Genomic DNA, 72,089 nt, shown 5'->3' with positions numbered 1-72,089 from the left:
AACTTTAGTGGTTGGTGGTATCTAGGAGCTTTGTTTCTCTCTTGTACATCAAATGGATCGCTCTTGGATGACAAAGGATAGGAGATCAAAGGATTATGCGGATGGGGTAGAAAGCTTTATCGCATTCGCATTAAAACATTCTGCATATAAAAACTCCATTAAATGCCCATGCCTTCAATGTGGTAATATGATATTCCATACTTCTCAAAAAATTAGAGAGCATTTATTTTTCTATGGAATTGATCAGAGTTATCATACATGGTATTGGCATGGAGATGCGCTCCAAGTGGACCACCAACTAGTCGGGCAGAATGTCATCATACGGTTCAATTTACTGATGTGGATAGTACAGTAGAAATGGTTCAAGCTGCACATGATGATTGTAAGAATGACCCAGAATTTTATGAAACATTGCTTGAAGATGCCCAAAAACCTTTATATCCTGGTTGTAGAAACTTTACAAAGTTGTCTGCATTGGTGAAATTATACAACCTAAAGCACGGTATGGATGGTCTGATAAAAGTTTTTCAGAGCTTTTAGGAATTGTTGGAGATATGTTACCTCTAAACAATGAGTTACCCTTGTCTATGTATGAAGCAAAAAAGACATTGAATGCATTGGGAATGGAATATGAGAAAATACATGCTTGTCCGAATGATTGCATATTGTATAGGAATGATTTGAAGGATGCATCTTCATGTCCAACTTGTGGAACTTCACGATGGAAGTTAGATAGAACAAAAACTAAAAAGAGGAAGGAGTCCCTGCAAAAGTAATGTGGTATTTTCCTCCTATTCCAAGATTTAGAAGATTGTTTCGGTCCCCAACAGTTGCAAAAGACTCATATGGCATGCCAAGAAAGAGAATTTGATGGAAAATTACGTCATCCATCCGACTCCCCATCATGGAAACTAGTCGATCACAGATGGCCTGATTTTGCTTCAGAACCTAGAAACCTTAGACTTGCTATTTCAGCAGATGGTATAAATCCTCATAGTTCAATGAGTAGTAGACACAGTTGTTGGCCTATTATAATGGTATTTATAACCTTCCTCCCTGGTTATGCATGAAAAGGAAGTTTATGATGTTGTCTTTGTTAATATCGGGTCCACGACAACCTGGAAATGACATTGATGTTTATTTAGCACCATTATTGGATGACCTAAAATTGTTGTGGGAGGTGGGGGTTGAATCTTATGATGCACATCAACAAAAGCTCTTTACATTAAGAGTTGTTCTATTGTGGACAATCAATGATTTTCCTGCGTATGGAAACTTATCTAGTTGCACAATTAAAGGATATTTTGCATGCCCCATATGTGGGGAAGATACCTACTCTCATAGATTGAAGCATGGGAAAAAGAACTCATATACAGGTCATAGACGATTTCTTCCTTGCAATCATCCTTTTAGGAAACAAAAAAAAGCATTTAATGGGGAACAAGAGTTTCGGTCACCTCTGCAACCATTGAGTGGAGAGGAAATTCTAAGGAAAATTGATGTCATTTGTAATTCATGGGGAAAAAATAAGATGACTCGAGGTAAGTTGAATGTCAAAACTAGAAATTGTTGGAAGAAAAAGTCCATATTCTTTGATCTTGAGTATTGGAAATACCTACATGTTTTGTCATAACTTCGATGTAATGCACATAGAGAAAAATGTTTGTGAAAGCATCATCGGTACCTTACTTAACATTCCAGGTAAGACAAAGGATGGACTTAATTCTCGTTTAGACCTTTTGGAGATGGGCTTAAGGTGTGAATTAGGGCCAAGGTTTGAATTAAATCGAACTTATCTCCCACCTACATGTTACACACTATCTAAAGTGGAGAAAAAGATTTTTTGCCAAACTCTATCACAATTAAAGGTTCCTGAATGTTATTGCTCTAACATGAGAAACCTTGTGTCAATGGAAGACTTGAAGCTTTATGGTCTTAAATCCCATGACTATCATGCATTAATGCAACAATTATTGCCAGTGTCATTACGATCAGTTCTGCCAAAGCATGTAAGACATGCTATTTGCAGATTGAGTTTTTTTTTTTCAATGCTCTTTATGGCAAAGTGGTTGATGTGCCTGCATTGGATAAGTTACAAAATGATGTAGTGGTGACATTATGCTTACTTGAGAAGTATTTCCCATATTTCTTCTTTGATATCATGCTTTATCTTACTGTGCATCTTGTAAGAGAGGTCAGACTTTGTGGACCAGTTTACCTAAGGTGGATGTACCCTTTTGAAAGATTCATGAAAGTTTTGAAAGGGTATGTACGAAATTGTAACAAACCCGAAGGTTGCATCGTCGAATGTTATATTGCGGAGAAAGCTATTGAATTTTGTACAGAGTACTTATCAAATGTAGATGCAATTGGGATTCCTATTAGTGTAAACATTAACTAAAAAGTTGGGGCACCGATACCTAGAGGTCAAGATGTGATCGTTGATTCTAATTTGTGGTCGCATGCACATCATTATGTTTTAGAGAATACAACTATTGTCCAACCTTATATCGAGTAAGAACTACTAACACTTAATATTTATTTGTTATACTTAAATTAACTATAGGACAATAACTTTGAGCTTTTTATAAATAATTGCATAGAGAGCACATGGAATGGGTGAAATTGAAAATTCCTCGTTAATCTAAAAGACAAAAGTGGCTCCAGGATGAACACATGCGAACATTTACTTATTGGTTTTGAAAAAAGGTATCGAATTGGTGCTCAAATTTCAACTATTCTTTTTACTAATGTTGAACATACATAGTAACTATTATTCATAATTGCATACTGAAGCTGCAATTGGTAACAATGAACCTATATTTGAAACTCTTAAGTGGATAGCTCATGGTCCTAGCCACTATGTCTCGAAATATCATGGATATGTCATTAATGGATGTTGATGCCATAGTAAGGAGCGTGATGACTTATGAGCTACCTAAAATAGCAGAGTTAGTATTGTAGCTTCAACAATGCAAATTGCAAGTGCCAATGATCAAAAGCTAGTGTTTGGTGAGCTTTGTTTCTACGGGATTATTAACGAGATCTGTGACCTTGATTATACCATGTTTAGGATACCAGTTTTCAAGTGTGATTGGGTTGATAATAAGAATGGCATAAAAGTTTATGATCTTGGCTTTACATTAGTTGACTTTAACAAAATTGCTCATAAATCAGATCCTTTCATTTTGGCATCTCAAGCCAAGTAAGTATTTTATGTGCAAGACCAACTTGATCCAAGATGGTAAGTTGTTTTGTCAACTCCTCAAAAAGATTTCTTGGATAAGGAGGGAGGTGAGGACCTTGTGGACAATTATATTGAACACCATCCCTTTATAGGGACATTGCCAGAAGTTGAAGCGTTTGATGCAATGGATGACTCAGATGCAATATGTATAAGAGGTGATTGTGAAGGGATTTGGATTGAGAACAAATCCTCTGTATAGCTGAATTGTAAACTTATAATAATGATGTACAAATAAAGGATGTCGAGTGGGTTGCAGATCCCACAAAACATGTCATTTTAATTCTTTTTGTTTCCAGAGAACATTAAGTTGATTGTCTAAGTTGATGCCATTTTGATATTATTATTATTATTATTATTATTATTATTATTATTATTATTATTATTATTATTATTTTGCTTCTACATTTGACATTTCTTGTCATTAAAATTTGATATCCTAAAGCAAATATCAAGTATGATTCTTGTAAAATTCTTGTTTGTACAAAATAAAATGTAATCATTCAGTTATATGTAATTTTTAGTTTTGATATGAACTAGTTAACAATTTAGTAAGTTAAATATGCAATTCTAAAAGGCTCTCATAGGAAAATGCAAAATAAAATGACAATGGATTAGCAAAAATAATAAGAGAAACACATACTAGAATATAAAAGTTCATAAAATAAAACAAATTTAAATTAAAATAAATCAAATGAGCAAGAAAGAGGGAGAAAAAATAGCGAAACTGAAATGTCAACTTCGTCATGTGATGAAACATTCCAAAAAAAGGTCCATGAAATTTATGATCTGAATACATACAATTCACTAAAAAAAAGTATTTGAAACAACAAAAGGTCTAAATAACTGAAGCACACAACTAAATGAACCTAATTAAAGACTGTCTTTGTCTCACTTTTATGGCACAAGTGAATAAGAAACTAAGAATAGATTAGGCCATTTCATTGGTGGCATTCCATTATGCAATGATGAGGGATTGTTTTGTCTAAAATTTTATTTTTACAACTCTTCTCTAACAAGGTTATATCTAATATAATGTTAACTAATCTTTATTAGTTTTGTTTTTTTTTTTTTTTTTGTTACCAGAATGGATCCAAAGAAAGGAGAAAAAACCACAAAAAGGAAGTACAAAGGAATGACACGAAAGTCCATGATTACCAAGAACAGGAGCAATGGGATCAAGTTGCATGTTAAGTACAATCTTGATGGCATTTTCATAGAAGAATCAATAGTTCATCTAACAAGCTATTTAGGTGTATTAGCACGTACTACGGTGCCAATAAGATGTCAAACTTGGTACATTGTACCTAAATAGTTGAAGGATAAGTTATGGGATAGCATTGAGATAACACATTCTTACCTACATCACTTTTATATGCAAAACATCAACCATTCCTAACCACATTAAGTTACTAACATGTATACTATTAATGTGTAGGGTGCTTTTCATTAAATTCCAAAAGTATGAGGAATTGTATGCTAACAATTGGAAAATGTTTTCGATCGTTTAAGAACATGCTAACAGTGAAGTACATCCTTCTTTTCAAAGACCAATCAGAGCTTCTCAAAAAACCGCCAATTCAATATATTTTTATTAAGAATGAAGATTGGATAATGTTTTGTTAAAGATCGATTGTCTGATAGATTTAAGGTATAATTACAACTTTTTACATATCTTGTATTCACATTCATTAATTATACATTTTCAATTTATAGGAATATCGAGAAGTTCAAAAAGAAAGAAGAAAGCAACACATTTATAATCACCATCTAAGTAGGAAAGGATATGTTGGTCTTGAGGAAGGGATGGTAAGTTTATACTAATTTATAGTTTTTTTATTTATTTTATACATAATACATAATAGTGTTATATGCTAATTACATTATACATTGTCTCCTTTTAAAATATGGTTGCAAGTGGGTCAACTGAAAGTATTGATTGAAGCATATTATGGAAGAAAGCAAGAGAAAAAAAAGATGGCACCTTTGATGAAGTGGCCATACCAGTGATTGAAAAAAATAGTAAATGGATATTTTCAACCTTAATTTCATTTATTGATAATAGCTAATTTATGATAACAAATTTATAATTGAACTTCATAATTAACATTTTTTTTTAAGGATAAGCTATTGAAAGAGTCTCAAGAGAATGGTAGGAGTGTCAATGGGAGTAATGATATACTTGTAGAAGCATTGGGTACTCCTAAGTACAGTGGTCGAGTTAGAGACAAAGGAAAGCACCACACACCTCGTCAATATTTTAATAGTGTTGTAGATCATGTTGTTAGGGATTTTATAGCAACATCCAACGAAGAGCAAAGAAACTTTCAGGCAGAAGTCCTAGCAAAGCTATCTTAAGTGGGAGCAATCACTCCCCAATCTAATGTTAGCAGTTCTAACATGAAACAAAAACAGTTTCTCTTACCAGAAGTAGTGGAGAAGCCAATCCGTAGAGGTGAAGATGCAGGTCCACTAGTGCCAATAGAACCAAAGAACAAGGTATTTATCTAGTTAAGTTAATTTGATGATAATGTTTGTTGTAATAGGAGATATAATTTATGTAAATTTTGTTGTTTGAATTTAATTTAATTGTTGGTGGCACATATATGGTCTTCTTTTATGTGGTGCAATATAAGAAAATAAAAAAGTCGTCAAAAAAATATCTTAGCATTTTGGGCATTCACAAAATAGATAATATAATTTTATTGTCTATATAATTAGATCATATGGGATTTTTATTTCATATATTACGAAACTTTTTAATATTCAATAATTATTTTGATTGATTATGCATTACTAACCTCTTTTATTTTAAGAATAGCTATTCTTTATATAACCACATAATAATTCGCATACCTCCATTCGATCTTTCCAATGTTATCTAAAATTACTTCATATCTCACGTTTTTGCTTGTACCTTATAGATGGCTTTCAATATTCACCAATGTTAATTTCAATATGTAGACTTGAAAGAATGAAATAGAGAATATTGGCTCATAGCTAATAATATAACTTCATTTTGTAGGTTAGAAAATGTGAGTTGGTTGTGGAGAGCAAGGAAAATATAGTGGCCGGTGACACAATTATACTTGAATGTGGTCCCAACTATCTAGTAGTTGTTGATGTTTCTTATGATTCAAGTGTACCCCTTCCCATTCCTATTCCTGGACAAACTACTACTGTTGGGGCTGCAATTGGTTACCAAGTTTTGTGGCCAGCTCATTTAGTCATCATTCATACTCTTATCTCAGTGAGTAAATTTAATTACCAAGTTTTATGATAACCTTAATTTTTTTTTTCATTTTTTTTGTATATTCAACTAGTTGATTTGTTTGTATCATGGTTCTTAATTGTATATACATCCAAGAAAGGAAAGAAACAAAAAGAAAATGAAGTTGAAGTCAAATCTAAGGGTGAGAAAGCACAAGATATCAAGAATTTTCAGGCATTGGTTGGCCTCATGTTGAGTACCTCAAGAGTACATCCTGTTGACTTCCTAGATGATGTTTTTGGTGAGAGTTTCAAGGCCTTCCTAATGAAAGAAGATATGGACATGATTACATCATTAAAAGAAGTGTCATCCAATTGTATCTTATACTACATCTGGTAAGGGATTTTATAATTTTTTTTTAATTACTCTTCACACTTTTTTTAGGTAAAAGGTTATTTGCTAATGACCTATAATGATTGTTGATAACTTATTATGAGGGATTTAATTAGACACTTGCATAGAAATTTGATTGATGGAAAGCAGGTTGAACGATATGTTTTTGTCAATCCAGCATTGGTTTCAAAAGCTAGAATGGGAGAGGGAAGTAAAGAAAACAGGTCAAGGGTCATTGTGGATCGACTAAGGAATGCAAAACATGCTGAATATATGCTTATTCCATACAATCCAGAGTAACCTTTTATCCCAAATCTTGATATGGTGTATATAAGTTAGTTTGTGATGTATTAATTTGTGGATATTATATTTTAAAAAAAATTCTTTTTTCTTTAGTTTCCACTGGGTCTTAGTGGCACTAGAGATGAAGAGAATGATCGCATATTACCTTGATCCAATGGCTTGTCAACCATGTGATAATCTTAGGGAGATAGTTAATATGTAAGTGTGTACTTCTCATATTTTAGTACAATGCATATTGTCTATTGAACATCATTTCTTTTTTATAGGGCAATTAGAATCAACCACCAAAAAAACAGAAACATCAAAAAGAGAGCCAACTTGGGTGAAAGTGGTTGTAAGTACTTATTCCTTTAGATTAAAATATATTGTTTGACCACTTAATTCACTACACAAAATTAGGAAATGGACGGTGATTAATATGATGATCAATTAGATACTAAAGAAGTAAGAACATCATGCTATGTTTGTTCGTAATTGTTGATACTTTTGCCATGGTGTCTAAGACAACCAGGTAGTGTGGAATGTGAGTATTATGTGATGAGATACATGAAAGAAATCATTGCTAATCCAAACCAACTAACATCAAAGGTTTGTACGCAATGCAATTCATATGGTTGGTCATTTTACTGTAACATTTGATTTTCCAATTCAACTTAGTGAAGGTGTGTGTTATTCCATTTTAGTTTAATGGGAGAAAAACATATAGTGAAATGGATATTAATGAAGTTCGCTCAAATTGGGTTATGTTAATGACTCAATTAATCATTACTCATGCTTGAAGGTACCTTGTATGACCTATAGTCTAATATAACTTCATATTATTCTAAAGATCTAGTGAATATTTTGTTAATGTTAATTTTATAATTTGTTCTTAGTCATGATTTGTTAATATATATCTTGGTACTCCTAGTTGGTAGTGTTTTCAATATGGATCATGCAATGGTTGCTCTATTTTGATGGATGTGTAATTGGCAAATTGAGAGGTGAAGCCTAGTAGACATGGTAGGTGTCACAACCTTTGTGTATTTCCTGTATACATCCTTATTAGTTGGATTTGTAGAAATCCTAGTGTTGTAATGGTACGAAAATTAATTCATTTTCAAACTCTTTTTAGTAAAGTCTTTAGTCTCATTACATGTGCATGCATTAGGAATATGTCTATCCTAAAAAAAAACCATTTTAGATCCTTAAGATCACTTGCTGTATAACTTTTTTCAATCTAAATTTGTAAAGGCCTCCTCCTAAACTAATGGGCTTAAAGTTTAAAATATCTTATACTTATATTTTCTTTGACATTAAAAAAAAAAAGAAATTAGATTAAGACTTCTTACAAATAAGCCTAAGGAAAAAAAAAAAAAAAAAGCACCCCCTTCTCCCTAAATAGGCCTCCAAAGCCTCGTTGTCTAAAATAGGGTATCAACTTGAATAATAGCTCCTCAATCTAAATACAATTCTAAGGAAAGAAACTAGTTATTTTGACATAAAAGTTTTTTCCCCCACCAAGGCCCTTTTACTTTTAGTCTGCTGATTACTGTTACAAAAATAAACCATTTGTCCATATCATGTAGTTTTTTGCTATCTTTGGTGTGTTATTTTACTCTTTTAATCAATTAAGTATTGCCAATGCATTATTTTTCATGGATTCATAACATGTCAAGTTAAAATATCAATTTAATTATAATGTTTTAGCTAAAATTAATTTCTCTTCATTCCTAGTTTCTTTATCTCAATTATTCTACAACCTTTGGATACCAACCTTCTTTGAAATTAATAAGCTTATTGAATTTAATGTGTTAAAACTTTTAAGAATCTAATTTTGTTGCTAAATTGTTTATTGTATATTCTTTAAGTTGTACTGAAAGACATAGGTCATTCTCTTAAGTATGTCACTACTACTCTTGCTTATTCAGACCTGAACATGTTCAATGACATGAAGGACACCCTGCAATAGTTGAAAATTTTCATAAAAGAATATTGAGGTAAGATGCTTAGGTTATTGTTAGTTTTATGAATAAATTCCATGTTTAGAAAATCATTTCATGTAAGTTTCATATTTAGGATATATACTTAGGATAATAGATATCCTCACATGATTAGATGTTAATGTACCCATGCAAGCTAGCTCTTCTCTTGACATTATAGTACTTCATACAAACTACATTAATTGGTTAAATAGATAGAACCAATAAATTGTAAATTTCATGTATAATAGATATTAACAATAGGAAGAACATAGATATTTTAACTTATAATTTCATAATTTTTCAGACTTATAGTTTTTTCCTTTTAATTCTTTACTTGCTTCCTTTGCAAAACATCCAGTGTCTTGTAGGACCTATAAGAAGGATGAAAAGATGTTAATGGTTGAAGTTTCATATATAAGATATAAATCATACCAAAATAGTCACTAAGATCAAGACTTTTCTTTTTCTTTTTTTTCTTTTTTTTTGAGTTTTTTAAGAGTTAGAGACATTTGTTTATACATATAATATGACTTGTAAAGGCCAATTGGGTGGAAGGGCTAAAAGACCATTATATAATGGAGATAGTTGATGAACAATGGGTCATTTAGCTAATTGTAATTCAAAGTAATGCTTAATTAGGGAAGAAGGCAACCACATGGATATACCATCTTCGTTGATGAAGGGAAACCACCTAACCTAGTTATTTAATTAGTTTAATTCTATCCATAATAAGTTAGTCCAAGAAAATGATTAAGTTTATACATGCTTTAAATTTAAGACCTACTTGGACTTATGGCAAGACCCAATATGTTGATAGCGTATTTTGACAACCATAGGTGGAAGTCATCATCCATTCATGGTTACAACATGAATGATAACATGAGTTGGAAAAAATTAATTATTACATTCAAACTAAGTTAGATATACTTATAACAATTTTGATAACCATGGGTGCAAGTCATCATTCACTCATGATTACAATATGAATGATAATATGAGTTGGACAAAATTAATTATTGCATTCAACCCAAGTTAGACAAAATCAAATATTGCATTTGGGAAAACACTAGAAAGTGGTTTATTGATTGTTTTCTTAAACACATAACAAGAGTTCAAGGAATATTTAGAAATTTGGTGTAACAAAATTATTGGGGTTTGTTTAGTTCTTCCAACATGTTAAAATTTATTGCAGTGGAAGAAATATATCTTGGAAATTTAAAAAATTGGTATATACACATTTCATTTATAGAGTTGTTTTTTTCTTTACTATTTGTCAATATTAGTTATGTGTAACCTCTCAATTATTTTTGCAGGTTGAGCATCTAGAATGTGACTTGTAACCATCCTTATGCGTTTTGAAGAAAGATGATGTTATATGTAACCTCTCAATTATTTTTGCAGGTTGAGCATCTAGAATGTGATTTGTAACCATCCTTACACGTTTTGAAGAAAGATGATGTAGAACTAGATGCAGCAAAAGACTATGAACAACTCAAAGTTGAAAAAGAAGTTGTAATTTTTTTGGTTTTTTGAACAATTTCAACTAAATTTAATGCTAAGCAAATTCAGATTTAATTATGTCTGTTTATTAGTAAATTTTAATAGTGAAAGAGAAACACCACAATTAGTACTTTTTCTCCTAGGACTTTCTTAAATTAACTTTTTAGTACTCATTCATTGTTTGTGAAAAATTATAAAATAGGGCATAATTAGGACTTTTATGGGTTATTAAAATTTCGAATGAGATAAGTGACACTTCTTTAAAGCGTCATGCTTTGTTCTCATAGGATATTAAAGGCAGAAGATGACACTTATTATGAGTGTCAACACCACTTTAAAATATACAATGATGCTTTTCATAAGCATCAAGGTTGAGGATTTAAGAACATGATGTTTTTTTTTTAGCGTCAAGGTTGAAAATTGCTATAAGATGACACTTATCATGAGTGTCGATGTTGCTCCTACCTATACAATGACGCTTTATCAAGTGTCAATATTGAGATGAATGAAATTGCAGACCTACAATGACACTTATAGAGCGCCAAGGTTCAGAATAATGATGCTTTCTATGAGCATCATGGTTAACCGCCAAAGAAGATGGCGCTTTTGAAAAGCATCAACAATTGGAAATTCATAAGATGACAGTCTAAGATATGACGCTTTTGGAAAGCGTCATCTTATATCTATCTTGATGGTTAAAAAAAGTCATCTTTTTACATTTTCCTTGTAGTGATTTCATTATCTGTTTCATAGCTCTTATTGTTTATATTGACAAAGTGGCTACTTTGTCTTGTGCCAAGGATCCCAAGTACCATGCAGAACAGAACACATACATCTAATTCCATTACATTCAAGATATTGCTCCACAATGGAGGGTGGTCCTGTAACACATCTCAACTAGCAATATGATGGGTGATACTCTCACTAAATCTACTACGAGAAATGTCTTTTTCACTCATGTTAGGAGTGTGGGACTTTTTACAATTTGATATATTTTTTGAACACCTTTTATATTAATTGACATTTTCAATTATGAGTATCTTATGCATTTATTCATTATGGATGCAAATTCTCTCTGATTATCTGATATTGTTTATGGCATAATTTGGTTCTTTTTGTGTCACCAAACTTAAATTGGCCTACTCATATAGGCAATCACTGGCGCGTTTTTTTGGAGGCAATCATCTTGTACCTTTGATCTAGACTGTCATAGGCCTCTGTGTATCTCTATTTCCTATATGCTCATGATTGCTACCAAAATTGAAATCACCCAGCTTTGGCAATGAGCTATACCTGTGATGTTTACTACACCAAGCAAAAACTCTAAAATTTTCAACTTCTTAGTTTTCATTTTTACATACTAAAGCTCTGGTAAAACAAGCTTATCCTCTAGGTGTTTGCAAAGTCATCTGAAGGAATCAGCTGATGGATGAAATCTATTCCATTGAAGAACTCTTTGAAATTTTTCACACTAAAATGTTCATAAAAAACATAAACAGATAGGTACAATCAATCCCAATGATCAATTAGTCATGGGTGCATATACCTCCATGAATTTCCCACAAAGAACATGATTGTTTTAATATAAAAAACTCTGGTGCTCAGTGCGGATTATGGGATTTGTTTTCAAGCACACGTGCACATACATGCATGTGGCCTGGTGCACGCACGAGGACATGGCACAAGTGGACCATATATGCAGCTTTAATGGCGCAAATTCATGCATGAATTATATGGCCAGTAAGGGGCCCATGTGGTGGGATTCAGCTTCAAGACAAAAGAGATGCATGTTCACCATCCTTTTGTCAAGTAACCATCCAAGTGAGGCAGCAGGTCCAAGCCCCATCACTGTGGGTCACCTCCAATTATTCCCAGTCCACCCCAATTAATTTTAATATCATTTTTCTTCTAGTGATTCTATCAGCATTCTATCACAACTGCATGTGACCCTTCTAAACAAATGAAAAAATAATGATCATTTCGTATTCAAGTGAAGGAGAAGTTAATTATAGAAGATTAAACAATGAAGGACAACACAAAAATTGGAAGTCATTAAATATAGTAGTTGATTTGATAATCAAAATTAACATCGATCGGGATGTGACTTAACATTGATGTGATGGTCGATCCAAAACACTTCAAGTACTCCTTGTTTAATTAAATTTATTATAATAATTCCATTTTAGGTGGAATATTCTACATCGCAATCCGATCCTGTAATTAAACTCAACTTTAATTACATTATCTAGCTACAATTGAGTGATTAGATTAGCTTACTAAACAACTACCAAGATACAGTGCACGAGTGGGAGCCACTAAAACGGCTAAGTACCAAAAGCTGGTGGAACTTTGTTTTCTCAACTTAATTGCTTATGTTATCATCATGGTGGTGCCTCCCACTTCACAAAACTTCTTTTGCTTTTTTACTTTTTGCCTTTCTTCTTTTCTTCCCTTTTTTATTTATTGGTTTTTGGGTGCATCTGTCCAGTTGAGAGCCCTTCCAAGTCCTCAAAGCGCATTCCTCCATGTTTAATTTTGTACACATGCATGAGCAGTGCCTGACTGTGTAACTATGTTACATGCACCATGAAGCTACATGAGATGAATGAATGCTTGAGATGTAACCAAGGGTCCCACCCACAGCCTAATCAGTTACCATTTCTTCTGTGGCTGAGTATATATCATATGTTTTATGTTTTATGGATTTTGTGATAGCTTTCTCCTCCTCTCAGTCTCTCTGGTTTTGAGGATGAAGAAGCTTAACGTCATACTGAACAAGTGCAAGAGCTTCTCAAGGCAGATGAGAAGGTCCTCCTCTTACAATAGTGCTAGTCCAAGATCAAACTCGGCAAGGGAAGAAACATTTGCAGATATGAAAGAGGAAGAAGAACATCAAGAAACGGTGTATGTGGGAAGTAAAAGGAGGCAATATGCAGTTAGTTCGAAGCATCTAAAGCATCCTTTATTGAATGCTTTAATTGAAGAGAAGTCCAAGCAGGGTCCGGGTGGAGTCATCTCTGTGAACTGTGAGGTTGTTCTCTTTGACCACCTATTATGGATGCTGGATAATGCAGATCCCAAGCTCACCAGTGAATCATTGGAGGAGTTAGCTGAGCTTTATTCCCTCTAATACTCAGAGACCTGTTAGCATCATTCATAGGCTTCATCTATATATGTTCCAGTACCAGCAGCAAGTATTGATAATCTCCATGGTTAGGTAGATTCATTGCTTCTTGGATGTTTGATTCATTTTGTTATGACCGTGCTTCTGTACGGCTGTAATCCGTAATTACTTAATGAATAAACTGTAGAATAAATATTCTCATATATTTTGTTCATCTCCATTGTACTTCCAAGTGTTGCTACATTGATTTTTTCAGATGAACCATGAATATGTTGCCTATAGTGGCTGATCTTCTTAGCTTGAGAACGCATATGGGAAAAAGGTTTAGAATTACTTTGCTCTTAGGAACATATGGATTCATGAGAGTTCATAGCAAAATGATATAGAAAAATAATCATTTAAATGAAATAAGAATGATGATATATATCATTGTGACCGAAAATAAGGGTTTTCGTTACCTTTTGAAGTGGGCAAAAATTTCCATTAATTGTTTTTCAAAAATTTCGTAACACCCAAGTGCCTTGACCTTTATTTTTACATAAAACATAGAATAAAAGAACTTCAAAAGGGAAACCTTTTGTTTTTCAAAAAGAAGAATTATGTTCTCTCTTATCAGATTTTAAGGGAGAGAGAGTAAAAACAATATTCCTTCTCTTATTTTTTTCAGAGAGAGAGATATGCTTCTCACCGAGGGAGGAAAAAATTTTATTATTTTTTTATTTTAATAATAACCATTTTAGGTAGATTTAAAACTGTTAAAAACGTTTCCCATTTTTTATTTTGCTTGGGTCGGATCGGATAGCTGGAGTGAGCCATTTGGGCACCGAAACCCAACTCCAACACATTGCGTTGTTGGTTGGTGGCATTATAAAGAGAAAGACCATCATCAACCCTGATTCCCCATGATTCCTTATCATCAACTCACATGACAACTTTCTCTTTTTAATTTCAGATCATAATGCCAGCATCGATCACTCCCACTTCACAAAGTGAATTATTTTTCCTTTCTTACAGGCACTATTGGAACTTGAAATAGGCCTGCCAATTGATCAAATTTTGATCCGACGGCTCAAATTTTCATGGTAAAGGCGTATAGCCACGAACCCCTTAATAGTACATTTTATTAAATTCTTATGCCCCAATAAATTAAATAAAGATACAGAGACCCAAAGCTGATCCAATAATGGTCTGACACGAGGGATAAAATCAGGTTGCATGCTAGTTCTATGCAATATAGATATGGCTTCATTAACAAGTTAAATATCTGAAATATAAGATATGTACAGCCAACAGAAAGAAATAAGCACTTTAATGTGGCCGATCGTGGGATTTGTATATTTTAAAATTATTTATTCTTTTAAGATATCTACTATTTTTATTTTCATATACAAGCTTAGAGATCCAAAGTCATATTAGGGTATTTTCCATATCTGGGTGTAACTTGGAGATATTTTGGGTACAAGGAAATTAAGTAATTGATTTAGATAACCATTTAAGATAATGATGTTAAAATTGTATTTGTATGATTGAAGCAAATACGCTAAGCAACCAGCTAATAGTAGAGACACTTGGCAGCTCTGTATGCTGCTGAAGCTTAGTACAAACAGCTAGCAAAGCTGCTGCCCAATTTAAACCAAGCAACAAAAGACTTCGAAAGTCGGCGATCTTTGCATTTTTGGCAGCCCTTTTCTTCTCCTCCACGACTTCGCTAAGCTGCAGCTTCAAAATTATCGGCACACACATGGAAACAACTTAATTAATTAGGATTGGTTGCTCAATTTGCTTTACTTCACCCTAGGTATGGCAGACTTTGTTTTGGGGGTTGTGTGTCAAATTATTTTCTCTATCAATTAACCAAATTTAAAGGACTGATTTTTTATTGTTGAGCTAAATTGTTTGTGCCCATAGATTCAAGGATCTTGCAATAATCTAATTAACAAACTTGCCTTGCTTGTTTTTCTGTTGTTAGTGATAGTTGAGGATGATATGTTTAATCTAGCAATTTTCAAGCTATTTGTTGAAGTTGATTGATGATTTGAGAAGTTCTATTTGGTTATGATTTATGTTTTTTTTTTTTTTTCTCTATCAAGGATGTGATAAACAAGGTTGAATTTATGCTTCTTGTTGTCATGAATTGATGGAAGTTAGAGGGATTCATATGTTCATGAGTTGTATGACTTGAATGGGAAAACTATACTTGGAATTGTGCTTTATGACATGGATGTTAGCTTGGTGACAATGATTGAATTTTAAAAGAAAATTGATGGAGAAGTTACCTTGGTGGAAATGGAAACAATGGATGGTTAGCACTGATGATGGATACCTTTACATACTAAGGGGGGGAAAGGGTCCCTAAGTGAGAGCCTTAAAAGGAAGAGGGTATTGTGCACCGGTTGGGAGAAAAAGAAAAAAAAGGGTCTCTATGTGAGTGTCAAAAGGAAATAGGCCATTATGTTCAAGAACCCAAAACTACGACAAAAAGATCCCGTAGGGATGTAATAGGAGGCATATCCACATATCCCTAGGTGCAAGTCCCTGAATATATAATTGTTTTTCTATTTTTTGAATAAGATAGGAATTTCCTACTCCATAAAGTTAAAGGTTACTTCCTATTGATATTTGGTATGTTGAGATGTTACTTTTTGTACATAATCTTAGAATTTATATTATTTATTACTTCTAACATAGTGCTTAAAAATAGTCATTAGCTATTAAGCTTTGTTAGCTCACACTATTAATATTTAGATTCAGATGTTGAGGCTCCTCATGGGCAAATGCCAGATGATTGATTATGCGCTTTGAAGATCTTTTTGGACAGCTTCTATGATAGAGCTTGAGGCTTATTTTGATGTATTTTGGGTGTGAGAAACCAAACATGATGATGTATGTAACCTTAAGAAGATTTAGACACCTAGTGCTGATTTGGTTGCATGAAGGCCTATTTTTGCATGTATAAAGGAATTTTGATGGTGTGAATGGGAGATGAAATCTCCAAGGAACATCTAGTTGAATTTTTGTGTTAAAATGGCCATATTTACTGTTCCATTGTTTGATCCCTCTTGTTCTAATAATTAATTTTATTTGAGACTAGAATGGATCTACTTTCTTTAGGACCAGGTCCCAAATCAATTCACCCTTGGAAAGTTAAAATATTAATTTCTTCCCGGAAACGAACCAATGGTTCTGAGTGGCAACATGAGTAACCAAGTAGGTGTTGGGTAGTCTACGTGAAGTTATGGCATAATTAGAGACTAATTTACAATGAATATTATTAGCCCTCTTCTTATTCTGGACTCATGAGCTAGACCTTGAGTTAGGCCGAGCCATGGTTCCATGGGAAATACTCAAACCTATTCCAGCACCTGCGCAAACCTCCCTAAACAGGTTGACACCACGAACTTGCGGAGGCCATCTGAGCAGGGTACCTGAGCAGACATAAGGACTTCTATGCAACCTCTAAGAGCTGCATTTTCAAAGCTCTCTGGGCAGTCCCTGAGCCGACAAGTGATGGCAGCACCTTGAAGCTCACCAACCCTAGGTTACACCATGAGAATCTAAATGCTACAAGGCGTTTTTTTTTTCCAAGCCTTTCTAACGGCGGTATGCCATCTGGAAGTTGTTAGAGGGGAAAATGACGAGGTTGAATCTGGAGCAGCAAGGACATAAATAATTCGGACAATGATTGGAGAGAGAATGAGAAGAGAACCACTGACAGCACAGCCACAACAAATTCTGATAATGATTGAGAGAAGAGGTAAAGGAGCTAACCCAGGGCTCCAGTGTAGCCCATGGTCCGTGCATCAGTAACAGAGCAGGCTCTCAATCCAGCATTTGGAGCAAATCCATTTCACCCTAGAGGCTAACATTAGACTACAAAAAAGGCCCATGAATTGGAGGGCATTCCTTCTGCCAAGAAAAAAAAAAAAAACCCTAGATAAGGGCTCTTTGGCTCTCTGGATGGGAGTCTCTCTCTATTTTCTCTTGGATCTTCTCTTTTCTGAGGATATATATACTGACTTGACCATTGGAGAGAGGGACCCTGAGGCCCCCCTCGGGCATCCTTTATTTTGCAGGCATTTCTCAACCAAGCAAAGGATGTTCACCGCTCAACTGAAGTCAGGCAGCATCCAACTAGCAGTATCGCCCCTTTTCTCCACGCTCCAACAATGTCACCATCTATGGGAGCCGAGCGAAAACACAAATTCCAGCTCAAAAATAGATTTGCCCCTCCAAACTCAAATGGAAGCTCTGTCGTTGACCATTGGGGATCACCTACATTAATTAGAGCAGTAATAGAGTTAGAAAAAGGATGGAAAATCTAGAGGAGGTTTTCAAATGTAGCCAACCTAAGCTCAAACAAACATGGCAACCCCTTTATTTTCTCTGCACTGCCAAAATCTTCTATTGAAAGAGCCTTTTTCCCCAAAGCTGTCAAACCAAGGCGCTGGGCTCTCTCCAAAAACTCTCTCAAAGAAACCATGAAAGCCCTTAGAAGGACCTTGAGTGAGAGAGCCAAAGAGAATCCCCCCTCTTCTCTGTGAAAGCTCCGAAAAACAAAATACCCAAGGAAGCCCTTCACAACTCTCCTTTGGCATTGAAAAGAAAAATCTGATTTTGTTGTTACTTCATGCTTTAAACTCTATCTTCAGGCATTGAAAATGCTAGGACATACTGAGTGGAGGTAAAAAAATGCTACACAAACCTTAAGAGAGATTGTAGATACATTTTATAGACCTTCCTTAAATTTCTAAACTTTAAACACCTCAACTTTCTGCTTCTCTTTGGTTATGATTGTTTAGAGTTATATTTGATTACCAATTGGATTTGTAATGCAGCCTGAGAACTATCCCTCTGTTGCACATAATGCCGAACATTTCCAAACATGTGTAAGTTGTCCATCTATATCAAACCTTAGAGAAAGAGAAACCCCATGACTTGTGAACATTTTTCTAATAATTTTCTTTAAAGTCTGAATATGGAACATATCTATAAGACTATTAATATGAGGTCATTTACTTCCCCCCTAAAGTTATATAGGCCATTACAGGGCCACAATGATGACACAAGGCTATAGTGCCTATACAAGCAAGGATGAAAATATTGGTAAACAAGTATACATCGGTCCTTGGATTTTATAGATATATATAGAAATATCTTTTCGACAAAAAAAAAAAAAATCAATGGAACGGAAGTTGATCCAAACTCATGGGAACATTTGGAAAAACATTAAAAATGATATAAAAAAAATAAGAACAAGCATAATGAAGTTATTTTGTAAGTGTAATTGACATATTTTGGTGTAATTTGTGATATTTGACAATAATATCATGTGCATTGATAAGAATATATAAATTTTGTAGGTGCACACTGAATATTAATAAACATTAAATATTTGATTTCATTGAATGTCAATAATTTATACATATTACATTGCAATAGTCCTTTGGTGTCAAAATGAAGATCGATATGGTTCCATCACATTGTTAGATGAAGGGGATCCCATTTCATTAGAGACAATATTGGTACCTAGACTTGAAGTTTCGATAATAGTGATTGTAAGTATGAACATGTCGTGTATAAATTTCTTGAGTCCTACTCACAACCTCTCCATGGATGAGAAAGTTGGGGGGTCTCCCATGTGCTCATTTGAAATTCTCCTTGCATATGATATGAAATTTGGTATGGCATTTATGTAGAAGGAGGATAGTTAAACATATCATACTCTTCATCAGTTGAACTTGAATGTAGAGGAGGTTTACCATAGCCCGTCAACGTCATCATATAAGGGGGATAAATATTGACTTCATTTGATGAGTCACTAAATTGAGTCTCTATACTCATTGACTCAAAACTGGCCGAAAATGAGTCCTCATTGTAAGGTGTCATCCTTCAATGTTTTCCCCTATACAACTTTCCAATGGCTCTAACACCTGAACCAACTCTTCTGGAGTCATGGTATTCATCTTGTGTACAATGCATGAAATTATCTTCACAAATGAATGAGCTTGATGGATTGTTACTTTGGTGTTGTTGTCCAATATCCTTCCCATCACTTCCATAATCATCTCCATCATTGGTTCTCTCACCTCTTGAAGCATCATACCCAAAAGCAGAAGTACCAACACCACTAGGTCTACTACTTTGTTCAATACTTTGGAGTCAAGGGAAAGTCAAGAAGTTATTGTTGCCTAAGAATCGATGGCCTGCTGAAATGAATCTCCCGTGTTTTGCTAAAACTATCACTATGAACTTCTTCGGACAACACCCTTTCAATATCAACACCTACTTCTCAGGCATGCGCGGCAATTTGTAAGTTAGGATTTCCGTTTTCATCATTTAAGTGTAGAAATCTAACCTATTGGAACAATTTATTTTCCTTTTCTTCACCAACTTTGGCTAAAATGTCAAGTAAATCAAGGTAATTTATCTCCACAACTTTATCATTCTCTACCTTCATATCATGTATCTTGAGTTTCATGTTATAATAACAAAAAACTAATTGTTGAAGTCTAGGGTAAGCAAGTTGATTTCTTTGTTTTGTATGGATTAAAACGAATGAGCTCCAATGTCTCTCATAAATTGAAGATTATGCAGTTTGCGATAGAATCTTGATGGTTAGTTTCCTCAATGTTGGAGTGTGATTGCCATACATGAACCACTATTCAACTACAACCAAATAAATGGTATGAGTAACACTTATGTTGGAAATCTACAATAATATGATAATGAAATTTATTTTCTATACTAGGAACGATTTCTGACTTGGATGTAATTGTTGCTCGATCACCAAATCCTCTCTTTACATCTCAAAAGAACATAAGCTATATTTTGAATAATTAAAAATAAAAAATTGACTAAATGAAATTGAATGAATGAATTTTTATTATAACCATATTAATTTACTTCATTTTCAAATTGATTAAGGTCTTCGACTATAGGGTGTAATTCAGCATAAACCTCATGGATAGCTTGAAGTAGGTCAAGATCGTTACCAACTCTAGGTCTATATTGAAACCTTGGATTGAGAAAGTATGCTACAATGTTAAGTATAACTAGTATGTTATGAAAGAAAATTAATATTATTAAATACCAACAACTTTTAAAGATGGATAGTACTTAGTTACCTACCATTTGAAGTGAATGTTTGAGTGTTTTATTCCAATGATCTTTAATGATTTGTAACACCCATTCTCTAGTATTAAGTTGAACGAGGTTCTCTTTCATCAATTAACTCATAGACAAATGGCATTCTGGGAACAACTTTTGAATCCATGATTTGAAGAACCATGTATGGTGTCGCATAGATTGACACTAGCTTTGCTACTTTCTCCCAATATGGATGGTCAAACATGAGTTTTTTTACCTCTTATCTGATTTTTGTGCAACTTAACTTATGTTGTGTTCATTCATCACCGATAAACACTTTCTTCAAATGAACTTTCCTTTTTAGAAGACTATCAAGGGCAATGTAATTTGTTGCAAATCTTATTACTCTAGGGTGAATTGTGTCTCTAGTACACATCTTTCACATCTACGCAAACAAGCAACCATGGTTGTAAATGAAGGTTTTTTATCTTTCAGGCCTTTGTAATTACATCTACAACACTAGTCTTTTACTAATGTCTTCAAACATTAATTTGATGTAGTGTGCCGCACATGGAGTCCAATATAAATCGTACTTCTTCATCAATAACTTTTGAACCTTCACAAATGTCAACCCATTATCTGTGACTACTTACACCACATTTGGTCAATTGACTTCATTAATCACCAACTTTAACAAACCATATATGTATTTGTTGTTCTTGATACTATTTAATGCATCCATAGATTTGAGAAAGATTGTGATGCCTTTTGAATACCCTATGAAATTAATTATACTTAATTTCGTCAACCCTATCCATTCATTAGACATTATTGTGCATCTATAAGTCTTCTAGTTTTCTTTTTAAATATTGACATAAGCTTCTATGTACTTGTACTCCATATCCAAGTAATAGGTGATATTTAAATTAGGTGATACAAGCAGTACTCTTAATTGTTAGACCACAATAATTACATGTCATATCATATTTGTTCCCCTCCATATATGTACAATACTTCCAAGCAAGATGTCGTCCCACCATGCCACTTTCACTTGCTCTTGCACTTATACTTCCACTTCCACTAGTCATTTTCTATACATTGTATTTTAAATTGAATATGAAACTAAAATTAAATTTAAGGTAACAAATTAAACTATGCAAATATCTAACATTGAATAGACAAATTACTATAATTTAATTTCAATATGAAACTAATTAAAAATTATTAAAATTAAACATCTAAGTTATTCATAAACTATTTAACATTACTAATTTAAATTGAAATTAAACTATGCAAATATATGATATTTAATAGACAAATCACTATGACATAATTTCAATATGAAACTAATTTAAAATTATTAAAATTAAACATCTAATTTATCCATACACTTTATAACATTACTAATTGAAATTGAAATTAAACTACGCAAATATATGATATTGAATAGAAAAATCACTATAATTTAATTTTAATATGAAGCTATTTTAAAATTATTAAAATTAAACATCCAAGTTAATTTAATATTAATTGAAATTGAAATTAAAATTGAATTATGCGTGTGTATATATATATACGAAATTACAGTCCAATTCACTATAATTTAACTTCAATATGAAACTAATATTTATTTAAATTTAATATGACATTAATATTAAAATTAATAAAACCATACCAATAACTTTATTTCTTTAAAGCTATTGAAAATATAGTAATTAAGTAATACCAATTAAACTACATATAAATTCAACTATGCATAATATAACATTAGTAATTAAAAATAAGATTGAACTATGCATATATAAAAATACAATTTACTAAACGAACCTTAAAGTATTGATTTGCCTTGATTTGAAGTTAATACACAACTTCAATACCAAATTCCCAAAATTAAAGAATTTTGATAGAAATCACAAATAAAAATTGACGCAATAGAAGATCAAGAAGTTTTCAATTGAATTGTATATGAAATTGAATGAAAATTGGGTATTTATAGAAAAAAAGTTTGGTCAAACTAGTCGTTAGATGGTCATATAACTGTTGTAATTAAATTCTAGTTGTTAAATCAAAGTTTGGTTAAAATATGGTCATTAGATCTTGATCTAGCCATTGGAAACCCTTTTGAACCATTAGATCAAGTCAAGATTCATTTTCCACCCTTGGATCACAAATATGACCATTCGATTCCTTTTAAAAATACAAGTGAGATCCTAGTCATTGGATCCTTATCTTTCATTTCTAGTCATTGATCTAATGAAATTAAGTTGGTGGATATGTCATTGATTTTTTGGCAAAAAATCGTAGATTTTTCGAAAACATTTCACATATTTTTTGAGACAATAAACACACCTTGATTGCTCTACTTTGCCAATTATTTCGGGGCTCATCGATAAATTAGCAATTTTTCAGTGATATTTATCGATTTTTTCCAAAACTTTCTACATTCAAAGTTTCCATATCTTAGTTCATGTTAAGCCTTGTCGATATCTAATATTTTGACGAAAAATCCCAAATTTTCAAACCTTGCATATAACGCCAAATTGCCCACACAAGCTATAAAGCTCATTACAAGGCCACGATACCCACATAAGGCTATAATGCTCATACAAGGCCATAGGACCCACACAAAGCTATAATGCTCATACAAGGCCATAATACCCACACAAGGCTATAATGCCCATATAAGTCCACACTACCCATACAAGGTTATAAAACCCATTACAAAGCCACAATGCCCACACTAGGCTATAGTGCCTATAAAGGTCGTAATACCCACATAAGGCTATAACGCCCATATAAGGCTATAGCACCCACACAAGCTTATATGGTACACTCAAGGTCTTAAAACTTAAGGCAATAGAGCCCAAATAAAATAATAAAATAAGGCTCAATAAAAGGGAAACCCACTTTTAGCTAAAGTGAATCCAAGGTTGAGCAAAAGTTGGATTCCATTTAAAGGGTTTGATGGGTAGAAGAAATGCTTCCAAGTCATGGAAATATTTGCTCTTACATATGTTAAAGAGAACTCCAATAGATTTAATCCATTATTGATGCCTTGACCTAAATATATTATGTTGGGTGATTTGATATCAGTTAGGGCTTTAGGGTGCATGTATCTAAGATCCTAGGTATAATAAAAGTGATTAAAAAATCAAAATTTTAGCTTCATAAGGTGTGTTAGAAACCATACCTAGCGTTTAGAAAACCCAAAACCTTTTCTACAAAAGATGTCTTCAAACCTCGTGATCTTCCACCCAATGAATCCTTCTTTGATCCATGGCACTTGTGCATAGCGGCTACAGACTTTTTAAGAAAGAAAAATGAAGGTTAGGTCTTTGAAAGACCAACTCTCTCAAAGATTAGGAAAATTATAGTCTAATCCTAAAATCCATGGGGTTTATATTGACTCTCCTATAGGCTTAAGTGACTTTAACCCAACTTGGGCATGGTTCACTTAATATAGCCCATTAGGTCCTAAGTAATTAATTAGCCCAAATGGAATCCAATTAATTAATTAGCTCATACAAAAATAATTAATCATAAATCATATGCAATCTTATCCTTTTAACAAAATTCCTTTATGCACATAAATGATTAATTTTTCATAAAACCTCAAAATAAATAATCATAAGTTCATATAAACCTTGCACTTTTACCAAAATACTTTTACCCACATATATAATTAAATTTATAATTTCCCTCAAACCTTTGTGCAAACAAAGACAATAAGCTGGAGGGGGGACATCTAAAACCCATAGAAAAATATTGGTTCCCTTATAATCCAATTTTAAAGTTGACTTAATGCTCCCCTGAAGAGAGTCAACTGCACTCTAATATCCTATGTCATTACATCAAGATGAGAATTGATTAAATCCAATTTAATCAATTCCTTCAATCCATAACATATTATTCCTTGCATGTAAATTCCCCATGAGATGATGTTTATTATCTAATGAAGTGAATACTATCAACCTCTCAAGATTACCTTTACAATCTTCAAGTTTTATCAATTTTGGATTAAATATTTTGTCTTGTTGTTATTCTAATATCACTACGAAAAAATTAAGTATTATCGATCCACTTGTATTTACTTTTACAATGGATTTAAGTTATCACAAATTTCTAACACATCTATTCTATCACAAATTGAATTGTTTGTCGCTTATATGTAACTATTTACCGACAATAATTACAACAACAAATATCTGTCGATAAAAATATTATTGTGATGGATTTAAACTTTTTCAAATGTTCAACTAATATACTTTGTCTTAAAAGCAATTTACCTGTAAAAAAATGAACTTTCATAAAAAAAAAATTCTATAAAAAATGCTACTCACTAAAACAATGTTATTATAATGGATAATAATACCACACAATTTGTTTCAAAAATAATTGTTTTTTTATAAATTTGAAATCTTTCACCATGTTTGTATGATAAATATGATATAGCCTGTGACAAAATAATTTTATGATTATTTTTTTAGTTTCATAAAATATTTATAAAGAACATATTTTTTAATTATAATAGTTCTAACCATTTATCTTGCAAATAACAAAGTTAGCTTGGTGACATGGTTGCTTTCCTTTCAAACTTGAGGTCATGAGTTCAATCCCCAAAAACAATATTCAAACCAACATCCAAATCTAGCAGTGTTGTGGTGATACATTCCCAATTGGTGTCTCAACTAATTCATGTCCTCTCAATGGTCCCTGACAGTGGTGCCATTTGATTCGTGTCCAGCTGGTGTCCCTTGATTGTGGTCCTCAGGGAGTAATCAACAAAATTTATAACCTATTACACCATGTACTAGGATAGCCTTAGCTAGCATAGCATAGTGGCTCTAGGGTCGTTCATTGAAATGGGTTTTCACTCTACAATTGATATTAATTCAAAGTTGAATTGGTGTCTTTTCATTTCAAGGTTAGCTTTAAAAGAAAACAAAAAGATGTCTAAATGAAAAAGGTTTGGTTTTAAACTAACCAAAAATAGTAACTGATTTTACTTACAAAGAAAAGTGTTTCTTGGAGTTTAGATCACTAGGTTCAGGTTCCTCATACAAAAAGGAGAGTTCCGGTCACTTGTTTCTTTTCCTCACATTAGAGAATTAACATATAGTTAATTCTCTAACCGGTGTGGTACAGATGCTTCCCTTTTATTGGGTTCAAACACTAAATCCCTCTCACTGATGCAACTTGCAATGGCTCATGCCTCTCACCTAGCACTTGCCATTCAAGGTGATCCTTAACCTTGGATTATCCGTCAAAAGCGAACAAGAGATAACAATTAGACCTCCATGGAGCAAGATTGCAAGCAATAAGAATCCATGGAATCCGAAAGCTTACCAAGTATTGGCTATTCAAGAAAATCCTACCTCTAAACCACCTCCCAAAGGCTCGCAAGAGATAAACAAGTGCATCTCAATAGATGGAGATCACATGCCTTACCAAGTGTTGACCCAAGTGAGTTAAAGGCGTTTTAAGTTAACTAAAAAGATAAAAACCATTAACGGGTCACACTTTCTCTTCATTAAAAACTAAAACAACAAAACTTCCAATTTATGCATGTGGAAACTTACCTGGCTTTTTTCACTCCAAGAGACAAAGAGCCTAGCCACTCATCCTCTGAGGAAAAATCCTCAGAGTTTGGTTGGCTAGAAATGAAGAGAACGAGAAAACAAAAATATGTAGGAAAAACAGAGCAAATGCTTTGTTCGTCGATTCTATATATTTATATATCTATATCTTTTACAATAGATGCAAGGGAATATATATAGAGAAGTTTTTCCAACCTTCCTAGCTAAGAAATCTTATGGTTGGTGGATTACAAGGAGAAGAATGGAAATTTATACAAAAATATCTGAAGAAAATATCTAAAAGAGTCGGTGCACAAATATCCCAGTTCGCATGTAGATTTCGCACGTTGCTGGTGACTTGCGAAAATTTCACAAGTTGATTTCGCAACTTGGAATCCATTTTCACACGTTGAGCTCCAAGTTCGCAAGTTGCAAAATCACTTTCGCAATTTGGGCTTCTCTGTGACTGTGCGGCTGTATTCCATTTCCATTTCGAAAGGTAGGCTTTAATTTCGCACGTTGGAGTTCCAAATTCGCAAGATGCTAATTTGTCCTTCAGCTGGATGCAGTTGTCTTGCAAAGGCCATATCTTCCTCATTTCAGCTCCAATTCGTACACCGTTTGAAGCGTTGGATTCTTGACTTCCTGAGATTTGAAATGGTATATAGAATGTAGAAAATGGACTTCGGGAAGTGCTCCAAAAGTGCAAAAGAAGACTGTAGCTGCTGTCCTCTGTTTTCTTCACTTTGTTTTTCCTCTCTCCGTTGTTCTTTCCTTGCATACTTTGAACGACTTTGGCAAAGGGCTATGGAGCTCCAAAGCTTGGTTCTTCATGAATTTGAGCTTCCAAAAGCTTTGTCATGAACTATATACAGCTCTCCCTCATTCTTAAATTGCTTTGGTGAGCAAAAAGCTATCAAAAACACCAAAACTTAACACAATTTGATTAGAAACGATTGCAAGGGTCCCTAACATGTCAATTGAGTTAAAAGGTAATAATTACTACTCAAGGGTGTTTAAAAGAGCTAATTACAAGCTACAAAATAGCATGTTTTGAGTAGTAATCATGTGGCTAGCCAACAACCAAGTCAATATCCAAAACTAGCAAGAACTAGCAAGGAGTGTAACAAGGTGCTCCATGTGAATGTAATGAAATTGAGATTTCACGACAATCTAAAATATTTTAATATTTATATTTTCCCAACCAACTTAACACGTTAGTAATAGTGATGGTTCAAATCTATTGGATAGTTGGTCGCTAATTTTTTTTTTATTGGCAACGGAAAATTCTCATCAATAGACTTTTGCTAACACACCCTTCCCCGACTACCATGCATCAGGATTATCTATTGGTAAATTGTTTATTCTGACAATGTATAACAGTCGGGAAAAGTAAAATTTCTTGTAGTGTATGATCACGTTGATTATTTTTTTTATGTGACAACATGATTAAATACTAGCAAAAAATGGTGTATAGAATTCTATAGAAAAAAATTAGAGAACAAATTTAAATGTTCAAACTATAATTTGAAGCAATTCAACCTTTTTGTGTTGTGGAGGTAATTAACATGAAATTATCAATTAGTTTTATCTAGATTACAATTTAAAGAATTTGAAATATGTAGGGAAATTCTAGACCATATTTGTGATAAGAGATATTGTGATATGTACACATATATTAGAATATCATTTGTTACGAGAATATCATATCTAAAGTAGTTAAGATCATATGATAGATATGTTATGTTATATTGTTTGGTTTATAAAAAAAATAAAAAAATGTAATAGAAAATATATTATATTCCTTTTTTTTTTTAGTTTTTATAACAAAAATACATTGTATATCAATGTTTAATATTAAAAAAATACAAATTTTCTAATTTTTAGTATCTTTTATAATCTTTTTATGATTCATATTTTAATACCTATTTCACCTATTTTATTTATTTATTAAATGATATTATAAATTGAAATTTTTATTTATAATGTGCGAAACTTATGCATATGATAGAAATTTCTTTTTTCTTTTTTCTATTTCTCTTTAAATATTGATTGATAATTAAAATATCATAAGCTTTATTTTTTTCTCAACTTTGTATATTTTTAAATTATTTATTTTTTATTGTAATTAATATTGAAAATTACAATCTAATTTTTCAAATTTAGATCAACCCCTTAACACGTATGAATGTAATACATGTAATAAATGTACCATAGGTGTGCAACCCATATATACTATAGTGTAATAGGTTGATTGATCTCATAACACACATGAATGTAATGCACGTGTAATGAATGTGCAATAGTTCTGCAACCAACATACGCCCTAATTCAATAGATTGATTGAACGTATGATAATCAAAATAAACGAAAAAAAAAAAATCAAGCCTTGATAAGAAAAGGAAATAAAAAAATAACAATCATATCATCAAATGAAAACACATTGTCTGCTTAGCGCTTCATTTTAGAATTTGCACATTTTTGTTAGTTTTTTAACTTTTATTTTATTTTACTTTTAAATTAGGAGTCATATTTTATTTATATGTTATATTTGATATTTTGATAATACATTTAGATTTGTAAGTTAAATACTTAACTATTAAATCCATAATTTATATTATATAAGATATTTCATGTTAAAATAGTTTTTCGATTAAACACGTATTGTTGTAAAAAAAATTTATTAGTTAATTATTTAGTATCTTTTAATTCTTTAAAAAAAAATGGTATTTTAAATGTTATGAGTCCACTTTATCTAATATTTTATTTTTGTGACAATTTTACAAGGGTTCCAGGAAAAAGATTCAAAGCAAAAGATATTTTATTTGAGAACATCAAAGTTAATCAAGTAATAGTGTTGCATTGAAAAATTCAAAGGATTGGTTCATCTTTCATAGATGCAGTTTCATGTCACAACAAGCCTCCATTCATAGTGATAATGTGTGGTAAGAACTCTACTATAATTGTCATATTAATGGTTCACATTACGTGGTTTATGGATAGATGGACATACCTCATTCCAAAAAAGTATTATCCATGTAAATAACTTTGAGCACAACATGAAAGAAGAAACGGCATAAGATTTGGTGGCAGTTTTGTATTTCATTCATGTACATTTTTTGTTAGCACCCAAAAAGCAATCAATTATTTAGGAGCTCATTCTAGACCTTTTTATTGGATTGTAACTATGCAATCATCCTTAGATTAATTAGTCCTTTAGGATGGTTGGTAGATAACAAAAGTTAAATTAGAATGATCATCCCCTAATTTCCACCTTATCTAGAGTCCCGATGCATTTTTTTTGTCACTATTAAAAACTTTTTAAATAGTATTGTTTGGTTGTTATGTAAAGGCATACCTTGTAATTTGGATTTGGTATGAACTCTTATTACTATTTATTGTAATACATGATTGTTATTTTGTGTATTGCAAGATAAATTTCATGGATTAGAATGCTCTATTTTCAATTTAGAATACTTCATTTCCTTTGAATGCTCATGAATGAACTGTAACATTTCTTTTGCCAAAAAAGGGTTAGGATTTTAGGATAGAGGAAGTTCATGGTTTTTGATAAGTGATAACTTTCCAATTAATGAGATGAGCAAGTACTACTACATGTTAAAGGTATATTTCCAATTACCTTATCATTTCTTTGTGAGCAAGTATGTTTGGTTAAATGAAGTATTGTTTGGTTGTTATGTAAAGGCATACCTTGTAATTTGGATTTGGTACGAACTCTTATACTATTTATTGTAATACATGATTGTTATTTTGTGTATTGCAAGATAAATTTCATGGATTAGAATGCTCTATTTTCAATTTAGAATACTTCATTTCCTTTTGAATGCTCATGAATGAACTATAACATTTCTTTTGCCACAAAGGGGTTAGGATTTTAGGATAGAGGAAGTTCATGGTTTTTGATAAGTGATAACTTTCCTATTAATGAGATGAGCAAGTACTACTTCATATATTTCCATTCTATGATAAGTGACACTTATATGGTAAAACCTTGATGTTTCTTAGAGAAATTTTATATCATTTTGTCTACGTGCACTACTACAAAAATTGAAATTAATGACGCTTTATTTTATGACGCTTTCTAAAAGCGTCATTATTGAGGGTATACAATGACGCTTATAAGAAGTGTCATAGTTGTATTATTTATCTTGATACTTATTATAAGTGTCATTATTTGATGTCATCTTTTTCCTTATAACTGTGTATATAATGACGCTTATAAGAAGCATCATAGTTTTATTATTTACCTTGATACTTATTATAAGCATCATTATTTGATGGGTATGTAATGACGCTCCTAATAAGTGTCATAGTTGTATTGACTTTTAAAATTTTTGTTTTTAAGTTAACTTATACAAATTTTGATATTAGAATTTTATTCTATAAATTAATTATGGTAAATTGACATTAATATTAATGACATAAAGTTGCTACATTAAGGTTTTTTTAAAAAAATGGATATAAATAAAATAAAATCCTAATAAATTATTTTTTTATTATTTTATATTAATTTTTTTATAGTTTGTATCAATACAATCTATTAAGCTCATTCTATTAAATTAGTTTTTTTTTTAAATATCAATATTCAAATTAAACCAACATCAAACTAAAATATCAAATAATTAAACAATATAAATTCATTATGAGTTCAATATATAAAAATTATTATTGAAAGATGAAATAAAGAATACTATTTTTAATTTATTGAAAAAGGACATGCATGGTATTTTAGAATTTGTTATAAAGTCTCCATTGAAAACCCTAACTTTTGGAAGACAAGAAAGAAGGGAGAGAGCCACCGTTTTTAGTGAGAAAGAAGAGAAGAGAGAAAAACGCAAGTTTTTCTCATCCAGATTTCATCAAAGGTCCGATCCCACTTCGTCTGTGGTCCGATTGAGCTGAAATTTGGAGGAGAGTTTCGTGACTCATTTATCTTCAATCTGAACGGTGAAGATCGGATTTGGAGTTTCGGAAAGTCATTATAAAGAAAGAGGAGAAGAGAGAAAAACGCAGGTTTTTCTCATCATGCCCAGATTTCATCAAATGTCCGATCCCGCTTCGTCCATGGTCCGATCGAGTTGAAATTGAAGGAGAGGTTCGTGGCTCATGTATCTTCAATATTAACGGTGGAGATCGGATTTGGAGTTTCGAACAGTCATTAGAGAGAAAGAGGAGAAGAGAGAAAAACAACGGTTTTTTACATCATGCCCAGATTTCATCAAAGGTCCGATGCCGCTTTGTTCATGGTCTGATTGAGCTGAAATTTGGAGGAGAGGTTCATAAGTCATTAATCTTAAATTTGAACGGTGAAGATCGGATTTAGAGTTTTGTAAAGTCATCTTTCAACCAAAAACAGAACCTTTATTTTGGTGGGCTGTTTTCAGCCAAAGATGACGCTTCCTGAAAGTGTCATTGTTGCCTAAGACATACAATGACAGAGGCAGAAAGGACGCTTTAGAGAAGCGTCATCTGTTACCTTTCTTGACGCTTAAAAAACGTCATTGTTTCCCATTTTTCTTGTAGTGGTGAGAAAAAAAATGTTTGAATTAATACATTATTGGACTCATTAACTAAATAAGTATGTGAAAATATTTTATATATTTGACTTAATAGCACACAAAAAAAAATGATAAGAAAATAATGACTGAATTTTTCTTCTATGAGCTAGGAAAAAATGTGAATATACTAATAAAAAGAAAAAATATATCAAAAGTCTACAACTGAAATGTATCCTACCTTGTTGATTGCTTATGCTATCATTACCTATCTTTTAGTTGATCAAATTGATAAATACAAGTCTTATTTTAAGTTACTTGGTTACTAAATTATATGGTTGATCTATATATAACAGTTTTCATTTCTCCATTAATTAAAAAATGATTTATTTATCTTCATTGTTTAAAGCCCAACATATGTAGAAGAAATGGGAAATTTTTGTTCTCTCTATTAACTTGGATGATATATCTAGTTTATTATACTACTTATTATTTGAGATCATTTCATAATGATCATCTTACAATTAGGTGTGTGTAGGCGGATCAAATTGGAGATGGATCATCTCAAATGTCGTTACCTTTGATATTCACTAACATGCAAAATATTTAGTCATTTATTCTTTTACTTTTATATTTTTTTTTACGTACAATGATGTTAATCACTTTTGCAATGTATTACATATAAACTTAAGTATCATTTCTATCTTGGTTTTTTTATATCTACTCAAACTCAAGTTTCTTCATGAGTTTGATTAGACTAATGAATTAGGTAGTATAGATGTGTATTTCTCACATTTAGTTAACTTCTATTACTTCTTTACTCTCTTATGCTTCTTTCTTTTTGCTTTATGCCTTTGCATGTGCTGATATTTATATTTGACAACTATATATTATTTCCCTATCTACTATGGAAAATTTTTGTTTGCTTTTCTTAGAGGTCTTTTTAATGCCATATAGAGGACTATGACATGAATGAAAGTTGAAATCTGATATGACCTAAATAGTTTAAGAGGAGCAAAATGTGGGGTTCTGATAACCATTAAGTCCATGGCTAGCATCAAAGCCTTCAATTCTCTATTGGAATTTATCTTGTCTTTTATGCTACTATTTTGGATTTTTGGTGGTATATTCTCCCCAAACTTAGTCTATTAACCTATGTACTTTTATTTTTATGGATGATTTATTTTAAAAATAGCTACAACTATTACTCATGTCATTTGTAATATTAAATCTATTGTTTATTTTATAATATGTGAAATTTGGCATTTTGCTTTACTATACTTCTATTGATTTCTATCTAGGAACTAGGGGAAATACAATGGTCAAATGGTTAATGGTTGGTATACATCTCATTTATCTTCAAAGAGTAGTATTTCATAAATCATGACACTCTAAGCAAAAAGTAAATTGGACCCATGCATTATAGGAACCTTATCTCATAAGAATGGTTTGTTATGTAAATTCTTTATTTATCCATTAAATATCCATAACAAAAAAAAAAATTGTTATAATTGCTTGTATTTGTTACAAGTTGCTAATGTGATAAGAATTGTTTATTAACATGCTTCGAGAGCTATCTGATTGATATAAATTATTTATCATGTGCATGTGTATGAGATGTAGGTATGATTAGGAATCAACTCAAGTATCTAAAAATTAGATAGGCTATGATTGCACAACAGGAGAGAAAAAACAACATAAGAATTAGTGGTAGGTTTGTATTTCATTTATATACATTTTCCGCAAGCACCTAAAAAGCAATTAATTACTTAGGGGTACATCTAGACCTTTATATTTTATTGTAGTTATGCAATCATCTTTAGAAATATTGATTACTCCTTGAGAATGGTTGGTGGAGAACAAGAACTAGACTAGAACAATGATCCCCTTGTTTCCATCTTATGAAAAGCTTCAATGATGAATTTTCTTATCATTAGACACTTTTTAAATAGTATTACGCTATTATGTAAATACATATCCCGTAATTTGGATTTGGTATGAACTTTAGTTACTAAATGTAATAAAGATTATTAATGTGTATTAGAGTTAGCTTTCATGGATTATAATGCTTTATTTTCAATTTAGAATGCTATGTCATTTCCTTTGAATGTTCACTAATGAACCATTATTGCCGCCAAAATTTAATATAATGTTTTATAGCATAGATTTAATGATTTGTATTTGATCAATTATACACATTATTTTTTGAGAATTGTTGGTGTTCAATACATGAAAATTTGATAAAAATTAAGTAGTGTTTTTTGTTAGAGATTATTTTTTAAAAATTTTGTATTTGTTTTATATCGGTAACTCCAATAGATCATAAGAAAAAACACACATTTTTGCTCCTATTGAGAAATAATGAGATGAGAGATGTCAAAATTAAAAATTATATCCACAAGTCCAACATTAGAACCTATTGAAAAATCAATTCATGAGCTAGAAATAGGTACTACATATTTGGCTTAATGAATACCTGATGTGAAATCTTTTCAATTTTAAATTGAATATTTTGTTTGCATTTGTTGTTATACTAATCTAACTATGTTAATGATTTTATATAGGATAACATTATTGAATGCTAATAGAATATGATATATAACATTTTATAGAAAAAACTAGAGAATAAATTCAGATGTTTAAATGATATATAAAGCAATTTAACATTTTATGTCATTGAGGTAATTAACATAAATTTATCAATTAACTATATCTAAATTCAAATAATTTGGAATATTTGAGGAATTCTACACCAAAGATATATTATATGTTTGGTTTGTGAAAATAATGAAAAATGTAATAGAAAATATATTATATTCTAATATTTGTTATTTTTCATAATAAAAATATATATGTGGACCCCGCATTTCGACTCATGCGTTTCCCACTCGATGGCGAGCTCGATTTTTATTTGAAAAATTGATTTTTATTGATTATTTGAAAATGACTTGGAGTCGCCACTTATTTTTGTTTTATTTTTTAAGGGTAAACAAAATAAGAAAGAAAAACCCTAAGTGTGACTCCTTATTTTGGAAAAGGTGATCTACGGAAAACCGAATCGGGTTCGAGGGTCAGGTTACTTATCGGGAAGGTACGGTAAAGACCGTAGCACCTCTCTAAGTCCCTAAAGTCGGGTCTCTACTAATAAAATGAAGCTGACATGGCAATTGATGAATAAAATCAATAAATACTCAGAGTGAAACATGCACATACGGGAGTCAGAAAATACATATAAACTAACCAGAGTAGGAATGAGTGTGTACCTGAGCAGCAAGCCACTATGCGCTATCAAGAGAGAGGGTTAGTGCAAAATATAGAGCATAAACATAGCTCACATGTCACTAAATCGAGTACAAAATCATCAAAGGCACGCATGGCACTCCACTCAAAATTCATTTTTATTTTAAAGAAATTTATTTGATGTTGGGCCCCCACCAAAGCCCGTTTATTTTGCATGAATCAATTTCATAAATTCCATCACTTGGAATTACAGAATTTAATTCTTACTTATTTTAAAAACATTTTAAAAACAAAGAAAATGCAAAAGTGGGTTGCCGAAAGGAAAATGGCAACCAAATTTTATTGAAAATGGGATTTTGGGTATCTAAAAAAAATTCTAAGGATGGAAATTGGGAAAATTGGTATTCGCTTAAAAAAACCAGAAGCTGAAAAATCACTTGAAAACAGGGTTAGGAAATTATTTTTGAAATTGGGAAGAGAAAATAGAAGATGGCACGTGGCCCCTTAGTTGCATGCCAAAGGTGGCCATGCAAGCTAATATCATACCGGTGGGTTTGAGGAGTCACTGATAGGATAGAACATGAGAGGTTGTCCTTGAAGTGAAGAGTGAGAACCATCCACTGTAACGGCACCAAATCCCAGCACAAGAACACCCACCAGCTATTTCTTCAAATTTCCATGATCGAGGTGAACAATGGTAGGAGTATCAATCCTGTGCTGACACCGCAGAGAAGAATGAAGTCTATTGCCAGTGACAGTCCTCAACAAACTTTACCGCAATGTGAGAGGTGTAGCAGCCAAGGATTGGGACATAACCATTTCCGATTTGGCCATGGTGATTCTTAATAATGACCTGGCTGTGAGGTTGGCAGCTTCCTTTGCAGGATCATCTTTGGAGTTAGATGCAACAAAGCTACATCTTAGATCCTTGACAGCAACATTCCTCACACTGAAACCAACATTGTCACCAGGCAAACCCTCTGCCAAAGACTCATGGTGAATTCCAGCTGACTGGACTGTAGTAGTGAGTCCACTTGGATTTGCAGCATAGTATTAGAGATACCTTCCCCTAGATTCCCCCAAAAGGTCCTTAAATATCTTCAAGACATCCTTTGCTCGCCCAGAACCAAGCGCAATGGTACCTCGACTAAAGAAACTGCCAGCCCTTGAGAAAGAGGAGACACTGACTTCCTTTTCCGGTTACTGTCAGGATGGCCAACTATCGTCTTCATTTGGAATTCATTTTTGAGGGTTTCTAGATGAATCCAACTACCCGAAGCTATAGGTAGCTGAAAAGAGGCTCTCCGGCTAGCTTGGAGGGCCTTCTCATTGAATGGATCACAACTCCCACTTAGCAGAAAAAACACCACCCCATCTAAAGGCCATAACTGATCAAAGCAATGCACCCATGCTATCTGAGTCCTGGATTCTATCACGAAGAAGAATCAGATGAAGAGATTAGAATCACCTCTAACAGTTTGTTTCATTTGTATCATCACTCTCACTGAAGAAACTGGTAGGAATTCTCATCAGCAACCTTAAGGATCTTATCAAGGACCTTGTGGACAAGCTTCCTCATACAGTTTCGAGAGCATTTCAGGTCAAGAACAACCAAAGCTGTTAAACACTTAACTGCTGCTCTTCGAATTTCCCAATTAACATCCTCATCATCTATGTATTCGGTTGCACTCTCATTATCCTCCTTCGCCTGAGTTGCATCACCAAGGGAACGTGTTTCACGATCACTTTCAAATCGGTCAACAGGGTCAACACCACTATCCTCTATGAAGTAAGATCATCCACAGTCTTTGGACCCTCGTGATCATCCTTAGAATCTCCTCCTGAAATCGTGTCCCAAAGCTTCTTCACCTCCAGTGACTCAAACAGATGCAAAACCTCAGTCTGGTCCACCTTTAATAGCACGCATGTCACCTTAGCTGCCACTTTTTGTTCCAACTGATCCATAAGTGAGTACAAATTCTCACCCAGCAATCATTCCCTGCTGATCAGGTGGTGCATTTTGTAAGGGCAGCAGCCAGTGCCCTCATTCGGTATGGGTTGTGAGACTGCAGCATCACGGGATGACATTCCAGCCATGTTATATTGAAGGGAATATGGGTATGAACAGTTAGAAAGGTGGTGAGAGAAAAGTGGTCATGCCAATGGGATGATGGTGAATGGTAAGTATGATATGGTTATGGAGGGTGTAGGAAACGAATGGAGGGTGATGGGTATTGAAATAAAATGATGATGGGTATGGGTGATTGGATTCAGTGGGTATCATGGGGATGGGATATGTGCAGGATTATGGGTATGTGCATGGAGTTAATAGAATGGGTAATGGGGATGGGTGTGAAGAGTAATAGGAATAATGGGAATGCATGAGGAGGATGGTATGGAGAATGGGATAGCATGGCAATGAGTATGAAAGACATCTGGAGGCAAGGATGGTTAGGTGATTTGTATGGTTGGATGAGGATTTGTGGTTGAATGGAAGTGGGAAACATGAACACAGGAGTGAGTGTAATGGACGACAGTGAGCATGGAATTAGTGGACTGGTGGTGGGAGTTAATGAGGTGAGAACATGTACTGGATACGCAGAATTTCTGCTGATACCGAGCTCCTTAGCATTTGCCTTGGCTCTTCAAAGACTAACATGGACTAAATACACTGAAGGATGACAAATTGGTAGCCACTACGGCGTGGGCCCAGGGAGCTGCTCGTACTTCTTGGAGGATTTCATGTCAGTCGATGTCGGTCTCATGCATCTTGTTTTGGGCTAAACAGTGATCATCACATACAGCTAGCTACTGAAGAGCGTTCTCAAGGCCAAAAAAATGTTGAACCCTTTTGCGCTATTGCCTGGACTCCCACGAAGCCACCATCTCGATGAGAAAGGACTTTTGGGACCTTCATTCCCAGCATGTAGACTTGCAGTTCGCACCAGCCTGATTATCATGGAATAGAGTTCCTTCACAGAGGATGTAAGTAATGGCGTGAAGGCGAAGAACTAGCCAAAGCTAACGACACGCGCGCCAAGATGGCTATGCATGCGGATTCTGATGCCGAGTAACAAAAAATTTTCCCCACGCATGCTAGGATATGCTTGTTCTTTCCATCAAGTGTTATTTTTACCAACCCGAAATCAGAACTTCAGTAGTAAAGCCATTTTCAAACAAGATGTTGTTGGATTTTAAATCTCAAAGCATAACACGATGACCTGAGTCCTTAGGCAAACACAACACCATGAGCTTAAAAGCTCTGTGATATTCTGGAAATACCCCTCGGATGCTGCTTAGAGACTAAGCCTTTATCATCATAGCTTTCGTTCCCTGAGCTTACATTCTCAAATGAAGAGGCACCCACCAAAGCACACCACCCACAAACACCAAGTAGTATAAAATAGAAAGGAAAACTGATAAACAGAGCAGAAATAGGTGGAATGAGAGCTGTTTAAACAAAGCCTGGTTTCATGAGTTATCAACAGGCTTACAAGCTGGTGAGTGAGAGAATGGATTCAAGGTGAAATGATAGGATGAGTGACCTTCAGAACTTACCAGATTCATATTATTTCTCTCAACACAAATGAAGAAGCAACAAGTAGATATCTAGTCATAGTGAATCCAATGGAAGTATAAAGAACAACAGGAGTAGCCATATGATAACCACACACAAATAGCCAAATGATACCCAGCAATCAATAGAGGGGAGCATACAGCAAGAGAATAATGGAGATAAGTAAGAAGCATACCTGGAGATGCTCCTCCAAAAAAAAAATGAACCGAGAAACCCCTCTCTAAGGCGTCCTCTGTTCCTAGCTTTCTCTCTACAGCAAAACGAGCTTTTCTTGCTCAAAGGTCCTCCTCCTCCCAGTTACTCCTTGTTCTTTTCTCTCACTCCCTCAAGAAATCTCCCTCGTTTCTCTCAGCTCCCTTGCTCCAAAATCCCAGCTCTATCGCTTCCTCCCCAAAACAACCAAACAAAAGCTCCGCCTCCAGCAGCCCAGGTACCTCACCCAACTGCCAACCTCCACTACTCTACTCAAAAAAGCATCCCCCTTAACAGAAAAAGATCCCCTCAAAATATCTCTCAGCCGGCAGAAAAAGCACCCCTCTCCTACGCTCCTCTCAACAACCAAATATTCTTCTAATTCCCTTTTTCCAAGTGTCAATCTTTGATTGGTCCATCAATTCCACTATTTTGATCCCATATTGACTAATCCGGGAGTGACACGTGGCCATGCAAGATGGTGACACTTGTCAAGCATCAGCTACAAGAATGACTCCCAAAATGGGGGTCTACAATATCACATTTCAATGTTGATATTAGAAAATATAAAAGAAAAAAATTGTGTTTAGTAATTTTTATAATCTTTCTACAATTTATATTTAAATACCTATTTTTATTTATATACTAATTGATGTAAAAAATTTAAATTATTTATTTATAATGTGCAATACTTGTACATATGATACATTTTTTTTTTTTTTACTTTTATGTTGATTTATAATTAAAATATTATAAGCTTTATTATTTATCTATTTGACATACTTTTAAATTATTTCATTTTTATTAGAATTCATATAAAAAATTATAATCCAATTATAAAAAATTTACTATTTTTCATTTTGTATAATATAAAAATTAGAACAAGCAAAGACATATGTGAATATCTAAAATACCCCTTAAAAAATCATCAACTTAACATAATGTGCAATAAACGTGCACCCACATGCAATAAAATGCAATAGGTTGATCTCTAAATATAAATGTAATGAATGCAACGCACATGTAATTAATGTGAAATAAATGCACATGTAATTAATGTGAAATAAACGTGCAACCTACATGCACTATGATATTTTATATCCATCTATGAATGCAAAGAAAAGTATGAACATAATAATAGAAAGAAAAAAAAAATCACAATCACATCATCAAATGGGAATGTCTTGTCTACTGAGTGTGTTATTCTAAAACTTGCAGTTCTTGATGGGTTTATTAACTTTTACATTATTTTACTTTTAAATTAGGAGTCATATTTTATTTTATATCTTGTATTTGATATTTTGATATTACATTTATATTTTTATTTTATATACTTAGCTATTAAATCCATAGTTTCTATTATACAAATATGTCATATTAAAATAGCTTAATGGCTATAAAACGTTATTGTAAAATATTTTTATCACTTAATTATTTATTGTATTTTAATTCTTAATATATTTTTTTAGTATTTTAAATGTTATGAGTTTAATTTATAATATATATATATATATATATATATATATATATATATATATTTGTGCCAAATTCACAATAAGTTCAACGAAAAAGATTTAGAATAAGAGATATTTCATTTGTGAACATGGGAGTTGATCAAATTAGGGTATTGCATTGAAAAATTTAAGGAATCAGCCCATCTTTATAAATGCAATTTCATGTGTTACAATGACCTTCCATCCATAGTGATCATGTAGAGCAACAACTTTACCACAATAATTATATTAGTGGTTCACAATACTTAGTTTATGGAGATGAATATGCCCTATTTCAAGAAATTATTATCTTCATAAATAACTTTGAGTCAAGGATTGAGGTTATGATAGTACTATAGAAATAACATAAGAGTTAGTAATCATTTTATATTTCATTTATCTAAATTTTCCATTAACACCCAAAAAGCAATCAATTACTTAGATGCTCATTCTAAACCTTCAGTTTTTTATTATAATTATGCAATCATACTTAGATAGATTGATTAATCCTTCATGATGATTAGTGGAGTATGGTACAACTTCTATTTATTTTGGTAAATACTAAAATACAGGTCTAGAAGATAGACTAGAATGATTTACTAATTTCTACCTTATCAAAGCCTTCATCATGCATTTTTTTTTTTTTACTATTAAATACTTTTAAATAGCACTACTTGGTTGTTAAGTAAAACATTTATTGTAATTTAGATTTAATATGAACTTTAGTTACTACTTGATGTAATAATTATTATTAATCTATATATTAGAGTTAGCTTTCATGAATTAGAATATTGTTTTTTTTTGGTTTAGAATATTACGTCATTTCCTTTCAATACTCACTAATAAATTGTAACATTTCTTTTGTCGTCAAAATTTAATGTGATATTTATAGGATGAATTCAATTATTTGTATATGATTAATTTTACATTTATTGTTTCCTGAGAATAGTTTGAGGCCAATATACGAAAAAAATTTGATAAAATTTGTATATATCAAATGCCCCAGTGATGCATTTTTTTTACTACTAAACGCTTTTTTAAATAGTACTATTTGATTTTTATGTAAAGATATGCCTTGTAATTTGGATTTTGCTTGTATGAAACTTAGTTACTACTTGATATAATAATGTCATGGATTATAATATTCTATTTTTTAGTTTAGAATGTGATGAAGTAAAAGCGTAGAATAAACTTGTAGTTCCTTGATTCATGTAAAATACCATAAAACAATTATGCAAGTAATTTGTTGATCGAAAGAATATTGAAAAAAAAAATGAAGAAGGGGTCATGAATTGACCATAGAACCCTATTCAATAAGTGGAACGCATTAGTTGTCCATAATTTCAAAAAAAATTATTGAAAAAATTACTATTGCATCACAATCCTCTCAATCCTTTTTTAAATAAACCATTTAAAATTCAAACAAACTATCCCCATTTAAAATTGGAAAAGGAAACCTATCCTACCTTAAGATTATCTCTATCTAAAATTGAAAAAGAAAATCAATCATATTTTAACTAAAATAAATGAATTAGGGAAATAAACTCAATTCCTAAAAATAAAGAAAACAATAAAATAAAAAAATAAACTTAATTCCTATCTATATGTGTTGCATCAATCCCACCAAGTAGGAAAAGATTCAACCTTGAACCTACAATGTTGTTGTGATCTCTAGAAAAATGTTGTTATTTGTTAGTTTTTATAATATAAATATATTGCATCTCAATGTTTGATATTAGAAAAATATAAAATTTTATCATATGTAGTATTTTTTATAATCTTTCTATAATTTACATTTTAATACTATTTTTATTTATTTATTAAATGATGTTATAAATTGAATTTATTTATTTAGCACGTGCAAAACTTGTGCATATGATACAAATTTATTTTTTTTTCTTGCATGTTGATTGATAATTAAAATATTTGCTTTGTATATGTTTATAATATTTAATTTTTGTTTAACTCATGTAAAAAATTATAATTGAAATATCAAAATTTTAATATTTGTTACTTTATATAACATAAAAATTATGACAAATTAATACATATATAGAGTACTAAAATATCCCTTAAAATTCATAAACTTTACACACATGTAATGAATATGCATTATACGTGCAACCCAGATGCGTGCAATGTCCATGTAACCCATAAGCAATGTACAATATAACTAATATAGAAAATAGTATATCATGAAAGAATAATAATAGAAAAAAAAACTAAAAAAAAATCTAGACTTGGTAAGAAAATAAATCAACAAGACAAACATATCATTAAATGGAAGCTTCTTATCCATTTAATATTTAATTTTAAAACTTTCAACTATTTATAAGTTTTTTAACTTTTATTTTATTTTATTTTTAAATTAGGATTCATATTTTATTTTATATCTTGTATTTGACATTTTGATATTATATTTATATTTTAACATTATATACTTAACTATTAAGTTTATAGTTTATATATATATATATATATATATATATATATATACCCAAAGATATTTCATATGAAAATAGTTTTATGGCTCAAAAATATTTTGTAAAATATTTATATTCGTTAATTATTTATTGTATTTTAATTATTTTTTAGTATTTTAAATGTTATGAGTCTACTTCATCTTATATTTTAATTTATAACAATTTTAATTTTAAATATTTCATTTGAGAATATGGAAGCTAATCAAGTAGAGATGTTGTATTGAAAAATTGATGGGATCAATCCATCTGTCATAGATGTAATTTCAGGTCACAATGATCCTCCATTCATAGTGATTATGTTGGGCAACAACTCTTATCATAATTGATATATCAGTTGTTTTCAGTATATAATTTATGGAATTGGACATGTATTATTCAAAAACAAAAAAAAAACAAAAAAACAAAAAATTATATAAATAACTTGAAGCCAAGGTTAAGGGTTGTGATGGCACCACAAGAAAGAAGAAGCAATATAAGAGTTGGTGACGACATTATATTTCATTTATGTATATTTTCAACTAGTACCTATAAAGTAATTAATTACTTAGATGCTTCTTCTTGACTTTTGTTTACATATCAAAATTATATTCTTGTTGTCAATTAGCACATAAGTGCAAAGACTTTAAATTGATAATACTTTAAAAGTATCCTAATAGTCAATCCCAAAGAAAGTGAATCAGTTAAAAAAAGAGATAAAATGCAAGTATTAGAGGTTAATTAATAAATTAGGACATAATCAAATTGAGTAGGTGAAGTATAAACTATTGCAGAATTCATTTTAACCATTTCCTTCTATATTTAAAACATATCAAAATCAAAATCAAATACATATGTAGCCAAATAAACAATTTCTACCAACATATAAAATGTCATTTTAATTCATGCACAAACGAAAGGTAAACCCTAATTGTAAGCTAACTTATTGAATTCAAAAAAGCAAAGAAGTGTTTTGAGAGAGAAATGGAGAACAGTAGTGCAAAGAAAAATAGAGAGAAAAAAAAATGTCTAAAATATATCTCTTATTTTTGTTTTTTTGCATATATTTATATATGAGAGCGTATAGCTAAATTCTTTTTGTTGTAACTACATTTGGTGTATATGGATCTACTTTTGTTTTGAGCTTGTGAGTTGGTGCTTTACATGTGAGGCTAAGGGATGCTTCTAGAATTATTCTCAACACTTCCCCGCAAGCATAACTGTCGGTCACACACAATAAGCTTGGACCTCAGAATTTCAAATTTATTTTGTGTAACTGATTTTGTGAGCATATCAACAATCTGATCTACAATGGGTACAATGGGTACAAACCTCACTTTAATCACTTTGAAGATAAGAAAGACATTAAGGGCATTAGATTTAGCTTTTACAAGATAAATCCAGGTAAACCAAGTATATTCATCAATAAAATAAATATAATAGAAGAAACTAATACTGGACTTGACAGGAAAAAGCCCCCACAAATCAATATGAATCAACTGAAAATGTGACATTTTGGTTGGAGTTAGGATTAAAAAAAAAAACATAATTTTTTCCAAACTAACAAGAATCACAAAAACTTGGAAAAGTTTCCATTATACAAAAAAAAAAAGGGGCATTACAAGACTTCAAAACAAACTTGAGTACATGTAGAGATGAGTTACCCAACCTTTGGTGTCAGACATCAAGTTGATTATATCTAACCAACTTTAAAATTGGACAATATTAGAGCAACAACTCTAGTCGAGAATCTTGTTTATCATTCTCAAACAAAACATATAAAGATTGATGCACACTTCATATGGGAGACAGTGGTTTAAAAAGAACTTGAAGTGAGGTTTGTACCCACTATTGACTAGATGTTAATGTGCTTACAAAATCAGTTTTATAAAATAGATTTGAAATACTAAGTTCTAAGCTTACCATGTGTGGCTGACAATTGCGCTTATAGGGGGTGTTAAGAATAATTCTAGAAGCATCTCTTAGCCTCACATGTAAAGCACTAGTTGATCACCAACTCAAGACAAAAGCATATCCTTATACGCTAAATGCAGTTACAACATAAAGAATTTGATTGTATGTTCTCATATATATATATATATATATATATATAAATGCATTATAGGCATTTTTTTTCTCTTTGTTTTTCTCTACACTGTTACTCTTTGTTTCTTTCTCAAAACATGTCTATGTTTTTTTTAATTCATTCATGGTATCAGAGCTCTTGTCCTTCACAAAGTAATGATTCTGGTGAAACTCAACATAAACATTATTATCTACAATGAACTTGAAAATGCTCAAAAGATTTTTAGTAATTTTGGATAATGTAAAATATTTCAAAGATGCAGGTTTTGAGAAAAGAAAGTAAGGAAGAATAACCAATATTTTGAATGCATAAACCTTGACCATTGCCTATAGTAACCTTGTCATGACCATGATAATCAAATTTAAAGCTCAAGTTGTCTTGATTATTGGTCACATGGGTTGATGCACCGTTATCAAAGTACCAAGATGGATTTGTTACTATATTTGGAAGGGCAACCATAACAACTAAGGAATTACTTTGTGGAGACTGAAAAACTCAATCAAATTAGTAGTAACAGTTTATAACAATGTGTCCTTGTCAACCACAAACTTGATAAGTTGGGTAAGATCCGTTGCTTTTACCACGACCACGTACCATGCCCTCGACCAAAATTCTAAATACCATGAAGAGTATTACAATCCCCAGTATGTGCCCTATCATTTCCATGAATATTTCTAGAGCCACGACCACCCTTGTAAGTACCAACTACTATAAAATTGGTGAAGACATTTTGGAGATCAATTTGTGTGCAAGAATTCAACTACTCGATCCAAGTTTCATGATTCTACAACATTGTACATTCTTTTGGTAAAATGAAAGTTATGATCGTGCTATAACATTAATGACAACTATTAGATCATATTCTGTTCCTACACCAACCAACCCATTCATTATAAGATCCTCATCAGTAAGAGATGTTCCAAACACTACTAGATTATTTGCAATGGATTTGATTTTGCTAATATAATCAGTTATTAAGATAAAGCCTTTTTTGGTTATCTACATTTGTATTTTCAACTAAAGTAACCTTGCCTTGGAAGGTGAGGCAAAAAGATGCTTCAAATCTTCCCAGACTTGCTGAGAAGTGATACAACCTGCAATCTGACCAACAAGACCTTCTAACATTAAGGCAATCATCCAGCCAAAGGATCAACTGATCATATCTTTGCTAGTAAAAATACTTTGGATTTATCATTTGATTAAGGCCAAAGAAATCACCTACAACACTAATAAACTCATCCAAGCAAAGTTTCATTCCAATAACAAAACCATCAATACCATGAACTTTAAGTATAGGAAGGATCTATGACCTCCAAATAAGGTAATTACCTCTTTCAACTTGATTGATAGAGTGAAGTTGAGATTAGAAACAACGGAAATAAGATTAATAAAGGAGAAAAACACCATTTCTAGATTTGTAGTTATGGTCAAAGTTGCAATAGTGGACATGGTAGGAGTCAATCACCAAGTCTCACATTGCTTTGATACCATGATTGAATTAAAAATAAAATAAAATAATAGAAAAGTGTTTTGAGAGAGAAACAAAGAGTAAAAAAAATGCTTAGAATGCATCTCTTATTTCTTTTTTTACATATATTGTAACGCCCAAGTTTTCTTTTAAAGGGTAATTTAGGAATTTTTAATAATGATATTCAATTAATTAATTAATTAATTTAATAAAATGGAAGAGGGGTGAAAAGGTAATTTTACGAATAATACCCTAGGTATAAATAGAAAATTTTCTTCTTCCTGTTCTTTTTTTAATCGTATTCCTGTTCGCAGAGAGTTTCCAGAGAACGTGAAGTTGAGGTCAGATTTTAAGGTTTGAAGAACAAACCTCTATAGGTAAGTTTCTAACCCCTAGATTATTATTTTAGATTCATTGATTAATTTCAAACACATTAGATATATTTTTTGGAAAACCCCAAATCTAGATTAGGGTTAGATTATTTTATTTTTAATTCGTTTAAATATCAAAATAATAAAAAATTTAAGATTTTGATTTTATTGTTGGAATTTAGGAGATCTTAAATTTTATTAGATGAAAAAAAAATAATAATAATTCCTTGGAAAGTTTCGATTTTAGGTTAGGGTTAATTTAAAAATAAAAAAAATAAAAAAATGGCGTATGTGTACTGTGCTACTGGAAGCATGGAACAAAACAAAAGGAAAAAAAAAAAAAAAAGGAAAACACGTGTGCATAGTATGGGATGGAAGGGAAAAAAAGAAAAAAAAAAAATGGGCGTGTGCCCGAATGGAGGGAGGCTTATATATATATAATGATTCATTATCATGATGATGGCAATGGGAGAAAAAAAAAAAAAAAAAACCTTGTTTTGCTTTTCTTTTGGTGTACCCGAGAGTTTGCTTTTGAATTGTTTAATTAAAAATAATAATAATAATAATATTTAGTTTTAGATTAATAAATAAGATAATAGTAATAATGGTTTTCTTTTTTTTTTTTTGTAATAAACAGAATGAGAGATTTAGCAATATATATATATATATATATATATATATATATATATATATATATATATATATATAGAATTTTATAATGAAATAAAATTGTAATTTAATTAAATTAGAAATGTGTTATTAGAAACAAATTGGGAATTTATTAATTATAATTAAATAAGGAATAGAGTAATTAAATTATTACTTTGTTAATAAAAAAAAATATTAATCTTAACATTTAGAAATTTTAGGATTATCAGATTTATATTTTAAGGTAAATAGTAATAGTGGTCTTTTTATTGTGTTAGGTGAGGAGTAGACTTTTCAGGGTTATTTTTCCTTCAAGGTCTTTGCATATTTTGAGGTAAGGGAAGTTAATGCAATATTTATAAAATTAAATTATTTTATATGTTCTTTTGAATTGTGGAAAAGAAAATGATATTTTGTTACCATGCATGGATCAAATTGTTTTGCACTAAATATTATGTTGAAATATTTTGTTTTATTGATGACACAAAATATGGAGATATTATGTTGTGTAAATTTGAATACTTGAACAAAAACATCACTCTGGTTTATTCGGCCCTGTCAACGGGATATAATAGTTGACTATTCTGCCCTGTCAACGGGATATAATAGTTGACCTTTACATTTCATGGTGGGAATGTAATTGATTTAGACCTCAGCCTCTAGGGGTTTGGTTAGAGGTTACTAGTACTAGTAGTGTTTGGTTCCGTCCACCAGGAACAATTTGAGGCTAGCCACCCATTTGAAAAGTCTCACCTAACTGGGCATTTGATATTTGATAACCAGAGTAATGAAAATTGAATGGATTTGATTGAATCTTATGTGAAAGTGTTTGAATTTGATATGAAAATGGTTGGTTGAATTTTGAATATATTAGTATTGTTGAAACTCTGATATTTGATGAAAAAAAAAATATGATATCTCCTATTTGAAATGAAAATATTTGATCCATGAATTGCATTAATATTCCTTATTTGGGCTGTGAGCTCATTCCCAATTGTTGAAATTTTTTTCAGGTACTCTTAGTTCGGGTGAGGAGTGATGGCTAGGCTGAGGAATAGTCATCATTAGAATTTGACTTAGGATTTTATGTTGGATTTTGTTTTAACTGTTAGTTATGTTCATTTGGATCATTTGATATTTGGAAGTTATTTGGAAATTGAATTTGAGGATTTTAGATTTTGTTCTGCTACTCTGAACAGGTATTTGGTAATTGGTAACATCCAGTTACAATATGATTGTTTAGGTCAGATTATACTTTAAGCCTTCGGGTTTGAGGTGTGAAATGACCGTCACGCCCTTGGAGTGGGTCTTGGGGCGTGACATATATTTATATATGAGAGCATACAAACAAATTCTTTTTGTTGTAATTGCATTTGGCGTATATGGTTCGACTCTTATCTGCAGTTGGTGAGCTAGTGCTTTACATGTGAGGCTAAGGGATGCTTCTAGAATTATTCTCAACACTAACCAACAACATGCTAAAATTGATGAACTGTAACATTTAAACATCGTCTATTTTTATTGAGAAAAATGAAATCCAAAATTGATTTCCCAAAAAAATTAAATTACACTACATGGTTTTCGATTATTTGAACATGCTGGAAAATCAATAGTACACTTCATTTTTCTAGAAAATCCATGAATTGAGGTAGGCCAAATCCCAATTAGTCTACAAAAAACCTGAAGCTTTTTTAGGTGTAGAGAGGTTTCAGGTGGAATGAATTAAGAGAAATCTCCCATGTAGTCTTCATCCTCATTATCATCATCTTTTGTGGTTATGCTATTGAATGAAAATAGAGGATGAAAGTTTCAAAATGGGCTTGTGGAGTTTCTATGGTCTGATCATCAATGAGATTGTGGGAAGCTTTCCTCAATTGGCTTCGTAGGTGAACTCTTTTGTTTCTCCAATTGATTTTTGATTGGCTACTAGTTTTTGTTTGTTTGAGAAGAATTTTATTCTAGATAGACTTTTAATTTTATTTTTTTCTATTTTGAATTTTATTTTTCATTTAAGTGTGTCATGTAGCCACACCTACATACAATTTAAATATAAAATAATATATGATGTAACAACTTAAATAAGTATTTTTGTCATTTACTTTTTCATATCCTTTTATCAATTTCCCATTAATTGTGGGTATTATATGGATGTTGAGCCAATTATCAAGCCCATATGAAGTGAAAGCATAACTCTCCCTAAAGGATTTGGCTTTTTTTCTTTTTTTTTTTTTTTGGGTGGGGGTGGGGGATAGCAATGACCGTGGCCATTGCTCTACCGTGGAATTCCAATAAAGGCAGTTAGTTTTGCATTTATTCTTCAAACGACCCTCTTTTACAATTTTTTTTTTTTTTAGAATTTACTAAAATTGTCAAAAATTCAACCCACTTTTGAAATAAATATTCAAAATTCGGTCTTTAATACAAATTTAAAAATTGCATCTCAAAAATTGCGGCTTTAATACATATTTAAAAATCATATTATAAATTTGTATTTGATACCTTTTAATCAATTAATTCTAAAATTAACCATCACAGGTGTAATGTTAACATGGGAAAGGAGGGCAAATATCTAAAAACAGATCTATTTCTGCAGATGATAGGTACTCTCAAGCGGTGGATGGTGTGAACCAACTTATGAAGCTGCTTCTTCTCAACCATAGGTCGTTCATGGCAGCCCCTCTGAGTTCAGTCAGGAGGGCTTTGTTGTCTACGTGTTCTGCCGTCAAATGGGGAGGTGGCGTTTCCATGGTTCAGGGAGCTTCCAGAGGAATTGGCCTTGAGTTTGTGAGCATTTACTCATTTTCATTTTATGCCCTCTTTTACATCATATTTTATCACTGATTTCTATTTCTTTCTTCAGTTGTATGATAATGTGGCATTTTCATTTGCATAATATTGCGGAAAAATATGGTTTGTTTCCAGGGCTTTCTTGAAGCATGGCATGCCTTATCTGCCTATGCTTGATTGGTTGGAATTGAAATTTTGTGGCATTGTTCAGTAATTACTAATGGTTTTTTTTTTTTTTTTTTTTTTTTTTTTTTTTTTTTTTTTTTTTTTTTTTGTGTCTTGGGTGGGTGGGGACTGGGGAGGAAGTCTAAGATGGTGAATGAATACCCCATTTAGCTTTGCTTAGAGTTTGGGTTCTGGGCATGAAAATCTGTCTATGTAGAGTGGTGTTATTGTATTATCGATGCACTCTTTTTCTTGATTTCCTTTTGATATAAACTTTCTATGAACATTCTCATCCAATATGAATACTTAAATCAGGGAAGACAACCCTATTTTGATGAGTTCGAGTAGTCTTTGGTCCAAAATTCCAGTCGAGTCTTGGGTCAAACTTGGATATGTTAGCTTCTTGTCTGACCTGGAACTGACCAAGCTCTGAATTTCTAACACCCTTATTTCTTATATTTCTGAAGAAGTCTAAAACATTTTGCTTATTTAATTATTCCTGAAAGTTTGGGGTGAAAAATTCTCTTCAGAAATACAGGTTTGGAAGTTGTTTGGTTTTATTTTGAGGTTCTTGACTCAAGCTAATTTGTGCTAATTGCATGTAAACTAATATATTGTATATAATACAGTAATATTATTGTAATATTTATATTATCATATAAAATACATTGAAATTTTTGGCTGTATTCAGGTTCATTGATTTTAAATTAGGCCAGTTCTGGAGATAGGTTGTTCTCTGATCAGAGTTTGGGTCCAGACTGTGTCAAGATTGAATGCCAAAATACTGGTTATGCTTTTAATATGTTTGCCATCATAAATGAACAGATGGTTATATGAATGGTTGATTTTATTTATGCTTTTAGTATGTTTGCCATTTTAGCAATTTTTGGCATATCTCTAGACATCAGTTTTCTGTATATTCATTGAATTTGGGAAACTGCTGAATTGTGTAATTCAAATATGCTGAATTTTGGGAACCCTCTATATAAGGTGTATGATTACTGCTTGCTCAATGGTGTCATGCTGTAGTGATTTTGCAAATTCAACCACAAGTCCTCTATTTGATTAATGGAGAATGTACTAGCATGAGTTGTTAAGGGTGCAAACCTGAATGGTGCTCAATTAATTAGTGCTATCTTAGTGGCTTTTCTGCTAACTCACTAGAAAGCTCCTACTACAGTTTTTGCCTTCCACAGGTTATATTTGGTAGAGATTGCAGTTCTGGAAACTTTATGTCTATTTGGGATTTGAAATTTTGTATCAGTGTTAATGTTGCATAATTTTTCAAGAATATCTCGTTACCTTCTCTTGTTTACACTTGAGTACCTAGACCTTTATCATATTTTTTCTTGTCATACTCGTGAGTTTCTTGCCTTCCTAACTGATGGAAACCAGCTATATGTTTGGCTCCCTAATAAGAATTCAGTGTATTAGTTAACAATATCCCAGTAAAGGTTTTTATTTGGTTATTTTTATTTGTTATTTTACCTTTTATTTCTCATTGTGCATTTGTAACTTGTTTTGTGCTATTTGTAGGTTAAGCAACTCCTGGAGAAAAATGAGAAAGGGCATGTTATTGCCACTTGTCGTAATCCTGATGGGGCAACTGCACTTCTTGATTTAAAAAATGAGTTTGCTGAACGGCTTAACATCCTGCAGTTGGATCTCACCATTGAAAGCACCATAGAGGTTATATTGATCTCTCCCTTTTATCCAGCTAAAACTAAATTCAACTTAGTAGTCTTTTACCTTGTCAAGAAAACCTTGATTGGATTACTGAGGCTACGAATTCATTTCTACATATTGTTGTGGTTTTCACTTTCTTAATCCAATGGATGTCTCATAGAAAGTTCACAGGCCCTTTTAGCAGCTGAAATGATGGAGGATAATAATAGAAAACTAGGAGTCTTATTGCCATTTAAGATTTAAAGCTTTTGAGACTACAAATTTCCAGTTATTTTTCTTAGTCCTCTTGGGAACGAAGAGCTTTAATTTTTGTATGCTATAAATTCAGTTCCTATTTATTAACAAAATATGGTAGTTTTTGACTGCTTCTTATGGTCTATTCTCAGCCCTTTGATATACCTTCATATTTCAGGCATCAGCAAATTCTATAAGAGAGAGATACGGATCTCTGAACCTTCTTATCAATGCATCTGGCATTCTTTCAATACCTAATATTTTGCAGCCAGGTATTCTCATTGTATCGTTGCTTATGCATAGATTTTGAACTTAGTAATGGGCTTCAATAACAGCCTATAGTTATCGAAAGTACAAGGTTCACCAGTATGGAAGAATACAAATTCCAAACATCCAAAGCATTCAAGCATTAGTAAAACAAGAAACATCTAATCCTAGACACTTTGTTCAACTGTCATCTTCATACAGAAAATCATCATTTGTCTTTCCCATTATAGGATTTATAGCCCTCATCATCGTCCTTGTCCTTTCATCTGAATCACTTCCTTATGATCTAGATTTAGTGTTGAGGAAGGGGACTGAGAGGTTGTAGCCTTTTCCCAATGTTGCTCTCATGGAGCTTATCTGATTTGCATATCAAATCTGGCACCCCTGACTTTCATACTTTTAACCAATCATTCGTTGCTTTCACATATATCTTTCAAGGAGACAGAGCAGATGATTCTGTGCATATTATATTGTCTCCCCTGAGGCTCGGTTGTGCTTGATGGATGCCAAATCAATCAGAATGACCATGCAGTAGCAAGTTTCTTCTTTTTCCATCTCTATCCCATGGAAGACTGCTGGTGTTTTTTTATCTTTCTTCATCTAGTAGCCATGTCAATTCCAAAGAGGTCTTGAGGTGTCAACTCTTCTATAATTATGCCTTGCCTGAAAATTAGCCATGTCAAAACCAATCATTCATTGATCAGTTTTTGAATGTACAACATCAAAGCTGAGCTATGAGCACACATGTGATCCTAGAGCAACACATGTAGTCCAGTATAAATGTAAGGAATTGGCCTCCTCCAAGGCAAGATGCATGGCACGTGGGCTTGCATTTTCTATCAATGTATAATCTAATGCTGAACTAAAAGCTACCTGTTCAATTAATAGGTTTATTTTATTTTATTTATTTATTTATTTATTTTTATTGTAATTGAATTTGTTTTCTCTTTTCTTATTTATTTAGGAAAAATAAACTTATTTTTCTTAAATTTCCAGTACAGAAACAACACTGAGCAAAGTGCAGAAATCATCTTTGCTTCTAGCCTATGAGGTTAATGCAGTGGGTCCTATTTTAGTGATCAAGGTGCGCTCTCTCAACCTGCGGTTTTCAACTTATCATTAATTCCAAGGATTCGAGATGGATCCAGATATTTGTCCTTTAAGATTCTGCCTGATTAGGTTGAAATAGTTTTACTGCAGAAAGTGTTTTAATTGCAAAATATTTATCAACAGGGTGATATTTTTTTTTCATGTTATTCTATGCTTGCATTCTATTTATTTAATTATTTTTGGTTCAATTTTCTGAAGAAATATATATATATGCCGTGGAGCTTTTACGCCATATTTACATTTGTGAATAGATGAAAGCATTGATAAGGATGAGCACGTACATCATCTTCTCCCTTACCATTTAGAATGAGTTTTTTCTATAATTCTCTAGCAGAAAATGATTTAGCAAGAAATATGTGCACGCTAACAAAAATTATTTTATTATATTACCATTGTCACCGGATAAGGCTGTTCTTCACAGTAAAGTCATACCAGTTTAAAAATTATGTCAACTATAAAATATTTCCTCCTATCGAATTCATACATTGTTTGGGTACCTTAAAAATCCATAATATGACTGAATTTTGTAAAATGTGTCCTAGCAGCATATGTGGCCTCTTCTAACGGCTGGAGGAGGCTCTGGGACTGAAAGAGATGTTGCAGTTGTGGCAAACCTAAGTGCTAGAGTGGGATCTATAGGAGACAACCGCTTAGGAGGATGGCATTCTTATCGATCTTCAAAGGCTGCACTTAATCAATGTATGATATCTCTTTAAAGAGTTCTTCAGAATGGACTTAGTAGCTTAAAGGCCTCAAGGAAAGTCCTCTGTTCCTTGTCCACTTCCTTCTAACAGTGAAATAAAACATTACAGGCCTATTATTGGATTGTTTTTTGTTTGCTACTACTTTTTCACAAATTCATGATGATATTGCTGGAGAAATTTATCAGAATATCTGTGATTCTTATTTCATAAAATTAGATTTTGTTATTTTCTTTTTCAAATCTTGGAATTTGTTTCTTGTTGCTTGAAGAGGAATTTTGAGTTGGTTACTCTGGATCTTTATGAAGGCAAATGAAGCATATATGTCCTGGGTCTTCTGATTGGAAAATCTAATATATTGAACTTTCAGGATGATAATGAGACTCTTGGATAAAATTACCGATAAACTTTAGGATACATATATGAGTAGTGCCTAACCCATTTTCATGCTGCATATAACATGTATCATGTGTATGAAGGCAAATGAAGCATATATGTCCTGGGTCTTCTGATTGGAAAATCTAATATATTGAACTTTCAGGATGATAATGAGACTCTTGGATAAAATTACCGATAAACTTTAGGATACATATATGAGTAGTGCCTAACCCATTTTCATGCTGCATATAACATGTATCATGTGTGTGTATATGGTTGTAATATTGTGCATATATGTTTACTTCGACTAGTAACAGATTGACACCAATTTTGGTAAGTACTAGATAGAATGAAGTGTTCTGCAATTAATTTCAATAGTTATAATACATATTTGGATAATCCTTTTGTCTACTCCTGCTTGCAGTGACAAAAACTATATCAGTGGAGTTTGTACGAAAGAAAGATCCTGTTATATGCCTTTTATTACACCCAGGAACAGTTGACACAGACCTCTCCAGGCCGTTTCAGAGAAATGTTCCTGAAGGCAAGCTTTTTACCAAAGAGTTCTCAGTGAACAAGCTCTTAAGCATCATTAACAATGCGAAGAGCCATGACAATGGCAAGTTCTTTGCCTGGGATGGTCAGGAAATCCCTTGGTAATCTCCATGATTGTATTTTGTATAAACAAGTACTTGATCAGTTTCTCACAAGTTCCAAACTTTCCAATAAGACCCAACATATTGATTAAAATTCTATTTAGATAGAACCAAAGTTTCTTCAATAAACATGCCCATGAACCATGTGATTGATTAAATTTATACTCACATTTTGCAGTGAGGAAAGATGTAATTTAATTATTGATTGGTTTGTCAATTTCTTCTGATGTAATTCTGATGATAGCTAAGTCACTAGGGCATAGGCTTGTTTAATTGCTTTGGTGCTGCCTTTATGCTTAGGTATAAGTAAATTGTCTTCTTGATGTTGTGGAATGGATAAATGGGTGCATTTGTGTCTAATTAGTCTGTCTATTTACTAAATGGGCACTTAAAACTGGAATGAGATAATTCCATTTCACCCTGTTTATCATCTGATTTTAATTTTCTTCTGCTTATTTGAGAGAGGCTTTCTCTTGCGAAGGACTTGAAGAATTGGTATTTTCTGCTTTGTGTCATTCTTTATGTTGACTCCATTACTTTGCTGAACAATTCTGAAAGCAAACTGGGCTTTCAGAGACTGAGGCAAGCAAGATGGGATTATGTTGTGTGGTTTGCAAGTTTCCTCAAGATCATATGACTGTTCATCTTTCAATTTGGAATCTGGGTAGTTTATGTTAGCCATAACTCAGAAAGATGATCCTTCGAGTGAAAGTATTCAAATGCTTATTAACTGAGTGAGCTGTGTAGTTGGCCTGCGACCAATCACCAGAGATGTACTATATTTATTTCGCCTTTTTCAATTACCTTTCACATTCATCCTGCTATCTTCTTGTGCATCCTCTTTTAGTTTCTTGTTGAACTAGTCATGAAACGTTACCCTACTTAGAACATTGTCAAGCATCAGCATCATTTTTCTTGGCAGTTCCATTGATAACCCTCCAGTTAGTAGTTATGGTTCATCAATTAACCCTGAGGGGTAGTTCAGTTGGTCCGGCCTTGGGTTTGCTCCCCAATGGTCACCAGTTCGAGTCCCCTCATGGCCACTAGAGGTTTACCCGGTCATTAACTTTAGGATCCCGTGGGATTAGTCAAGGTGCGCGTAAGCTGGCCCATACATCCACGGTTATCAAAAAAAAAAAAGAGTTATGGTTCATCAATTACTTATGAAGGATAAGGTCACCATACTTGTTGCCTAACCCTTCAGGCATGTGTTATTGTTTTTAACAGCCTTAGAGTGCATAGCTAGAAAGAACTGTAAAAACATGGGAGTTGGGCAGTGGCTTTGCAAATTATTTCTTCGCCCACAACATATTTAATTTTCAGCCCCTTGAATTTTTCCCGATTACTATTATGATATACCAGAGTCTCAGTTTCATGAATAATGCCTACTCATGCAAAAGTTGAATATGATCCCACTGATAACAGCTTTAGAAATTAGTAAGGATGAGTAATGAAGATGATCAAAGACTAAACTGGAACTGATCCATTGAAACTGGATGAAGATTACATGATTGAGACCAAAGCAAGGGTCTCACATAGGCACCATGAAACATGGCTGTAATCTGTTTTATTTAACTCATTCCTTGGTTTCTCTAAGTCACCCCCTTCCACTCACAACTTGGAACTCCCAAGTATTTCAGTGGATCCTGCAAAACCAAAAAATTTATATCAATAGCATATCCTATTAGCACTACTTTTCTTTAATGGGATTATTGTTTGTGTATCAGATTCAAATGTTTCAGATGGGGGCATATCCTATGTACTTACGTTTCACAGTTGGTGTTCAAGGACACCGGGAACCCAACTTTGATGTTGCAAGCTGTGGGAATCTGGCTCAAGAGCCTGTCCTGAACGCCTGCGAACGCCTTCACACCATTCTTCAAGCACCGGCAAATATTCTTCTTATCATCAACTGTTTTCACAGTTGCAGCAAGCTGTTGAAGTCCAGAGCAGCATGCTGGCGATGGCTTTGGCTCCTTGCCAGTGGCATACCCCACACATGAGGCTGCCTTCATGTCAACAGTGCCGCATGGCACGGTTGCTTCACTAGTGCTGGCTAGGAAGAGGAGGAAGGAGAGGAGGAAGACCATAGAGAAGAAGGTGTTCTTCATGGTTAACTGTCAAAGTAACTGTATTAGCTAACTGAAGAAGCTCTACTCCTTGGTGTTGGAGGCAGGCAGGTTGAAGAAAATTGTGTGGAGGATGATGGGTTTATATAGACGATTGGAAGGCTCTGGGACTTTGGATTATGTGAAAGTTGAGTCTTCCAATGCAATTTTAAGGATAAGTTGCAGGTGATTTTATTGGGCCTGGTGACAGGAATTGAATGCCGGTACAATCTCTTCACCTAAGAAAAGGGATAGAAGATAGAAGAGATGCATAAACAATTCTTAAATCTCCTTGGTATATGAGATACCATTAGTGGGTTTCTTAAAAACCCCATCATTTACTAAAAACAAACCTTTTTTTATCCAATTTTTTTCTTTTGATGGGCAATCGGCCATAGCTTTCGAAAACCAAGAAAGAAATAGTAGCTGTCTTAAATTTCTGTAGGCTCTCCATTTATTGAAAACCATTTTATCTTCTAACGGAAACTAATTTATTTCAGAGAAGGGAGCGGGTCATTACAGATATCTCTTGGCAATAGCTTTCCTTGTCATCCTTGTGGTCAATCAAGGTACAATTTACCCAGTTAGGTGACTGCATTTCCTTGTGAAGCTAAGTTGATTATATTGCGAAGTTGAATATTTCTGGAAATGATTGAATAGTTGCTTTCTACACTTCACCATTTCTTTATGATCAGTTGGAATGGAAGACACAGGGATTGGCAATCTGAATATTCAAATGCTGTGAACAACAAAGTGGAATGATTTTCCAGCTGGTACTTGAATGCCCTTGGAATCATGCAACTTAATTATCAGTTTGCAACCCAAAAATTTGGATAATGTCTTTCAAAGGGGAAGACATGAAGACAAACTTTCTATTTTTAAGTGAAGCAAATCAAATGCCTTAACAGCTTCTGAATTGAATAACTATCGATTTTAAGCTGAACTTTCTACTTTGACTAGTGGGCTAAAACAACAGAATTGTGGGTCTAGCTAGCAATCAGAGGCAGTTTCAACCATTGAAAATGATCTCCTTTTGCCAACCATGCTTTGGAAGGTTTCAACAGGTGGAGAATCCAAAGCTTATGCAGCAGACATTGTTGGACAATATGCAATTTCCCAAGAATGAAAAAGAGTTTACAACTCGAGGTCATAGAAGAAGAGAAAGGTGGTGTTTGTTTTTTTACTTAATTCTAAATAAAACTTTAATGCTTAATAGTGTTAAATATTAGATTGTTTGTTTTTATAGTATTTTATTTCTATTAAATATTAAAAAGTAAAAAAAAAATCAATATGTTATTTTTTTTTATTTAGAAAAGCCTACATATTTTGATTTTTTCTATTTAGTAAAAAATTTATAATAAGTTATAAAAAAAAATAGAAAAACAAACAATCTAAATTCTGAAAACAAATTGCTTTTAGCAAAAAGTAAAAAAAACAAACACCACATAAATCTATGATTGTTTGATTTTCTATAATTTGTATGCATACTAGTAACACCGCAAAAACATATTTTTATTAATATTGTTTTTTTTCAACAATTCTATTGTGATGTATTATTCTATTGGAGAATTGCTGAGTGATCAATGTACCCATTAAACTTTCATCTTTCAGGGTACTTTAAGATTAATGTGTAAGACTCAGTCCAGTGAATTTGCCCAAAACATCTTTCTGCTGCGTTCAACTGCTTTTCAGATTTTTCTTGTTGCGGCATTTGGTATACGCTCCCTTTCCCATCCTGCCTGTATCAATTTTACATTGGCTGGTGAGAAGTTACATTACTTTGTGTCTGAGTTGAGTCAGACCAGCCATGGACCGTTTCTACCCTACAGATTTCTTTGATGAGGAGTCAAGACTTTTGGTTCCTAGCAGTACAAATCTAAAATCTTTGTTTGTTTAAACCCACATCTATTGAACCAGGCATGTTTTTTTGCTGTTAACCAATTTGAGATACACTCTTCCCAACCAATTCAGGGAATTTTTTGTGTGTGAGGATCAAGGTGATGGTGATGCTTGGATGGGATATAAGCTTCTGAGTAACTAAGGATGAAAGGAATGGAGTTAACAAGAACATGAAAACAGATCCATTAAAGCCAACTGGTAATTACATGATCAAGGACAAAAGTCCCATAGAACATTGCCCCTAATCTGCAGTTTTATTCAACTTTAATCAACTACTTCCTACATCATTCCAAGATGAGCACTTATTCCCCCAATCTCTGCATCGATTCCATTGCAATTCAGTGGATTCTGCAAAAATTGTTCAAAATTAATCAATCTCAAATTTATATATACACAACTAAGGAGTCTGCAAGCTATGTAATCTAACTTACGCTTCACAGTTGGTGTTCAAGGACACCGGGAACCCAACTTTGATATTGCAAACCGCAGGAATCTGGCTCAAGAACTTGTCCTGAACGCCTGCGAACGCCTTAACACCATTCTTCAAGCACCGGCAAATATTCTTCTTATCATCAACTGTTTTCACAGTTCCAGCAAGCTGTTGGAGTCCAGAGCAGCATGCTGGAGATGGCTTCGGCTCTTTGCCGGTGGCATACCCCACACATGCAGCTGCCTTCATGTCAACAGTGCCGCATGGCACAGTTGCTTCACTAGTGCTGGCTAGGAAGAAGATGACAGCCAAAGAGAAGAAGATGTTCTTCATGGTTAACTGTCAAAGTAACTGTATCAACTAAATGAAGAAGCTCTTGGAGTTGGAGGCAGTTGACTTGGTGAAAATGGGGTTGGGGCTGATGGGGTTTGTATAGATGCCTATGGGGACCTTGGGTTATGGGAAGTTTGAGCTTTCCAATGTTTGGTGGATAAGTTGCAGATGTTTCATTGAAATTGATGAATGGAAAACAGTGATCTGGATTATAAGATTTCCCCCCCTGGTGTCTGATGTCTTGGAAACTGAATTTCAGGTCATTGGGCTTCGGAAAGGTTCTTACTATCTGGGTTTTATCCTTCTGGTTTGGATCATTCACAGTAAACTTTCAGGTTATTTCTCAAGTTTCAACCAACACTCTGTAGTAAAATTTCTAAGACACCATTGGAGGAGAAGACTGGAGAGCATTATACTGTGAACTGAATCAAGGGACCATCTCAAAATGAAATAAGAATAAAAGTCACTGTCGCACTACCCATCTGTCAAATTTTTTAAAATTTTAAACTTTTAGATTTTTTTAACTTATTATACTGGTAAGATTGATTTATCTTTCCATGGAAGTGTTACATTATAGATTGCAATCACACATGGGCTCAGGTAGCAGTCATGTTAGCGAGGATAGATTAAGGATTCGAGAATAATGATCAACTGTATGGACATTTTGCTTTCATATCCCATTCAGGTAATAATGAATATAAGAAGGGTTCAAATAGAATAACTCTTACTTTATATCATAAATACACCCACCAATAATCTCTTTGCACCTGTCTATTTTTTCTTTTTCATTTTTTCAAATAAAAATTACATGTTAAAGGATAAAAATATTCTCTTCTTCTTCAACCCTACACCAACCTGAAACCTTAACTCTCCTTCCCCTTTTTCTTCCCTTTTTTTCCTTCTTTCTTTTCCTTTCCTTCCCCTTCATCAAGTTCAATATTTTCCTTCTTCAAACTTTATTTTTAAAATATTGAGAGAAGGGAAGCCATGACCACCAGTAGAAGGGAAGGGAAAGCTGGAGGAAAGGGAAGGACAAGACAGAAGGATTACGATTAGTGTTTGATGTGAAGGATACAAGGGCAAAAATGTATTTTGATTTTCAATTTTATTTTGGAAAAAAAAAAAAAAAGAAAAGAAAATGAGGGGGGTGTGGAGAGTGACAATTTCCCTAATATTATTATCCAAGAAGTTTTTCAAATTGACCTTATTTAATAGAAATTCTTGTAGAATACTATTATAGGTTGAAGTAACACTACTTACAAAAAAAAAAAAAATAGGTTGAAGTAACATGACTATGCTAGAATTTATTATCAAACTTGGAAAAAGCCCAGTTGATTAGGTTTGCTGTTACATTTGGGAGAAGAGGCAGCAACCAGTCTATAGATAAGGGTCAGCAACAAAGCAGATATCAAGTGAAATTCCTGACCAAATTGGTATCATAGAAAATCAAGTAAAATGCATAAAAAGATCAGGGATATATAGCATTGAAGGTGAGGCAAGCTTTCATACAAATGAGTGTTCAGAACATGCATAGACAGCAGATCAAAGCAACATGGAATATAAGAGCAAGAACAGAAATTACATGTATAAAAATGTCATAACACTATACTTACTATGCTGGAGAGCACAGATACCAAGCAATGCAGCAAGAAAGAACATCGAAAGAAAAAAGAAAAAAATCAATTGACATGCTTGCTAAATCAAATATAAGGCAAGGATAGCAGGCAGACCCTGTAGAACCACAATAAAAGATTGCATTTACTTCAGGGGCATTTGAAATTAAAACATGGGAACACAATAGTTCTCTAACCAAGAAACAAGTTAACACCAATAAAAAGCATGATGAATGGAATCTGCCAATACCCAGGTTTAGGCATTGTGTCAAAGCAGCCGCCATGTACCATTCAATCCTGCCCCAAAAGGGCTAAGGTATTTGAATTACCTAGCAAGCCTATGCAATTTCACTTTCCAAAATCATGAAAACTAGCAAGATGGATTATAAAAAGACTACTTCATCCAGTAAGAGCATTTCCTAAGCCATCTGCATGAGGGAAAACAAACCTACAACATAGTTTAACGATAAACAGCATCAAACATCATACAATTGGTTTCAGATAATAAAATAGCAAGAAAAACAGGGTCCTAGAGTCATTTTGACCTGGAAAACCCCTATAAATACAGTAGGGAAGAAAAAAAAAATCAGAAATTACACTATCATAGGACTAAGAAATAGCCATTCATACTTTTGTTCCTCAATGGTATCAGAGGGTATAGCAGTTGGCAGCACAAATATTGCAAGCCAAGACTACTGCAACTATGAATCCTGAGTGTACCACTTGATAGAATATAATGGACCACGTTAAGAAGTACTCTGAGATGGAGAGCTTCAACTCTTCAAACTCCAAGTCTCAAGCTGCTGGCCCTGACAGTGATTTCCATAGAGATATAAATATCAAATAATATACTTTGATTTTAACATTTCCAACATTAACAACTGGAGGCTGCAATAATCAACCAAGGTGCTGGAAAGTGATTTCTTTAACTCTCTTGTATGACAAGTAGATGTGAGATGCAGTCCATGTCAGTCAAAGAGATCAATGTCAAGCTCCTACAAAAGTAAAAGGAGAAATTACTCATAAAACATAAAGACTTAAAACTTCTTTCAAGAGCAAATTATATATATACAGAGAGAGAGAGAGAGAGAGAGAGAGAGAGAGAGTCACCAAGTAGAACCAGCTCTAAAGATGCAAACATCAAGCCATCCATGGGTTTGACAGTTTCTATTTCTCATTCCAAAATCTGTCTATGGAATTGAAGGGGTATAGAAGCATCTGTTGACAAGTTGAAGAACTTATGGAATTGAATGCAACTTCCCTTTGTATGAGGAACTGAAAGCAGCCTGAAGGATGATGCCCCTCCAATTCCTGAACAAACTTGAACTGATGGGAAATTCCTCACAGTTACTAGAGTCAATCTCCTCAGAGAAAAGACTCATTGGATTGTCAAGTTATTGGGTCTCAACATCAAGTTCCAACTTAATATTTTGCTAATAAGTTCAGGCCAGATGGTACCAGACTTTTAACAAACGTATCTGAGAATGGTGCAGCTTTTTTGAAACCTAAACATGAATTAATTGTTTAGAGGTGAATCTTGAGCTGGATTCTTTCTTCATTCCTCAAGCTTCGATAAATTAGATCAGTCATCTCTTTTTCCGTGGCTGCAAGAATTATGTCAACGAGCTATCCACTGGAACAAGACATTCCATCATTTACAACTACAACTTCATCATCAACCATCCTACTATTATCATCAACCATAAAGGCTTGCATCCCATTCTTATGCTCAATCCAACTATAACCTGGATCCTTAACTACCTGATTGTAACTCATCAGTTCTCTAACAGCCTTGGCATCATCCCATCTTCCCAGGGAAGAATAGATGTTGGCAAGAAGCACATAAGGAGCAGACTTTTGGGGATCCAAGCGAAAGAGCTCCTCTGCTGCTCTTCTTGCTAAGCTCACATCAGCATAAACTCTACAAGAACTGAGCAAAACCTCCCATATGATTGGATCGTCTTTACATGGCATCTTATCTATAAGAACTTCTGCTTCATGTAACCGACCAGCTCTGCCTAAAGAGTCAATGATGCAGGTATAATGATCTACAAGTGGTTCCACTCCATGTTCTTGCTGCATTGAATTGAATATTTTGATTCCTGTGTCAACCAATCCAGAATGGCTACAAGCGGTTAAAACAGCAACAAATGTTATGCCATCAGGTTTCTCACCTGATCCAATCATGTCTTCATAAAGAAGAACAGCCTCATCCCCACATCCGTTCTGTGCATAACCATGTATCATTTCATTCCAAGTGACAGTATTTTTACCAAGCATCATGTCAAAAACCCACCGGGCTGCATCTACATCACCACATTTAGAATACATATCAATCAGAGCACTCCCCACAAAGGCATCATTCATGTATCCTTCCCTTGCTATCTGAGAGTGAACTTGTCTGCCTTGAGACAAAGAAGATAGTTTTGCACAACAACTGAGTACAGTAGCATATGAGAATTGAGAAGGAAACATCCCCTTTTCTCGCATCTTCTTGAAGAAAGTAAAAGCTTCCTTGTCTAGAGAATTGAGCGAGAGACCTGCCATCATAGAATTCCAGCAGACAATATCCAGTTCAGCTATTCTGTCAAAAATACGCTTTGCCATCTCAACCTTCCCACACTTTGAATACATGCCAATAAGTCCACTGGCAAGATATATGTCAGTATGAAAGACAGCCTTTTGTGAGACAGCATGGACCTGTCTTCCACCTTCCAGAAGCATCATCCCTGCAAGTGAGCTCAGTATAATTGCCAAAGTAGTGCGATCAGGGTGGACACTTCGAAATTGCATTTCCCTGAAAAGTTTTACTGCCTCCTTGTGGTTCTCATTCTGGGAATACCCAGAAAGTATAGTGTTCCATGAACTCAAGTTTGGGGATGACATCCCATCAAACATTTGGCGCCCAGCTTCGATATCACCAGACTTTATGCATGCCACAAGCATATTGACATACGTGATCTCATCTGGCTCGAAACCATGATACTGCATTCTCTGCAGGTACTCTATGGCTTTACTGCTTTGGGATTTTTGGCCATACCCAGCTATCATAACATTCCATGAAACAACACTGACTTCGGGCATATTAACAAAAATCATCTCAGCACTATCCATGTTCCCATTCTTTGCATACATATCAAGCAATGAATTATTTAAATGAAGATCTGATTCAAATCCATGTTTAATTGTGAGACAGTGCACCTGTTGCCCATGCACATCAGATGAAAGCACATCATTTGAGTCATGAAGACCAAATTCCCCACATCCTCCTCTGGAACAAACACCCAAAACGCTAGACAGTGAGACAGAATCAACATGAATTCTATTTCTTAGCATCAACCTAAACAGTCTGAAAGCCTCGTTGACTTGATCACTGTCTGCCAACCCACCCATCATCGCTGTAAAAGAGACCTCATTAGGTTCTGGCACATCCCCAAAAGCTTGAATTGCATCCCCAATACACCTACACTTAGCATACATGCCCAACAACGCATTACCCACATATATATTGTTATCAAGACCAATTTTAATAGAAATCCCATGACATCTCCTACCGCACTCTACATCAACCAATGCACCACACGCACTCAAAACACTAGCCAAAGTAAAATGGGTGGGCACGAATCCTTCCCGACTCATCCTGTAATAAACACCTAAAGCCTTCTGTTCAAACCCATTTCGAGTTAAGGCACTAATCAAAGTGTTCCACGAGACAATATTCCTTTCGGGCATTTCTGCGAACAACACATGAGCATCTTCTAACTTACTAACTTTACAATAAGCACCTAGTATAGCATTCCAAGTATAAATGTCCCTTTTGGGCATTTGATCGAACAGGCGGCGAGAAGCATCAATTGCATTGCATTTGGCATAGAATTCAATGAGACGATTGGAGAGGAAGGTATCGTCAGAGAGACGTGAGCGGAGCATATGGGCATGGATGAGCTTGCCTGCTAGGTGGGCTTTCTTGTCTATGCAAGTCTGCAAGAGACTTGCCAAGTAGGTTGTCTTAGTTTCCATTGTTAGCGCCAAAGATCTTTTCAAAACAGGGTCAAGACCAATTTCAATAGCAATTCCGTGGTCCACTTTTGGATCAAATTATCCCCACATCACATCAACTGGAAAATTTTATTCACAAGCTTTCCAGTTCAAACCTTTGATGAGATTCTCTTTTTCTCGTCTTTGAAGTCTTTCTTTCTTCGTAACCCCCTCCCTATGTGTCGATTGAAACCCACTGCTCTCAGCCAAACTCTTATTCAATTCGTTGGTTTTTGAAAGAAAAAGGAGCGGAAAAGAGAAGAAAAGTGAAAGAAAAGGAATAGGCAAAGAAAGAAATATATAGGCAAAAGAAAAAAAAGAAAAGAAAAAGGAAAACATATTTAAAAAAAAAAAAAAGGGAAACATATTTATTTTTAATTGTTTTAGGTTATTTTAAAAAATAATTGTATAAATACGAAAAACATTAAAAATAAGACATTAAATATAAAAGTTATTTTAAAAAAGATTTGAGGTTGTCAAACAAGCTTTTTGTTACGAAATATTAAGGAACAATTTTTAAAAATTATTTTCAAAAACTGTTTTTTAGAATTGTATTTTAAAACACTTATCAAAAGGAGTCTATGTTTGTTTGGTAAGGATGAAAATGGGATAGGTTTTTTTGTACTACCCATCCCCATCTCCTTTCTAATGAAATAAGTTTGAAATTTAAATTAACGGTGTGGACCCCGCATTTCTGCTTATGCGTTTCCCACTCGATGACGAGCTTGATTTTAATTGGAAAAATGATTTTTATTGATTAAGAAAATGACTTGGAGTCGCCACTTATTTTTGTTTTATTTTTAAAGGGTAAACAAAATAAGAAAGAAAAACCCTAAGTGTGACTCCTTATTTTGGAAAAGGTGGTCTGTGGAAAACCGGATCGGGTTCGGGGGTCAGGTTACTTATCGGGAAGGTACGGTAAAGACCGTAGCACCCCTCTAAGTCCCTAAAGTCGGGTCTCTACTAATAAAATGAAGCTGACATGGCAATCAATGAGAAAATCAATGAATACCCGAAGCGATCATGCACATATGGGAATCAAAACATGTATAAAGAATGAGCAAAATATGAGTGGATACATACCTGGTCCTCCGGTCGTGGATGCGCTATCATGGAACAGGATTAGTGAATCACGAATAGATAAAGTTATGCGCATGTCAAGGAACAGAATAAATCAAACAAGCATGGTAAATCAATCAATCAATCAATCAATCAGTCATAAAATCACATATGCGGGGCCCCCACCAAAGCCCGATTAATCTTGCCTGAATTAATCTCGCGAAACCCATTATTTCGGAATTATGAAGATTCATCATTCTTGCTTGTGTGAAAAAATCAAAAGAAATAGAACATTATTTAAAAATCGAAGTGGAATTAAAGCTATTCGAGATAAAACTGGATTTTTGAAATTTATTTGAAAATTAGAGTCCCGAAAATTATTTGAAGATTGGAGTCTTGAAAAATTAAATTTAAGAATTGGAATTTTGGATATTAAATTTGAAAGAAATTAGAATTTTGGAAATCGGAAATTAAGTTCAGAAATTGGAATTTTGAATAATTGTTTAAAATGGAATTTCAAAATAAATGACTAAAATAATAATAATTAAATAGATTAACGTGAATTTTGGAACTTTGGAATTAGAAATTAAAATCGGAAGTGGAAACTTTAATGAATAGTTTAAAATGGAATTTTAGAATAAATAAATAAAATAATAATAATTAAATAAATTAATGTGAATATTGGAATTTAGAAATTAAATTTGAAAGTCGGAAATTTTAATGAATTGTTTTAGATGAAATTTTAGAATAAATAATAAAATAATTAAATAGATCAATGTGAATATTGGAACTTTTGGAATTAGAAATTAAAATCGGAAGTGGAAACTTTAATGAATAGTTTAAAATGGAATTTTAGAATAAATAAATAAAATAATAATAATTAAATAAATTAATGTGAATATTGGAATTTAGAAATTAAATTTGAAAGTCGGAAATTTTAATGAATTGTTTTAGATGAGATTTTAGAATAAATAAATAAAATAATAATGCCAATGAGAATAATAAGGATTAAATAAATAAATATGGAAATTGGAATTCCGGAAATTAGAAATCAAATTTAGAAATCGGGATTTTGAAGGATTACGTGATGATAGAATTTTAAATAAATAAATAAATAGATAAAATAAAATAAATAAGAAATAAAAATGAAATAATTTATGCCTAATATAAAAATGGTAAGAAATAATTCATTAAAATGGGATTTATTCAAAATCAAGAAATAAAAAGATGAAGAATTAAGACCCTGTGAAAATGAGATTTTCTGTAAATCTATTTTTAAAAAGTTGCATGGGAGTAGAGGAGTGGAACACGTGGGTTCCAAGAGTGGCTCACTAAAAGTGGCAATGCATTTCATGAAAGAAAGAAAAAAAAGGGAATGGGGCCCACGGTTAAATCATGTCTTCTTCACCATAAGTAGCACAATTATCAAAATCAAATATTGACTCATGTTGCCCAAAATTCCTCCCTGCAGTCAATTTTCACCTATTTGATTGTGCAAGTAAAAAGCCAAACCCCGGCAACCTCAACACGTGTCTCCCCATTATCATTTGGAGTAGCAAAAACACTTTCATAACTTGTCTCTTGCCGGAGCTCTTTCTTTAAGCCAGTGGAAACGCCATTCACGATGCCTTCAACCTCGTATGTTTGCTGATTTTCAGAAAGAGCGTCTGAATAACTCTCAGAAATTCTCTCTTTGCTGCCACGAAAATTCCTTTGGTGCATTCTTCAAGCTCGGAGCGTCCTCGGTGCAAAACCGAAGCAGGTGGCTTCCATTGTTGCCTGCTGCCGAACCCGCCGGAGCCACCACCATTAATGGAGTTCTGTGTTCAAGAACCATCTGTTTCGGCACCTTTTGAGGAACATACCACAACCCAACCTTATCAATCGCAGATCTATTAAGCTCAATGGATTTCTGGAAGCCCTCAATATCATTGTTTGCTGCTCAAACCTCACTTGCAGGGTTGCCACGAGTGATTCAAAGAAACAGGCTCATCCATTCAAACCAAAACTCAACACCCTCATGGTTCATCTCGTTAAAAACAGAAGAAAATGAAAAATAAAATAAAATAAAATAAATAATAAAAATAAAAATAATGATTGAAAACCCATTTCATTGTTTCACCCATAGGCTTGCAAGAGGATGGAGAAACCAGGGATTCATACCAAAAACAAGGAAATAAACTCGGAGATACCTTACCATGAAGCATAAAAACATAATCAAGTCACCATTCAATCAAACCAAGAAGAAAAGAAGAACATAATAAGGACCCTAAATCCTGAGCTAGCCTGGAAATCAGTGAAAAACTAAACCTATGACCCAATACTCATTCACAAAAACAGCAACGATACTTAGAAACAAAATGAAGACGGTAATGAATTGAGTCCATACCTGAAGAGCCTCCTCACCGGCAAAAGGAATAAAATATCTTTACCGAAAGTCCCTCCTCCCCGGCAATGAAAATCCCTCTGCCTCTCTTGCTGCCCCCGGAAAATATCTTCCTCCCCGGTAGAAAAAGTTCCCCCCTGTCTCTCCTGTTGCCATCTTCCTCTAGAAGCCACTACCAGCTCCACTATTCCCTCCATCAGCCAGCATGGCGTCTTTGACTTCCACCAGCATGGCCCCCTGCCATCTCCATGCCGTTCATGCAGCTTGTCTCACGTGTCAGGAAGGGGTCCCCCCCTTCAGCCACTCCTCAAAGGTGGCGGCAAATCCCCAAAACAAATATGCATATATATATGTATATATAAAAAAAAAAAACAAAAGAGGGGGTCTACAAACGGGTTTGGGATAACTTTAGGACTTTTTAAAAAAATTCAAGATGGGTTCGGGACATGTTTAGGTATTGCCTTGTCTACCCTGCCCTAATTATATATAAAATTAATTTTTATTTTTTTATTTTTAATATATAGATGATGATGATGATGATGATGATAATAATAATAAAATATTTATCAATAAAATAAGTTATAAAAAATATAATAATTTAATTATTTATAAAATATATTTATTTTAATGTATTTAAAAAAATTAAAATAATTTTTAAAATTTTGAAAATTTTCAAAAAAGAATTAAACGGTACATGGCGGGTGAGTATGAGAATTTCTCATACTTGCCTTGTCACACCCAATTTAATTTTTTAATGAAATATGGATGAAAATGATTTTAAATAAATGAGAGAGTTGGGATGGGAATTGACTCGTCCCAAACCCGCCCCATTGTCATTCCTATTGTTGGATGACTATTTTTAAAAATAATTATAAGAAATATACCTTGTTTAGTTTTCCAACGACAAATGAAAGAAAACTAAAATCAATATAAAAATAATCTCTAGCATTGATTCTTCATAATTAATATAATAAAATTATTTATAATATTAATTTATAATTGACATGAGTTTAAAATTAGGTGATTTGACTTAGATCGACATTTTAAAACTAATATAATTAAATTATTTATAACATTAATGTATAATTAAAACAAGTTTAAAATTAAGTAATCTGAAGAAAATTTAAATGCAAATAAAATTTAGCATAATCATTATTTATTGGTGAAGTTGAAATGTTTTCAAAAATGAAATTAAGCTAGCACTTGATTCCTTTAAAAATAGATGCATTTAAAATGCACACACATGTATTATCATTTTTCCAAAAATCTAAAGGAGCATGTATAAAATAAAATACAAACATGCTATCCTAAGAAATGACAAGAAGCATGCCTGCAAACTAGCAATGACAATGACATAATCATACTGCACAAGTACTTCTTTTCGGTTTAAGTCTCACCTAGAAAACAACTTATTGAGTTTATTTTACATGGATTGTGGGATCAATTTCGAAGGAACATAACATATTAACACAAGGCTGAAAAGACAAATGAATAGAAAAAGTCCAACCTATCGATCATACGATTGAGCCATCACGGGAATTGGTGCAAGCTATCTGAAGAAAACCTTATATTATATCTTTTGTTTTTGTTTTATCTTAGTTTCACGTTTGTATAATAACTCATTGGTTTACGTCTCCGAGCATCATTTAATATCCGGTAGACTTTATATCCTTAGATAGTAAACTTCAAGTCCATTTATATCTAATTCAACTTATATTTTTTAAGCATAGGACTTTAGATCCTAATGCTTTTATAGACAAATTTAGTTTTTTCTTAATTGCTTCTTTTCACTTTGGCCAAGTATTTCCACATCAACATTCTTGCACAATTTATGATTTGAAATATATATATGTTCAAAAGAAAATATATATATTAAATTAGCTCATAACAAAATAATTTTACAAAGTCTAAATTTGTTCTTTGTTTAAGGTCAAAAGTCTAAATTTTACATCCAATACAATATGAGATAAGGTATATATTGCATGCTATAACATATCTTATCTCATGCATGGTTGAACATGATATATGATAAATAATGAGATAACTTATTGATCTTCTCTTTTTATATCCCTTTTAGATGGGATATAATAATCCTAAGTTTATCTCTTTTTCTCTCTCTATGTATATAAATTTTCTTTTTTTATATTTCTGTAATAATTTTTTTATTCCACTTATTTTGCAAAACGTACAAAACATTTTGATTAAAAAAATTAAATTTTTAGTTTGAAAAAATAAACAACTAAATAATTATATTAGATGTATAATACAATCTAAAATAATACTTATTTATAATATAAGTATTATTTAGTATAATATTTAATATATACAAAATATTTTTACATATTTTATAACATAATATAATATTTTTATTTATAAAGTTTAAATATTTCAATCTTGAATATCATCAACAAGGAAATAAAAAATTACTCACGGAGTGTTCATTTGATACACTTTTGGTTTAAAAACAAAAAATGATATTTTTTATATTATAGAAGCTACTATTAATTTCTCTTTTTTTTAATATATATAAAAGTATGTTCAAACTATACCTAAATTATAAATTATAAATTATAAGATGATTTTCCAAAAAAATACTTAAAATGAGAGAGATTTCATTTATTATTAGATATTGCAATATAATTTTTTTTTATCTAACCTACCATCCAAAGAAAAAGAAGAGACAAATAACTTCCCTTGGTGTTAGTGGTGTTTGATTGTTTAGGCTTTCTCATTGTATTATTTTTCGAAGATCCTCGTCAATGGCCAATAAAACATTGCCTAAGGTTTA

The 72,089-nt window shown here is 32.8% G+C and overlaps 5 protein-coding genes and 1 long non-coding RNA gene across 6 annotated transcripts; 3 read left to right on the top strand and 3 right to left on the bottom strand.

The window, feature by feature from the left end:
- Nucleotides 1-13,156: 13,156 nt before the first annotated feature.
- Nucleotides 13,157-13,942, top strand: LOC117924293 (auxin-responsive protein SAUR76-like). The gene has a single exon (XM_034842892.1). The coding sequence runs from the start codon at nt 13,308-13,310 to the stop codon at nt 13,743-13,745; it is 438 nt and encodes a 145-aa protein (XP_034698783.1). The 5' UTR covers nt 13,157-13,307; the 3' UTR covers nt 13,746-13,942.
- A 36,061-nt stretch (nt 13,943-50,003) lies between these two features.
- Nucleotides 50,004-55,795, top strand: LOC117923337 (C-factor). Its single transcript, XM_034841592.1, has 6 exons — nt 50,004-50,235; nt 51,940-52,092; nt 52,502-52,595; nt 53,592-53,674; nt 54,246-54,399; nt 55,204-55,795. The coding sequence occupies exons 1-6, from the start codon at nt 50,086-50,088 to the stop codon at nt 55,437-55,439; spliced, it is 870 nt and encodes a 289-aa protein (XP_034697483.1). The 5' UTR covers nt 50,004-50,085; the 3' UTR covers nt 55,440-55,795.
- Nucleotides 55,796-56,892: 1,097 nt separating this feature from the next.
- On the bottom strand, nt 56,893-57,606 carry LOC117924194 (non-specific lipid-transfer protein D, cotyledon-specific isoform-like). Its single transcript, XM_034842773.1, has 2 exons — nt 57,203-57,606; nt 56,893-57,081 (listed from the first exon to the last, which is right to left on the bottom strand). The coding sequence occupies exons 1-2, from the start codon at nt 57,544-57,546 to the stop codon at nt 57,072-57,074; spliced, it is 354 nt and encodes a 117-aa protein (XP_034698664.1). The 5' UTR covers nt 57,547-57,606; the 3' UTR covers nt 56,893-57,071.
- On the top strand, nt 57,377-58,708 carry LOC117924195. The gene is made up of 3 exons (XR_004652740.1): nt 57,377-57,767; nt 58,044-58,112; nt 58,239-58,708. It is a non-coding gene; the product is annotated as an uncharacterized LOC117924195 (long non-coding RNA).
- An 893-nt stretch (nt 58,709-59,601) lies between these two features.
- On the bottom strand, nt 59,602-60,732 carry LOC117924289 (non-specific lipid-transfer protein C, cotyledon-specific isoform-like). The gene is made up of 2 exons (XM_034842889.1): nt 59,874-60,732; nt 59,602-59,790 (listed from the first exon to the last, which is right to left on the bottom strand). Exons 1-2 carry the CDS (start codon nt 60,203-60,205, stop codon nt 59,781-59,783), a joined length of 342 nt encoding a protein of 113 aa, XP_034698780.1. The 5' UTR covers nt 60,206-60,732; the 3' UTR covers nt 59,602-59,780.
- Nucleotides 60,733-62,251: 1,519 nt separating this feature from the next.
- LOC117923372 (pentatricopeptide repeat-containing protein At4g20770) lies at nt 62,252-66,090 on the bottom strand. Its single transcript, XM_034841629.1, has 2 exons — nt 62,929-66,090; nt 62,252-62,813 (listed from the first exon to the last, which is right to left on the bottom strand). The coding sequence occupies exon 1, from the start codon at nt 65,836-65,838 to the stop codon at nt 63,445-63,447; it is 2,394 nt and encodes a 797-aa protein (XP_034697520.1). The 5' UTR covers nt 65,839-66,090; the 3' UTR covers nt 62,252-62,813; nt 62,929-63,444.
- Nucleotides 66,091-72,089: the final 5,999 nt, after the last annotated feature.

Source organism: Vitis riparia, chromosome 10 (genome assembly GCF_004353265.1).
Source record: "Vitis riparia cultivar Riparia Gloire de Montpellier isolate 1030 chromosome 10, EGFV_Vit.rip_1.0, whole genome shotgun sequence".
NCBI lineage: Eukaryota > Viridiplantae > Streptophyta > Magnoliopsida > Vitales > Vitaceae > Vitis > Vitis riparia.
Note: the sequence above shows the minus strand (reverse complement) of the source record. Positions and strands in the feature narration are given on the sequence as shown.

What these genes read in the sequence shown, in the direction of transcription:
- LOC117924289 (XM_034842889.1), bottom strand. Translation starts at nt 60,205, where the DNA reads ATGAAGAACATCTTCTTCTCTTTGGCTGTCATCTTCTTCCTAGCCAGC.
- LOC117924194 (XM_034842773.1), bottom strand. Translation starts at nt 57,546, where the DNA reads ATGAAGAACACCTTCTTCTCTATGGTCTTCCTCCTCTCCTTCCTCCTC.
- LOC117924293 (XM_034842892.1), top strand. Translation starts at nt 13,308, where the DNA reads ATGTTTTATGGATTTTGTGATAGCTTTCTCCTCCTCTCAGTCTCTCTG.
- LOC117923372 (XM_034841629.1), bottom strand. Translation starts at nt 65,838, where the DNA reads ATGGAAACTAAGACAACCTACTTGGCAAGTCTCTTGCAGACTTGCATA.
- LOC117923337 (XM_034841592.1), top strand. Translation starts at nt 50,086, where the DNA reads ATGAAGCTGCTTCTTCTCAACCATAGGTCGTTCATGGCAGCCCCTCTG. An exon ending in GTCCTATTTTAGTGATCAAG is followed by an intron (nt 53,675 to 54,245) that starts GTGCGCTCTCTC and finishes GTGTCCTAGCAG; the next exon opens with CATATGTGGCCTCTTCTAAC. An exon ending in AAAGGCTGCACTTAATCAAT is followed by an intron (nt 54,400 to 55,203) that starts GTATGATATCTC and finishes TCCTGCTTGCAG; the next exon opens with TGACAAAAACTATATCAGTG.